The following is a 61,862-nucleotide window of genomic DNA, read 5'->3' as shown; positions in this document are numbered from 1 at the left end:
GAAACAGATAGTCCCTGAAACCGCAGATTTTATTTCTGGCAAACAATGCTCCCCCAGCCAGCGCTTGTGTGCGAGACAAGTAATTGTGCTCCGTTGCTTAAATAAATCATTGATGGGTGAAATTACACATGCTCACTTAAAATGTAATGTGATTAAGAGATTATGGGATCGCAGTTAATATGTTGCCTCACAGCTTCTGGACCCAATTCCTGACACCAGAAATCCATCAGCCACAACTGTCCCTCCTTGCGGGGAGGCAGCTCCTCCTGCCACTGGCAACCATGAGGGCTGGCCGGGAGGGGGGACCGGGGGTCTCCCGCCTCTGATCCCCGCAGGGGGCCGGAGAAGGTGAGAGGGATCTTCAGGTTTGCGTTTAAATGAATAATAACTCCTTGCTGTTGTTGTCTGGGGGGAGGAGGGGGAAGAAAAAAAGTTAAATGGAAAGGCAGGAGACGGGCTGGGGGGAAGCGAGGGGCTGGGGCTGCGCCTGCAAGCTGATTACCTCTCATCTGAAAGCTGCTCCATTTCCTCACGCATCGGGTAAGTCCTTTATCATGAGGTGGCACAAGCCCTGCCGGGGGCTATTGGTCGCCCCGAGGAAGGAGCTGGGATGGCAAGCGGGATCCTATCATCAGGCTGCATAATAACCCCGGGCTCGCCACAGCTGCGCTGTGACCCTTTGTGATGGAGCTGATAGTGCTCCCGTGAAATAATGTCCTCCTTTTGGGTGTGAAATCACCATGTTTATTAATTGAGCTAGACATGAGGGTTACCTTTTTCTTTCCAAGCCATGAAAATTTGTGATTCAGGGCAAATGGTTCCCCCTTCCCCCCCAAGTTGTGTTGCCAAAGGGTTGAGAGAGAAGGACCAGCTGGGGAGAAGAGCTATTTTGGAGGGTCGAGAGGGACCGGGCTCCAAGGCAAGTTCAGAGTAGATTCACGCGCAGCCACCCACACACCTCGCTCGGCTGTAAAAGCAGCCCCCCACTCCGGCCAAGCGCAGTGGTGAAATGCAAAACTCATTCCAAAAGGATGGAGGCCGGGGTGGGGAGGGATGCGCAGAGCGCAGCCTTCCCTGGCCGTCCCGCGTGGGGATGTGCGGTAATCACGGCATGGGGCGCCGTGCATCCCCACGCACGTACTGCAGGAGGTGAGTCGTGCTGAAAGAGTACGGCTTCTCTCTCCACACGCACTTTTCTTTTTTTTTTTTTTCTTTTTTTTTTTTTTTTGGTTTTGTTTGTTTGTTTGTTTGTTTGGGCTTTTTTGGGGGGTTTTGGTTTTTTGGTTTGGGTTAGTTTTTTTTTTAATTTGGTTTTTTTTTTGTTTCGCAATTAGGCTTGTAACGAGCTTATTGCAGTATGTGCTTCTGGGCCAATAATACTTGTATTTAACCTAATTAAAGCCGACCTTTTAAAATATCTGAAATATAAACACGCCTTTTTTTTTTTCTTCACTCCTCTCCTTTCCTACTCTGGTTTAGCAGTTCAGCGTTTGAATCTCTGAGCTGAAACATGCAACCTTTCACCAGAGTACGGAGAAAGAGGGAGGGGGGGGAAGTAGCAAAAACCTGCGGATGAGGCGGAGGGACTGGCTTTGCCCAAGCATCTGCGACAGACTTCAGGTAGGCAGCTACCCCCAACCCTCCCCCGCCTCCTGGGGCCAGATTCTTTTACCCCTCCCCCCTTCCCCGTCCTTCCTCATCCTCCTCCGGTGGGCAAGGGGCGGCAGCCAGGGAGCGAGCCGAGTGCCGCCCAGTAGCCGGGGTGAGCCCCTCTGCCCTGCTGGGGACCGGGACCCACGCGAGGACAGCCAGCTCCCGGGGAGGCGTGTGGAAGAAAGGGACGCGCCTCTCCCTGCGCGCCAGGCAGACACACGACTTCCAACCGAGCGCTGCCCGCCGAGGGGCGGGCGCAGCTGCGTGGGGACGGACACGAGCCTCCCACTGGAAGCAGCGGCACTCCTGCCTGGCGTTCCGCAGCCGAGGTGGGGCTGAGAGGCTGAGGCAAAGCCCCTGAAAGAAGTCGGTAACGAGTGTGTGTGTTAATGCCCTCTACTCCCGTCACACAGGAACTGAACTAGTCTATTTCCCGTGAAAGCCCACCCTCGCAAAATCTCAGCGAGGTTTTTTTTTTTTTGATCAATGGGAAATTTAAACTTTTTTTTCTTTGCAGGGCAAACCCGAATATGCTAATTTTATTATTTTTTTAAACTGTGTAATCAAAATTGTCCTGGGATTAATTTTTTTTCCGCTGAATGACATTATAAAGAATTTCGTTCAAGAAAGGCAGACTAATTGCTGCCAGAAGAGTCTTTTCATAGAAAAGTCTGGTTTTCATAAGGCAGTTTTTGTGGATGTTGTGGTTAAATCCTAACGTAGTGGAAAGAGGTTTGGTTTTTGGGGTTTTGTGTTTTTGTTTGTTTTTTTTTTTTAATAAAGGCGATTTTTCTCAGCGGCAGGAAAGACCCACGCTGTAGTAAAAAACTATTCAGAGATTCGTGGGGCAAACATCGCGAGGAGCAAACGCCGGCACACTTCGATCGGCCGCGTATTTGCGGCGCGGCTCTGCCCCCACGGCAGCTCCCCGGTGCTCTCTCTCCCCGCCCCGGCCCGTGTGTCGCAGCTCCCGCGGCAGCTGCGCCCGGGCTGGGGCTCTGCAGCCTCCCTCTGGGCGGAGGGTGGGGAGGATGGAGGGGTGGCAAGGTGCGAAATGCGGGTATCCTGGCGGTGCTCCGACACCCCGCTCTGCCGGGAAAGCCGCGGACCTCACCTGCGATGAACCCAGCAGAGCTGACGGGGGAGGCAGGACCCCCACCCGGAGACCCTTCGCCTCCCAGCAGCAGCAAGGCGAGCAGGACAGCAGGCAGCCCCCCGCTTTAGGGAGCACAGCGGCCTTCCCGGGAAAAGTGGGCCCGGGGTCGGCGGCGAGGCCAGACCAAGAAGGCGGGGGAGCTGTCCCCCATCAGCCATCCCAGGCACCTGAGCAAAAACAAGTAGAAAGAAAGAGCTAAATAGCCCGTAGAATGTAAAGATCATGCACATTTTTGTCTTTTTTTCCCGTTTTTCTCTTTAATTTTAAATCTCCCCCGGTTAACCACCCTGACTTCCTCTCTTTCCACTCCTTCAGCTCGGGGCTCCTAGGAGGAATTTTTAAGCCCCTTCGCAACATCCAGGACCCCATTGCCTGAAGGCAAAGGGACTCAAAACAAACAAGTAAAAAAAAAAAAGACAGTCTTTCCCTGCCGCGGCGCAGAGCCTGCACCACGCTGCCCCTCCAGGGTCCCGAGCCGGCCGGGGAGGGCAGGAGCGTCCTTGCCCCTCTCCCGGTCCCCAGTCGCTCTGTCCCGCTAGATTAAGGCTGTCTCCACCGAGCGAGAGAGGAAAGTCGGGGCGAGGGCAGATTCCTGCAGAAATCTCCCATTCCCCTGGCTACGGAGAGTCGCGTGAGTTTTCCAGACGCTGATTCCCAGCCCGTGCCCTGTCACTAGCAGCACAACCACCGACAGGTGAGTGTTCCACTCACCTCTTCATAACCCAGTGCCCTCTGACTACCGGAGTTGTCCCGCTTCACTGTGACAGGAAAGAGAGCTCAATCACCCGTTGGTATGGCTCACTTCTATTTTTTTTTTTTTTTTTTTTTTTTTTAATTTCCTCTCAACAACAACAGCATCATACTCAAACACCTTTGCAGACAGAGTGACCTCAGCCCGGTGCTGTTCGGTGGCCCTTTTGTTCCCTGTGGGGGGACCCGGTCTAGCTCGGCTCGGCCCCGCCGGCGCTGCGGAGAGCTCGGTGCTCCCCTCCCTCCTCTCGCCGGAACGGGGACGTGATAAAAGGAGACAGGGCTCTGAAAGGATTTGATTGAAATGGCGTGTGCCAAGCTGATGGGAGCCAGCGAGGGACAAAGCGCCGAGGAGCCATGGACACTCGAGCAATTATTCCTCCACGCTGAAGGTGGATTAGTGCAATGGAAAGAAGCATATGTTCGGCCTGGGGCGACACTCCCCCTGGCTGGGTTTAGAGAATGAGAGCAGAGAAAGAGGCTGAACCTGGAATATCAACTATCCCGGAGACAGGCCACCCCACCCCCTCTTCTCCCAGCCTCTCCAAAAGTCTCGGGATGGAGAGATAAATACACACGCCCATGAAGATAAATAGATAGATAAGAGCACACATACAAACACCCATAAAGACAGATGCACGCACACCTCCTTGTACAGCCACACATGCACACCATTCTGCACACTGGCTCTTCATAGGCAGGGAGGAACAGGCGCCCTAGGTGAAAAACCTCCCTGGGTATGACAATCCGAACAAATAAACAGTCGGCCTCTGAGAGGGTCATAGCAGCAGCCAGTTCTGCTGAAGGCTTCAGTTTCCCCAGTCCTTTTCCAGGAAACTTTCCAAAAGCAGAGGCAGCAAGGGACAGGGTGATCTCCATAACCCCTACCAGGGCCCTGTCCAGGCTCTCCTGGAAACACAAGGCAAAATTCACAATTGTCCCTTTTCCATCTCATTTTCTTTTAAGCTGCACCCACCTTCTGCTTTCTCTCTCCTTCCCTAGCTCCATGCAAAACCCCATCCTCTCCAGCAGGATAGCTGCAAGCTCTCATAAGGGCATGGGTTTGGGAAGAAGCCCCAGCAGCTGGCCCGCTAGCCCCCACCCCAAATACTGGCATGCCAGGAACAGCCTGTACCAAGGCTCTGTGGCAATGGTATACCCATCAGTTGCTGTCCTAGATCATCTACACCCATATACAGGATCCAAAACCCAGTCAGGGATGGCAGGAGCACTTTTTTATCACTATTACAGTGTAGCTCGTTAGGCCTAATGAAGAAAGGAGCACTGAGGCCAGGCACAGACTCTGCTTTCCCTCCAGCACTGCCCCACTAGCCTTCTCCTGCCTGGGCGCATCAGCACATGCTGCACTGTGGGGTGTCTCCCCAGCTTTTGTCCAAGCTGCCCCGCTTGCAGGGCAGAGAGATAACCTCCATCACAGGAGAGGCATGGCCACAGTGTGGACATGCACAGGGAGCAAGGAAAAGTACAAGGAGCAGCATCCAGCAGCAAGGGAGAGGGCAAGAAGGATGAGCTGGAGGGAGGGGAGCCTGCCAGCAAGGTTAAAAGGGAAGGAGGGAGGGAGGGAGGGAGGGAAAAAGAGAGAAGGAAATGGAACAAAGCTCTCCCTTTCTCCTGGGAACTCCAAAAAATGCCCTGCTCTACAACCAGAAACATGTCCCATATATTTCACACCTCTGCCTCTTTATCCTTAGCTTTGGGGATCAGCATGGATCATGCACAGGGAGGAGGGGGCCAGCTCTGTCCAAAGCAGTGCTGAGGCAGGAAGTTTTGTGGGATGAATGAGCAGGTAGGAACATAACCCAAAACATTGTGTAGAAGCAATATACATCCCTCAGCCTGCGAGTGTAACTGCACAGCCCACACTCCCACTAGAAAACAACTCTCTATTCAGAGCCCCTGCATCTGCTTTCAATCAAGTATTACAAAGGGAATTAACTATACCACAGGCAACAACAGCAATGAGGCTTGAGAGCATCTCTGGACAGAAAAGGTCTTCATGTAGACACTGCAGATCTCTTATAGAAACTAGGATGTATGTGTGTGTGCACAATATGCTTGAGGAACAACATAGTGAAATGGCTTGCATTTCACATCCAACAATCCTCCACCTTCCTGTTCAACACAAGATAATTTTTTCCTCACCTAGGCTACGCTTCCTCAGTTTATCCTCCTTACCCTTGTTTGAAGATCATCTGTGCAAATGAGCTCTGTAACTAGGAACAGGACAACAACCACAGAGCTTGGAGCAACCTCAGGGCCCTGGTTTCAAGAGGGAGAGACTCATACCTGCATGGGGAAACCACAGGCTTTGGTTGCCAGCACCGTGCCTTGCAAAATCAGAGCCTGAAAGAAAAGTGCCACAGGGAACCAGCGGGTCCCTCCTACACTACCAGAAAGCTCTCAGTAGTCTTACCCTGATTTCCACACTGCATTCACTCAGTGAAGGTGCTCTAACCTCTCTCCTGGTATGATAAAAATGTTGGGCCTTTGGGCCACCAAAGTTGAACTCAGCATCAGAGGTATGACTACAGTGACTGTAAGAGGGAATAAGAGACCACAGATCTGTCACCTTTGTATCTACAGCACCAGAACGGAGTAGCAGTTCAAGGACAGAAATCTTTACCACCATCATAAACTGTATAACCTATGTTTACCCTGCCTGAAATACCAGCTGTTTCATCCACCCAAGAAAGCCTAGAATCTTCAACTAGATGAAGAAAAACAAGGCTATTTTGCTATTCTGACCATACTGCTCTGCTGGTAACAGGTTCTAACAGACTTTAACTTTTCCTCCCTTTCCAGTTCTTTACTTTAAACTATTTCTTCAGGGGAGTTTGGGGTTACTAAACTAAATACCACAAAGAGAGAGGCTGCAGCCTATGCAGAATAAATGATTTAAGAACTGGGCTTGGCTGATTTATTTTTTCCTCTGTCTTGGAGATAAAAAGAAGGAACACATTTTAGTAATCCCTGCTCATTTTCACGGCCATTCTTTCACCTGTAACTCAAATAATGAAGTCATTTGTTATTTATATTGCATTTTCCCCTCCATTCTAGATTTCTAACGATCTGACCCTTCTTTATGGCCATGACAAAGCCTGAAACCGGTGCGGACTTCCAATAATTGAACGATATAAAGAAAAATCTTTAACTGGAATGAAGCAGATGTTAGCTTTGTGCAGTCCCCTAACTTGATTATTCTTTGGACATGTTAGACAAGCATTAGTGATTGATAATGACGCTAATTAACCCCTTTCCTTTCCAAAACAGTAAACCAATGCCAGCAGGATTCTGCAAACAACATGCACAAAATACAGCGTATATCAGTATCTGTTCAAAGTGGATCAGGGACACAAGTTCATAGTCCAGTGCTTGACAAAAATCTTACCCTGCTGACACCAAGCCAGCTCCAAATCTTCTCTAAGAGTTAACAGCTCCAGGTGCTTGCAGGACAGGGAGCAGAAACAGCCCTTTCACACAGAAGAGGTGCACAGGACAGAATTGGAGGCACCATTTATTTTTTATACTTCCAACCTTTCACATTTGATTATCAAGCCACTTTAAATCACTCTGCCCTCACTAGCTGGGATGGGTTTCATGTTGCTCCCTGTCCAAAGGGTGCTGGTTATTTTAGCTGCACTTTGCAAATGCGAGGGCTGAGGCTCTGGGAATCTGGTCTGGGCTGAGACATGCACGTACTGAGGAGGGAAAGGGAAGTGCACATTCTGGAATTTAAATGGGAGGCAGAAGACAAGTAAACAAACAAGGAGCTGATCTGATTATGCAGTCGAATTTATCATGGACAATAAAGAAATTGCCTTTAAATGTAAGGGTTTGGATAACTGAATACTCCTAGCAAGTGAATAAAATGTATTCAATTAACTAAAAACCTTGTGCACTTCTGAACTGAAGTGGAATCGACTGTAATTGATTTATTTGAAACCAGAGGTTAAGGACTGAATTAGCTAAGTACAACTGGGTATTTCAAGCCACTGACTTCTCAAATGTCAAATCCCTTCTATTTTAAATATTATTTCAGCTGCGGGGCATTGCTGTCCTGATGGCTGTTCCTCCAGTTAAATCTCAAATTATATTAATATTTGATTTTTGGAGGGTGGGGTAAATTATGGTACAAAGAGGAGGGCTGTCCTTGTTCACGGTGAAGAGCACCAGGCTGTATTTTGGTTCACATGTAGGAATTAGCTTAGCATGGCAGCTATGGTCTAACATTTAGCCACCACTCACCCTCATTTCAATTGATCTGGGGGGAAAAAAAAAAACAACATGTTTTTGTTTGGTATATAAAAGCATGACCTAGAATTTCATTGCTGCACCTCAATCACAACGTTAAAAATGCACCCAAAGAATGCTAAAGTAATTAGCACGTTTTGGTAACTGCATATTGGTCACAGCAGACGAGGCTGAACCAAAGCTAGTCTGATTTCCATTATCGCCTGTAAAATCCTTCCTTAGAAATAATAGTAATAAAGAAATCCATGCAAGGTCATTTCATTTCTAATTTTTGGTGGCTTGCTAATGCAGCAGCAGGATGCTTAAAATGTGCTCTCCTAGCATAAAGTAGCTAATTATATCTTTAAAACATTATTTATTATTACCTTATAATGTTCTAGCATAAGACTGCTTTATACATTGCCCAGTATAAAACGATTATATTGGGTACAGGTTTCAAAAAGTAACAAGCATCTGTAAATCCAGATATGAATGAATGGTATTTAATAAGATTGTTTTTGTTTAAAAATGAGTATTTATGTGTTGCTGTAGAAAGAGCAGCAATGTATTGCTGTTTATGAATGCTATTGTGCCTGAGGTTAGGATCCCACACACAATCTGAGATGCAGCCAAGAAAAACAGCCCTGATAGACAATGCTTCACTTCACCTGCTACAATACTGTGCATTTCATTTATGTCAAGAATATGTACAGTTAGGGTTCATTCACCTCATTATTTTGTTACATCTACTTTACGGTTAACCAGTCTCTCTTGGAAATAATAAATAACTGTTTTTAAAACAATTGCAGCTTTGCATTCAAAAGATCCACTTTCAATTTATGAAAAAAAAATATTCACCATTTTTATAAACTAGCTGGCTCTTGAAAATAGAATTTAGACTCCACCAACTCTCTTTCTGCTTGGAAAGATTGATTTTACACTGCCTTCCATAAGTAGATTACCAAAGCAAAATGATACATCTTGGGCTTTATCTAATGCTTTGCTTCACCAGCTCTACCAAACGTCAAAATATATGAGTAAATGTTAATTCTCTGTGCAGCTTTATTGTAAACATCTCCCTCTTAACCTCCTCAATTTCTGCCTGAGCGAAAAGGGGGAAAAAAGGAGAGAGACAAAGTCAGGGAGGAAAGGAAAGAGAAAGAGAGAAAAATCAGTCACCACCACCAAAATACCATCAGCACTTAAAGGAAACCCTCTCTTTAAAATGCCTTTACATTCTAAACTGCATTAAGTCTCCCTTCCTATGATATAACATAATCCAGCCTGATCCTGACTTCACCTACCCTCCGGGCCAAAGAAAATAGATTCAAAATCTGAATTCTCACATGTTTTTACAGCCCGTCTTCAAGATGTACACTCCATTTTTTTAAAGCGAAGTTCCCTATTTCACAACTGGTTTCCACAAGAAGAAACTCAAGATAAAAATTTCAGTCCCTTATAAACTGACACAACCATCTCAAAATGTCAGTCTGTGCATTCCACTAAAACACGAACCATCAATCAGAAATAATCTGTCTCCTGCAAGATTTCACTAAAGTTCACAACCGTGAGATGATTTTGTTGGCATCGACTACGGAGCTTTTCTATTTAGTTGAGGGGGAGGGAGCACCCAGCTCTGATTCATCAGTATATAATTTTTTTATAGCATTAATTTTCAGTATTTGCTCAGTAGTGATTCTTTTTAAAGTGTCCTTCTTGAGATGTGTTTTTTAATCTCTGCTCTCCGTTAGGACAAGTACATGCACAAAATTTTATAGGCTTATAATTCTGTACGCTATATATATACATAAATAAAAACCTAGAGGTCAACATAAATAAAATAAAACTTTATTTTTTAAATAAAATTATGTTTTGGTTAAAGAAAAGATAGTGTGTCATTTTGTTAGTAGTACAGACAATTTTTTATCCAAAAGAATACATTGTGCTTTATTGTGTCATTTGTCTGAATACAGACTCAGTGGAATATCTAAATGATACCCTGCTCTGAACTCCAAGTTGAAAGTAAGTTTTTATTATACTTGAGGGAAACAATGGGTTCAGCTGCTTATTGCAAGGAGCAATTGTCAAGGGAGAGTTAAACTCAATTACTGTAACCATACTGAATAAAAAATACTGCCAAGAACAAAAATACGCCTGGGTAAAGACAGCTACTGAATAAAAAAATCGACATAAAGCGTATCAAATATTTATTTATCTGGGCAACAAAGGACTATGATACATTGATAGGCATGGAAACTACTGCCGGCACAACTCAATACAATACAACTATAACTGCTTCCAATATGGCCAGTGGAAATACAGGATACCAGGTGGTCCCGAATGTTTGAAGTTCTTTGGGAAAAAAAAATAAAAAAAAGAAAAGAAAAAAAGCAGAAAAATAAAAACAAAAGAAAGGGAGAAAGCAAAAAAAAAGAGGGGGAAAAAAAAGGAAAGAAAAGCTAAATCTGTTTTAAAAGAGAATATTAATTTATTGCTCTGTTGGTGCTTTCGGGAGAAGGACAGTGGATAAAAATAACTTCTTTCATTTTCCACAACACATAAGGGTTGTAAAACCACTAATATGTTTAAAAACCTTGCCAGGGTCCAACATCACTTTATTTTATCTTCAATGAGAAACTAAATGTCATACTAATTATATATAAAAATTCATGTTTTTTTATTTGTTCAGCTGCTTCATTGTCGCCTTTAACATGCTACAACAGGGCTAAAAATGATGAATCCCAGAGAAAAAACCCCAAAAAACCTCTGATATCTAAATAAGTACCATGAACCACATGATGAACTAAGAGGGGAAGATTTAAAACCCACTAAACAAGAGGTAAACGAGATCACCAGATAAATAAAAAAAGGCTTAAAACAAACTCACCATATTTACAATTCCCATTAAATTACACATAAATAAATATATACATACATGAACACTGATTCCCTTATATAATAACCGTGAATCGTGTTGCAATAGAAAGTTCAAGTTGGTCGCTTTACCTTGGACAGGAAAAAGTTCTACAACTGAAGATATGACATGGAACCGCTTGTGTTTTGTGTTCAAGTTTATTCACAATACTGATAAAATGTCATCAGTCCTTTTTGCCTTTCGTATGTCTCCTGTTGCTGTTGTACTTTTTCGCCTTTTTTTTTTCTTTTTTAATATGGCTACAATCTTAACTGAAGTTTATGTAAGGGAAGGTGGTGATTCAGTCCGGTGAAGCTCATAGAATTTTTAAGTATTATTTATTTCTTTTTGTTTGTTTTTTTTTTTAATATATTTTTAGAAAAAAAAGTCCTTTTCTTTTTTGTTTTGTTTTTTTTGTTGTTTTTTTTTTCCTCCTTTTGTTTTATTTAAAAAAAAGTTCACAAACTCAAGACAGAACTTTTTTTCTTTGCTGGCTCCGTCCCCCTGTTCTGTTCTCTTAGGCTCCAAACTGGGGTAAATCGATGGTGGCAATGGGGAGTCGGGGGTAGGGGGAGGATTTAAGAGGGAGCAAATGGAAATGCGGATACTGGGAAGGGGTGCAGAGAGAGGGCAGAGCAGTCCTGCGGAGTCAGAGAACAGGACTGGCAGAAGGACGCTCATTCTGTTGCTGTAGCCTGGGGTGCTGGGTGCAGGGGAGAGGGAGGGAGATGAATGGATCAATGGGCTATGAGGGGGAAGGGAGAGGAGTGTGTGTGGGGGGGGATCCTCACTTTCGGTGCTTCTCCTCTTTGTCGCCGCTTTTGGTGCTGTTGTCTGTGTGGCTGTTGGGATTGTTGCTGAGGTACATTTTGTCCATGGCCTTGAGCGCCTCGGTGAGATAGTTCTGCAGGGCGGTGACGGCAGCACACACCGCCGGGCTCCCAAAGCCGTGCGAGATGAGGTTGAAGTGGGTCAGGCAGCTCTGGATGCCCGGCTCCAAAATGGGGTTGGGCCGCGAGTTCCCCAGGGGAGATCGGTCCTGAGCCAGCAGGTCGGTGAACTCTTTACAGATCTGTCTGTAGCATAAATGGAGCAGAGAGACGGAGGGAGGGAGCAAGGGGAAGAGAGAGGGAGGGAAATGAACCATCACTGGTGGCAGCAAAGCCTGTGCATTCTCCCTGCCAGATTACACAAGCCCCTGGATCAAGGGGGCTGCTGCCCCCGAGTGCAAACACACTCTCTCACCTCTCCCTCTCCTCTCTATGCATCCTTCCCCCTAATTCTCACATTTCCCCAGCATGTACAAAGCTCTTCCCTTCACCTTGCATGCACACACAACTGCACACCACATCATGCCCTGGCCCCAGCCAACACACAGGCAAATAACAGGCACATGAGAGACACCCGCCTCTTGCCTATCCCTGCTGATCTCCATATCTCAGCTCCCCAGCACTGTCTCCACAACCACACATTCCTGCTCAGCTAGAGTTTGGAGCACATATGCAGTTTAAAGTTTTCCAGCAGGCTGGAAGGTAATAGATGGGCTGCGCTCTCCAAAGGTAGGTTAAGGGATTTATCCATATCTTGGAAGATCCCTTTCCTTTGGGGTTGAGGGAGAGGAAACTGGAGAGAGGTATAGGCCTCTTTCTTCACAAGGCTAAAAGACACCTGTGTGCCAGGAAGAATGAGTGAGGGCAGAGAGGGGACTTGAGGCTTTAAATTAGGGTATTCTGAAACATTTATATATGCACATCTCTATCTCCAAATCCAAAGGGACCTTTCCACAGAGCGGAAAGCTGACGCTAACCAGGGTCTGGAAATTTCCTTCCAGGGAGGTGGAAAGGGAGGATACGAGGGCACAGTGCAGAAAATAGATTATATCATCCACTCACTGCACAAATGGTTGGGGAAATAACACACCTTATAGCAAGAGAGCTGAGAGGCATGTTGAAATAGTTGGTATTCTAAAACCCATGTTAATGTCTTCCAGCCATAAAGTGTCTCCCATCTTCAACCTGTGCCCTCTGGCACTGTGCCCTTTGGTGACACCTCCATTGGTAATTAAGGGCTACTAAACAACCCTTTTAATTTCCAGCAAACATACCATAACAATCATTTTCTTTTCACGCACCACCTGGAAATCTAGGCAGCCCCACCAGTGATAAACTCCACTAGCATTTTAACTGCATACAGATTGTCATTTAAAATATATGTTTAATATCCCTATATTTGCTAAGTAACAGAGCTGCTTAGGCAGAAAGAACCATTGCGGATTTTAATGAACTGAAATCAGTATAACATGCCAGTTTTATTTTACTCTCAATGGGAAGCCTTCCCTTTCTACCTAAATTGATAAGCTAAGTGAACAGGCCCAGAAAACGTTTTGCTCTGAAGAATTACTCCTTTTTCTGTAACTAAACACCCACCCACAATTTTCACAACTCGCTTTCAATGTAATCTGCACAAAGTGACTTGATGGAAACCAAGCTGGCTTATAGAGTTCTCCTATATCAGGAAGGCAAATACACCCCCTCACAATTTGCGAAATCATCAACCACTGGTTATGTGGCAAACAAATATGCTCACAAATAAAAGCCCCAAACCCGGGTTTGTTCCCCTCCCTCATTTCTGAGCAACATGCCAGAAAGTTAAATGTCTTACTTTGTAGCTAGAAGCATGTTTTTTCTTGTGACTTGCTCGTTTGGATCGGAATGTTGTCGGTTGAGAAATTCAGCTACTGCTTTGGCAGGAAATTCTGTCTCACAAACGTACCCAAAATCTCTAGCTAGATGTACTGCTTCTCCTGAACAGGGAGTCATGGGTGGAATGGAAAGAAACACACAGCTCATCAGTACACATCCTACAGAGGCAAAAATCCATTAGAAAAAAAACCAAAACCCAACTACATTCTACTTGGGCTTTTCCTCTAAAAGGCTTGGACTTTTTCTCTTTGACAAAGGTAGGGCAAGAAATGCTAATTACATCTTATCTTTCAGGAGTTTTCTTTGCTTCATACAAAGGCAATGGAAATGTGTATTTTCATGACAATCATTACAAGTGAAATCTCACATAAGGATTTTTAAAAGTTTACTGTTGACTAACAGATACTTGTAGACAGACAGGCTCCATTCACCTAGACTGTGTGCTTTGATTTACATATCCATACCTATAGAGAGATATTTATGTACTTTTTATTCACAGCTATTTACTCTGAAAATGTGTTTGCCTCAGCCACATCTCTATATTATTTTGCAATGCATCAATGATTAATATTGATCATAATTACTCCTAGAGCTGTTCTAAATAAAATGCATTAAACAGCTAAGTGTTTAAAATTTAACTTGATCGCATATAATTATATGTTCACCCCCAAACGATTAACCATGAGAATTTTAGGGTCATTCCACCGAGTCTGTCTGTTTTGTTGATTTTCAAATCTTTGGTTTTAATTTCCTGAACCAGTTGGTTTTTACTGCAGGGCTTCCTGCCATTAGCTCTAGCTCCGGAAGAACGCATGCGCCAATTAGAGCTTCAAAGCCTCAGTCCAGTGAGCTTGTTTCCATAAAATGGAGCGGATCATAAACAATAACAGTACCTAGAAAGTGCCTCATCGCTACAGGACTCAAAGCCCCAGTAATGTTTATACTATCATCCCCCCAAAATTAGCCACCATAGCTAAGTTATCTGAAGATCGGGCCTCTGGTTTTGTTTTTTTAAAAAATCATTCTTTTAAAGCCCTTGTATGTGAAAGCCAAACAGAACAATAGATTACCATAAAACCTTCTCCATATTCATTAACATCACAAATAGTGTTAAGCATCTACCAAATCTAGACTTTTTACAAGTTTTGCCCTCGCGATGTGTTAATGCAATCGCAAAGCCCTTTCAAAAACATGAAGATGCGGTAATTTTCACGCAATATAAATATAGTTCGTTCACTAATCCTGATGTTTAAAGCCTGGCATCGCAGCGCTTCTTTCCCCGTCCCCTTTGAACATGAAACATTTCTCGTAGACCGTGAAGCAAAAACAAAACAGATTCCCGCCTACACAACCAAACTTAAGCTAAACCTGCGCAGCTCAGGCTGAGTTTAAAAGTGCTTTGCAAAATGAACCAGTCTAAAACGCAGTAGAACCCATAAGTAAGGGGAAAGGAGAAGAACTATTTGCATGCCTTGGGCATACTTTGTGTCAATTAGTGTGCGAGAGCCACTGCTTCAAAACTAAATAACTGTATATGCTTGAGGTTCCCACCTTCCAGTACAGACGGCATAGGACATCCCAAAGCATTAAAAGTAACTTGCACCTTTTCTGGCCAGAGCAAAGTAGAGGAGAACGATACAGCCAAAGGAACATGTGTTCTGAAAATGAAAACCAACAGGGAGTGGGGGCTGGTGGTGGTGCAACTTTGAGGCTTTCAGGACACCATTAATTCATGGCTGAGGTCAAGGATTCCCAAATTAATTCAGGAAGTAATGGTCATGCATTTCTCAAATGCAGATGTCAGAAAAGTTAAATGATTTACTGTTATGTGGCTGCAGGCTGGGAAGGAGAACAAACTTAAAGTAGCTGCAGTTTCTGACATTTAAAATTGCTTGGCTGTCCACCTGTGGCAGAAGGACAGCAGTGAAGTATCAAAGGCTCTGCTGCCTGTAACTTCCAACTCAACACTCGGGGGTCTCTTATGGAGCTAAGCCCGCAGCCCCTCTTCATAGGCATCCTTCCCATGCTGCTCCCAATGAGATCTGCCTACTAGGTGGAAGGATTACTCACTTGAAAGCAAGATGGGGCCCTGAAAACATCTCTCAGAAGCTTAAAAGCAAATAAATGGCAGAACGCATTACTGAGTCTGCAGGACTCACTCAAGCCTGTTTCAGGTTAAAACAAAAAGCAAAGGCACACAATTAATATGTTCTTTTTCTAAGACATAGAAAATAAAGCCCTTCCAAATGCCAGTAAGCAGCACTGACTTTGGGGAAAGAAAAAAAAGCCATGAACAACCAAACATCAAGTTTTCTCCCTTTTGGCAAAAGCAATAGGCACATTTTCCAAACAAGCTCTCCCAGCTCTTTGAGTCACTTACCCTCCACGAGTGATGTGAGCAAGGTAACGTTAGCAGCTTTACGCCTCCCGGCTGGCAGGTTTAGTCCTATTTTGTCCAGTTTCTCCCTCAGAGATCTCCCTCCGTTTTTAGACTTTGCCCTGCTCCACACAAGAAGGCATTGAGAAATGGGGCTTGAGGGGGGCACATGCTCCTGCTTTAGCTCCTGCCCACAGATCCCCCCAACACATCGCCTTCCCTTGGAGGGGGGTAAAGGGTTTGGGTACATGGAATGGGATAAATGGTCGTGGGTGGCTGAAGACCAACTGTTGCTGAAAGCTGAGTCTCAGACACAGGGATGGTTCTTTGGATATTTCCACGTCTAGGGAACAGGGGCCCTCACTAAAGTCTGGATCAGGCCAGGGCTGCTGAGGAGCTCTGAGGTAGCTGCCTCCAAGGTGCCATGGACCGAGGGGCAGCTTTTCCCCAGGTGTTACAGGAAGAGAAGGATTTGTAAGGCTGGCATCGCTGCCCTCACACCAAACCCTATGTGGCCCATCTATGGCTTTTTAGCAGAGCCCTGTACTAAGTGCTAAGTGGGCCTGTGGAGATGCGAGCTGCCTTAATTAATTCTGGATGTTATTCCCTGCCCGGGCGCTGCCTAATCGCCTGGGTGAGGCCACAGGGGTGGGAGCCCACGGCAGGGTGCCGGCCAGCAAACCACTCCTATGGGGCATGGGAGTGTCTGTGTGGGGTGTCCATCGCCGTGGCAGGGGAAGGGACACACAGGGGTCCCCAAAGCGGGGCACTGGGGACGACACAAGGCTGCACGTTGCCATGGCGACAGCGCACGGACCCACCCCCCCCCCCCCTCCCGCGGCCTGGCGGTGCCTCCCCGGCGGCCGCGCGTGCCCCGCCCCCTGGCGGCGGCCGCCGCACTTCCCCCCGCGCCGCCGCCCCGCGTGGGCGCTCGTATCCCTGCCTCCCTCCTTCCCTCCTTCCCTGCCGCCCTCCCTCCCGCACGGCATCCCGCCTCCTCCCGCGTCCCCCCGCCCCTCACCTCCGGAGCACTCCGCCCAGCAGGGAGGCGTTGAGGCACTCGGGCGGCGACAGGCGTCTCTGCACTTCCGCCACCGTGACCTTGTACTTGGAGGTGGAGCTGAGCAGCGAGAGGCGGCCCGGCACCGAGCAGAAGACCTCGTTGGGGTTCACCACCCCGCCGAAGAGCGCGTCCTTGTTGATGGGGATGGAGGAGACGGCGTTGTTGTTAGACTTGGAGAGGGACACGGGGCCTGCAGGGAGGGAGGAGCAGGGAGGTGAGGGTGAGGAGCGGGCGGGAAGCCGGGAAGGGAGGGGGAAGCGCCCGAGCCGCTCGCTGCGGCCGGCCCCGGCCCCGCACCGCCCGCGGGGCAGCGGGGAGGGAGCGGGGGCGCCCCTCCGCTTTCTCGTCGGAGGGCGCAGGGAGAGAGCGGGACAACCCTCGACAGCAGCGGAGAACCCGGCGGCCGGCGCACGCTATCGGTGAAGCCCGTCGGTGCGGGCCGTGTCCGGCGGCCCGGGCCGGGAATCGCGGCTGCCGTGCTCGCCAAGCGCGGGCAGCGCCCGGGCAGCGGCGCAGCTCCCCAGAGGCCCCGCCAGCAGCGCGCAACTTCTGGCCTGGAAAACCCGTAACGCAGCGGGGAGCCTGCACCCCAAAATATAGCCCGGCCCCTGCCCGGCGGCGGCGGGCGGGGAGGTGTCGGGTCGTGCCGCCGCTCGGCTGGCGGTGCCCGCCGGCCTCGCGTCCCGACCGCCTTCCCTTCCTCCTCCTCCTCCTCAATCCGCACCGCTTGGCGGGCGCAGTCCAACCAAGCGGGGGGCTCTCTCCGTTTTGGATAGATCACTTGTGACATTAATAGCTCTGGGAAGGCTAATAGATACAACAGGAGTTAAACGAACTCTTGAGATTACTAATAAAAGAGCCAATTATCATGTCGACTTGGAAAGAGCATCTCTTAAGATTTATCCCTTGCACATCTAATTTGACGTGACAAAGGCTTTACGGGGAGGGGGTGGGGGGGCAAAATGAAACTTCAGGTTCGCTGGCTGTACAGCTATTAGGGTTAGAGAGTGCCTCTACTCAGCATCTCTTCCGGTGGTGGCCAGGGTACCCAAATTCCAGGCGATCGCGCAGCCGTGGCACCCCTCCGAGCAGGCAGGAGCTAGCTATGCCTTCAGCCCTGCCCATTTTACTCCAACAGCAGCTCACTACACAGCATCCAAATGCAAATCCATCGCTTTCCACCGAGAATTGCCTTTGCAAAATGCCCTGTGCCACCTTTACTAATACTTCGGTTGTCCGAAGAAAGATGGGAAATGAAAATCGACTGAAAACATGCAATAAATATTTTGCTCGATTTGGGGACCAGCTTCCAAGCAATTCAATTCGAAGTGAAGCAAGCGCACGAAGCCAACGAAAACCAAAGCACCCTGACCGACAGGCATCAGTTTCAGAAACTGGCCCCTTGTTCTCCACCATTCCACCTCATCACCGTCGTGATTTAAGTAAGAAAACCCGAAGGAGGGGGAACAACAATTTCACTTTCTCAGCCTCGTTTACCAACAACGATTCAAGCCCACTGCTCAGCTAGATGCATGGGTCAAACCATGAAACCCAATTGTTCGCTAATGCACTAAAAGACCGGGTCGGATTTTCTAGATCATCTGCTAACATTTTTCCTCGTTAATGACAACAACAATTAAAATAGCCGGCAAACGTGGCCATTTAAGAGGGCGCATTTCAACCCACATCGCCCATTTTTCTTTCTCTGCTTCCAATATTTTGGCCAACAGTACATGCCAGAGGAAGGAGCCCGGGGCCGGGGGGGCTGGAGGGGAGGGGGGGAGGCCGGGTAAGTCCTCCATTCGAGCAGTCCCCAGCCTGTGACGACATGTTTGGTATGCGCAAGGAAACGGCTTACCTTTCTTAATTACAGTTTGATCTGGGATGTTAAGACCGGGGTCTTCTACGTGCTGCAACAAAAGGAACAGGCAGGGATGTCAATGTACAACCACAACAAAAGGCAGGGAGGGCCGAGGTGGGATGGGGTGCGGGAGAAGTTGTGTGCCCCCCTCCCTCCTTCCCGGGCACGGTGTGGGGAGGGAAACAACAGATCCTGCACGGGGAGAGGGGGAGAAGAGGGGATTTGCGGGGATTTCCTTTATCGGGAGGAATCCTGCATCCCTCCCAGCTCTTTCCCGCGATCCCCAAGAAAAATATAATAAATCACTCACAAACCCCCGGGGCCCAAGTGGCCTCCAGCTTCTGCGGGCTCCCTCATCCCGTCCCTTCCCTCCTCCCCGGGAAGCAGCCCCGGCCCGGCCCGACCCTTCTCCGCCGCTACGCACTCTCCCGCGCCCGCGGGAGGGAAAGCACAAAGGAGTGGGGACCGGTGCGGTGCCGGGGGGGCTCACGCATCCTGCGCGGCCCCGGGCTCCCCCACTATTGTCCCCTCACAGGTTCCGCGGTCGCGCTACAGCTGGGGTTCGCGCGGCGGAGTCACGACGTGATTAGAAAGTCAAATGAAATCATGTTTTCTAATTCCAAAAACTGACAGGCAATATAATGTCTGGCTGTGTTTACAAATTAACACCAGTGCTGCTGAGATAGAAGATTTCGCAATCGTTACAAAACCCAGGCATTACCATTTAAAAAACTATTACTTCCTTCTCTAGTCTTTGTCCAACAATAATACTGATTCTAACATTTTCCATTCTGTCTTGGATTTATGCTCCTGTTAATTGTGCCTGATCTCAATGATTCCGGGTGGATGGTACTAAGTTGCTTTATTACAGGTTTTATTATACTCAATGCTCTCATTTGTAACTTGCCTAAAGTGCTTCTGGATTTAAGTATAATTAAATTGAGAAATGTTCAGAAATGACTACTGCTGCAGTTCTTGTGTTTTAACTATATGGGGAAATATGATCCCTTTATGCATGCACCCTAAACCCATAAAGTAAATGTAGTGTGGCATAATACTTTTATTTGTGTTATTTCTACACATATTCCATACAGGGAGGACTGTTAAGTTTAAAATCCCACAGAGATATTTATGATTAAATAATTTTCACCATCTACTTGACTTTCTTAAACATTTAGCAGTCGTTTTTATTAAAGATTAACTGTTGCAGCAACGGAAATATTAAAAAGACGACCCTCCCAGCCCAGATTTCTGTAGAGGATTATTTAAAAAAAATAGATAAAATACTCTTAAAAGATACATCCTCCTATTTTATACTTTCCCTCATGAAGCCTGCTGATTCAATTTTACAGAGAAAAAAATGGTTTGGCTGGCTCAAGGATTTAAACCAGATGGCATTCGGTTTTCACAAAGTATAGCAATGCTATTAATTCATAGATCTGCAGAGGAGGCTTCCAGAATCAGCCCACTGCCATGGAGCACAACTGAGGAGAGGGAGAATTCAAGAGAACATTTTAGGTCATGTTCTTCCTACAGCAATCAGGGGCTTGCAGTCAACAAATTAGTTTATTCTTACGATTGCCTCCATGTTATTTTATATCAAGTTTAAAGAATTGACCTGCTTTTAACGGATCCAAATTGCTTACTAAATCCTCCACTTTGGGAAATGTATGCGTTTATTGCAAAACTGCTAAACACAACCAGCAATTTTCTGTGGCTAATTTAGCCAGATGAGGGCTGTAATAAATTCACTATTTTCCCCAAGTATAATTTACAAAAGATTTCAAAATGACCCCCAAAAATAGGTAAGTTCATCTGAGCATTATCCTTGCAACATGAAACTGTACTCATTAAACTGTCAGCAAATATATTGTTGTAATATTTGATCCTGTAATTTGGGATGGCATTTCAGCAAAAATCACATCCAGATACCACAGTTCCCTCCTCCTCTTTCCTTCTGCAAGTCGAGCAGCTTCGGTCCCTCAGCACAAGCTCTGTGGGCTTTAATAAATTTATTGCCATGTTCTAATTCCATTTTCAGGGAGAAACCCAGAAAGATGAACTTTGATCATGACCGATCATGTTGCATAAGGCCACTTTCCTAACTGAACAATAGCACTGGCTTGCTTTGTAAGTAGCCTGTGTGCTAATGTCATGCTTAATTAGAAATCATTTTTTAAATCTGTATTTATCGATAACAGAATTAGGTCCCCCAAATAAAGCATCCTCCAATAGGCTCTCAACATTTAATTTAATATAGGGTGTAGCAGGTCTGGCTCAAATTCGATAACCTATAGCTAATGATTTATGAGGTCATCCCTTTGCACCGCTACTAAAAGAAGGTGGCAGCGTTTTAGTATACCTCTTCCCTGATTTGTCAATTAATTCCTTTAGAGAAGAGGGTCTGCCCATACCCTTTATAACTTTGGATGCGGTTATCCTATATGCAAATCCTGTAATCGCGGGATACCGATTTTTCCTTCTCTGGCCACTTTCACCTACTTTTTTTTTCCCGTTATGTTTGCCTGTGAGGACATTTAATGACATCTCGCATTTCAGACTTGTGTTTTTCCCAAGGCAGCAAGAAATCCCCAAATGCACAGCCCTGTGGTGATATTATATATTCTTCCAATCGTAACAGCTTATTGTCATTGAGAAGGAAAGATATTGTTAACGATGACAGTAATTTGATTTATTTATATTTTAGCGGGCGCGTTAGCGGGAGGCATTGCGCAGGGACGAGCTGCGAGAACCTATTGTTCTAGGTGGGGGCTTCACTTTTCCTGGGGGGCGGGGGGGAGTTCTCTTCTTCCCTCCCCGTTTTTTTTTTTTGGGGGGGGGGCGGGGGTCCCCCTCCGTCCCTCCCCTCCCCCGACGCTGGGCTCCCGCGGGGAGGGGGACTGGGAAGGAGGACGGAGAAGAGGGACGAGCGAGCCCCGGGGCGGCCCCTTGGCTTACCGGCACGTCCTCGATGGCGTGGGGGATGGAGTGGAGGGGCAAGTCGGCCAGCCCCGAGCCCAGCCCGTGCGGGGCGTGCAGCAGGTCGTCATGCCGCCGGTAGTCCCTGCGTGGGTCGAGCCCCGAAAGCTGGTGGGGTAAACCCCGGTGCGTGTGGAGCAGCCCCGTTTCCTGGCTCTGCCTCTGTCCCGGCCATCCTGGGTGCTGGGGCTGCGGCTGGGCATGAAGGGGGTTGAGGCTGTACGGGTCGTTCACGTGGGAGTAGGGGTCCTGAGACTGGGGGTAGATGGGCTGGTAAGGGGGGGGAAAGTAGGGCGGCTGGAAGTCGGCGTTGGGGGTGTGGGAGAGCGGCGGGGCGCTGGTGTAGGGAGACTGACCCACGGTCCCCAACTGGGGTAGCCGGGCTGTCCCGTTGCTGGTACTGTCGTGGCGCTCCTGAGGTGGGGAGCGGGAGCGGGGGGGGATGGTGAAGGGGGGTGGGGGGAGGAGGGGAGGAGGGGGAGGGGGAAGGAGGGGGAGAAAAGAAAAACAAAGATAATATCAAACTGATTCTTCTCAAAATCGGCTTGAAAAATTCATCTATTGGGCAAATATGGGCAATTCATCCTCTCCGAGGCGGAGAAAAGCAGATCTGGGGATTTCTCTGCCTCTGATTTCCCTTCACAAATAATTGAGAGGCAGTCTCGCTCTTTAAATAGCAATAATAACGGCAATAATGATAACAGCAATAATAGCAATAATTACAACAAGACTGCTTATAATAATTAATAAAACATTGCGGCGATACAGCATGGATTCCCAACAGATCGTGCCCCGGCATTTCAGGTGCAGGTATTTCCCGCAAATAAAAAGAATAATTCATAAGCGGGCATTATTGAAATAATAATTCTACCACAACCCAAAATCCTCTCTCTGACCCTGAACAGAACCGAGATAAATGTGGCTAAGATTACCAATTACGCGTCCCAAGAAAACCCTGGAAAATCCAAACCCACTGCCATTTTGTTACCAGAAGACACTGAAATATGCTCCAAACAAACCGGTCGTTTCCCCCAAGAGTTTTAGAAATGTTTCGGGGCGAAAGCACTGACATGGTCCCCCACCTGCGGGGAGAGCCGTACCGGTGCCCGGCGGAACTCCCTGCTCGCCAGCGGGCGGTTGCGGAGCAGGGCGGGCGGCGGTGACCCGGCCGCTGGGGAAGCGGAGGAATGCGGCAGGCAGCCGGGGGAAACGCCGCCGCCCCGACGGGCGAGCGGTGCCGAAGTGCGCCCAGGGTTTTCAGTAGGCTCTGCCGGCTTTCGAGGCCGGGCAGATGAGCCCACATGTATGTCCGGTGAAAAAGGAATGGCCTCCGCGGAGGAGGATTCGAGGGAAAGAACCATGATCCCGAAAAATGGAAACGAGAAAGCCGAAGATATTATGTTTGCAGGTGGCAAAGTGAAGGAATCGAAGCGGTAGGGTCCAAGCAAAGCCTTTTGCCGTTCGCTCGAAGCAGACCATAAAAAAAAAAAATAGGAGAGGGGGGAGAGAAGAAAAGAAAAAATAAAGAGAGAAGGGGAAAAATGTAAACCACCGAATTGTAAAAAATGAAGCAAAGAAGAAAGAGCCCTCTTTGCGAAGCTGGGTGCGAAACCCCCACCGCCACCGCCGACAACAATAGCAACACCCAGCGCGCACCGAACCCCCTCCGAGAGAAACGTGAAGCAACTCACCATAGCCGAAAAACTGTGCACTAACATCTGCGAAGAGTCGGGGTTTACAAGTCAAGGTAGAAAAAATAACAAAAAGGCAGAGGAAAGGGACCGGCGGAGCGCGCAGCCCTCGGCGGAGCCCCGCGGGTGCGAGCGCGGCGCGGGCGCGGAGGGAGCGCGGCCAGAGCCCGGCGCTAGGTGCGGGCGGCAGGACCGGGGCGCCGGGGCTGCTCCTGCACCGCGGGCGCGCCACGATAATCCATCAGAACTTGCACCGATCTCTGCTGCCCTTCATCTGGTGTTGCCAAGGCGAGCTCTCTATCCTGGTGCGGTGTGAGTAGTCAAAGTTGGTTGCTTTCTTTTTCCTTTTTTTTTTTTTTTTTTTTTGTTTTGCGCCTTTTTTTTCCTTTTTGTTTTGTTTTTAGCGTGTGTGTGTTTGTTTCTTAATCCTTTTTTTTTCCTCTGTCTCTTTCTTTTTCTCCTTTGACTTAGCTGCTGCTTCACTTGAGCTCCTAATAACAGATCTGCTGCCTTCCTGGAGACTCCTAATAGCAGATATTCATGACTATTAATATTACACGAACACTTAATAAGGGAAGAATGGCTGGAAATCGAGCGTGAAGCGAGAAGGCAACTCAAGGCAGAGCCTGTTCTAAATGACGTCCATTGAATGAAGAATCAGTGTATCTAATCAGAGATGGGGGAGAGGGAGAGGGAGAGAGAGACAAAAAGGGAGAGAGAGGGAGCGGGAGAGAGAGAGGGGGCACATGCTGCTGCGTCTGACGAATCACAGGAAAGGGGCAACATTTTAAAAGGTTGCAGGGCATGCAAAAGTGAAAGAGAAAGAGATCCGGAGAGAGGGAGAGGGTGGGAGCCAGGAGGGGGTGTAGAAGGGGGGGGGAGAGTGGGAGAGACGGGCAGAATGAGAGAGGGGAGGGGGCGCGGGATCCCCCCTTCCTTCCTCACCTTCCCTTCGCTTCGCTTCCCTTCCCCTCCCTTCCCCCCCGGCTGCCGCCTCCCCATGTTCCCAGCCCCGCGGTCCTTCGCGGGCGCACCTCGGGCTGCGCCTGCTGCGCGTAGCCGGCCTCAAAGCCCAGGGAGAAGAGCGGCTGCTGGCTTCCCGCTTGGCTCTTGCCGCCCTCGGCCGCACCGCCGCCGCCTTTGCGCGGGGTGGGCTCCGCGGGACCTCCCGTCGCCGCCGCCCCGTCCATGCCTCGACGGCGCCCCACCAAGGGGCTCCCCTCGCCGCTGCCCCCGCGGCGGCCGCCCCGCGCCGCCGAGCCGGCTCGCCTCCGTGCCCAGCGTCCCGGAAACCGGCTGGGAAAGTTTTTTTGGGTGTCTCCCCCTCTGGGTGTCAGCCCTCCTCCTCCTCTTCCTCCTCCTCCTCCGGTTCGAGCCCAACGCCGAGGCCGGTGGGAGCCCGGGACAGGGGGGCTGGGGAGCCCAAGGAGCATCCGCCGGGCTCCCCGCGGCCCCCCTCTCGGAGGATCCGGGAAAAGACGGGGGAAAAAGGCAGGAGGCGGTGAGGCGGGGAGGGAAGGAGGGCGGGAGGCACGCGGGGGGGAGAGAGCAGGGAAAAGAGGCAAGGCGAGCGCTTCTCGCGGCCCAGACAAGCCGGGGCTCCGGCGCAACCCGTTGGACTGGCTGTGCAACTCCCAAACAACTCCCTTAAACAGGCACCGTTCCGCTCGCCGCCGCTGCCCCGCCGCAGCCGCCGCTCCGCCGGCGCCCGGCCCCACGCTCCGCCCGCCCGCCCCGGCCCCCCGGCGCTCCGGCCGCCCCGGGCGCTAAGCGCGACTGGCTGGGCTTTCATGCCTCTTTTCTGGTTTTATTTGACTTGGTTTTTTTTTTTTTTTTCTTTCTTCTTCTCTCTCTTTTTTTTTTTTTTTTAAATATATTTTAAGGCAGGTCCTACTCCCGGCACGACACAGTCACCCTTTTTCATCCTCTCTAGAAGTCACATCACACCCTCTCCAGAGGAAAACACGGAGTACCAACCCCACACGTACGCACAAAAGCCAGGGGGCTCGGCGGAGCGGCCGCTGCTCCGTGTTTGGCAACACCTTGGTGTGAAGTCCCATTAACGCAAGGCAACAAAAGCCATTTGCGACGAAATCCACACGCTCACACGTGTGCACACTGGAACACCGATCCTGAGGGAAGGGAGGGGGAAGAGACACGCTTTCCATCCGAAATGCAACTGAGGAACATATATGTTTGTTTTCCGGGTTAAAAGAAAAACCCCCAACAAACAAACAAAAAACCACAAACCCCAATACCCCTGACATCTCATTCCTAGAAATCAAGCACCCGCCAGCGAGTGGATCTAAAAGCTCAGCTCCCGCATCGGGAGACAGCTTCATCCCAAAGTCCTCGATCCGAGACTTGATCACCAAAACACTTAGTCGGCGCTGAGCCTGGCGAATCCTCAGTTTCTTTCCCAAGCTACAGCATCGCCCAAAACAGCAGCAGGGTCGGACGGGAGAGTGCCCCCTTCGACCCAGAGGTGCGTGTCGGCACGGCTCCGCCGAGGCTTGGGGGATCTTCCCGCGTGGGTCACGACCAAATAACAGCGTTCTTTTGCAAAGTAGGGTCCTTTATTGCGCGGTTTGAACACACAGCACAGTCAACTTTTTCGAAAAGGGTGACAATAGTATTCGTTGGTTTAAGACTAGGCATGGGTCCTGGGCATCGTTCTTCTTTTTCCTCTTCTTCTCCTTTATGTCAGATTAAAAGACATTCTCCTCTTTCTAAAAATATGGATGCACACATAGACACATAGAGAGATGTGCACACACAGACACATAGAGAGATGTGCGCATACAGTCTGTGCTGAAAGGCTCCAAAAACAAATGATGTGAATTATTTTTTTTTCCCAAGCGGTTAAAATATTATTTCTCAAGCCCCCGGGAATGTGCCCCTGAAAATTAGGAGATTGGGGGAACACCGCTCCCAAACCCATGATTTCAGTTCGGCATCTGACCCGTGCAAATTTGTGCAGCTCGGTATAATCAACCAGCAGCTACATCGAAAAGGCTGAATTTAAGCTTCGGTCCTGAGCCAATTTACTGGGATGCCTCGGGTACCTAGAGTGTAAGAATAATTCTCTTCCCTTTGTCTCTTTGCCCTTTCATTCATTCATCCATCCGTTCATTCAGCCAGCCACCTATCCATCCATCTATCCATCCATCCATATGGATGAGTGTAGCATCCTACAAGAGCCTTATCTACCTATAGACCAGGCTGCTGCTTGGATCCTGTTTGCCCTTCCTCATACACTTCCGACAAAGCCGGGTTTCCACAAGCCCCGAAGTTCCTGGGGAAGGACCCCAGCCCCTCTCCGGCAGCAGGACCGCAAGGAAGCCTGACGACGGAGCAGAAGTTTTCCTAAACGAAATTGAGAGACGGAGGGATGCTGAAGGCTCCCGCTCGCAGCTGCGGGGCCTGGGCTCTGCCCGGGCCCGAGGGAAGAGCTTACCTCGCATTCCTCATACTTGATATTATCCGTCAGTTTCCAAAGCATTTTCATGGATTGGCGTGAGAAAGAGGATTTGGTTCTCCCTGCCTTGCCTCTCCCTACGGTGGCGGTGCCGGGCGGCGTGGGGAGCGCGGCTGGCGGAGGCTGGCTCCCGTCCGCGCTCGGAGATCTCCCTCTAATGGTGGAAAGTTTTTCCTTTTCCAGCTCTTTACCCACAGTCTAATCGCCTCATTAGCATATCAACAACAGCCCAATTGCTCGCCAGCACAACAACCTGCAGCGATGGACACAGGTAGAAAGGACCCACGAGCAAGAAAAAAAAATAATAAATTAACAGTGAAAAAAAAAAGCTTTCTCCGACCTGCCGAGCCCTGGTGCGGGGACCAGAGGGCCCTGCCTGCCTGCCTGCGGGCCGCCGCTCCCCTCGTGCCTCTACCTGCCAGCAGGGAAGTGGCCAGCGAAATCAAAGAGGCGACCGTCCCTTCATCTGCAGAGTTTGGAACTAGCCATGAAGCCACCCCATGGGATTTACCTCTCCTTCCTCCCCCCCTTTTTTTTTTTTTTTTTCATGGAGGTTAAAGAAACCAAAGCAAGCAGAAACGAGACTCGAGTCTTGCTCGAACGAAGTTATTGTCTGCGGAGGCTTTTGTTGCCCTCTGGATTTGATTTGATCTTTTTTGGTGGACATTTGAAAAGCTTCTTTCCTTCGCAAACCATTTTTTTTTTCTTCTCGGCTCTGTTGTCTATATGTCTTCAAAAAAACACCACCCCGAACAAATCCAGCATAACCTCCCAAATAAAAGTGGGCGAGCGGTAAAGTGAATGAAGCAGGAGCAAAACAATCTTTTGCAAGCACTTGAGTAAAGGGATGAAACAATGACCACAATAAAACTTTGGCACTTTCTTAGGTGGAGCTCTTCTTTTGCCTAACACTGTGCCGCTAAGCGAGCGCTCAGTCCACCCTCCTGGGGGGCTGCTTCTCCACCCCTCTCCTCTTTTATTTCTCCGGGTGCCCAACCTTGATCCATCCACAGAAAGGCTTCGTTTTCCTTTTTTTTTTTTCTTTTTCCCCTCTGGGTGATTCCGCGCTGCTCCGAAGGGCGAGGCATTCCCCTCTCCGTGGGGCTGGCGTGTCAGGCCTGGCGCAGCTCCCCGCGCTAGCCGTGCCCCCAGGCGTCCCCAGGAGCGGGGCATTCCCATGGCTGCCCGTGCACCTGGTTGCCCTGCTGCTCCCCGAAACTTCTTTTGCCAATGGCAAAACCTGCCCTGTCGACTTGGAAGACCCTCCCAGGGCCACCCCCCGACGTCGGAGGAAAATGTACTGCCTCCAGGAGCAAATGGCCCCTGCACTCCGCGGGGTAGCCGCAGTGGGCCCTCGGGGGTCCCTGCACACGCCTCCCCACATCGGGAAGGGTGGCAAAGCCCCAGGGCTTCCGGGACTGCTTCTTCACGCACACACATATCTGTGTCCCCAAAACGGATTTTTTTTTCTTCCCCTTCCCTCCTCCTCCACCATACCCCCACCCCCGATGCTCTTTTCCAGCAGCGCTTTTGTCTGACACTGGCAGGAGAGTAAATTGTTGGTTTTACTCCCATTGAGGTTCAAATAGAGCTGGCAGATTAAGCCTAGTTAATGCCCGGGGGGGAGTGTGTGTGGGGGGAAGAGATGAGAAAAAGAGGAGGAGAGGGGTATGACGAAGGGGCCCATCGCCCCTTAGCGCCGGCCTGTTGGAACCAGGCCCGTCGGGAAAGCTTCCCACCCGGAACAAATTCCCACCCGCGGCCGCCCGAGACTCCCGTGGGCCAAAGGCCTGACCCTTGTGCTTCCTCTCCCTAGGCCCAGGCCGGTAGGGTGCAGGCTTACGAGGGGAGGGGGCGGCTTTCCCCGAGAGACGCACACAGGACAGCTGGAGGCGAGTCCGCGCGGCCCGGCCCCTCCGGCCAGGCACGGCGAAGAGGGCCCCGCAGCGCCGGGGAGAGGGAGCAAGGAGGGCCGGGGTGTAAGGAAAAGTCGGGAACAGATATCAAGGCAGATAACCCGTAAATACGATTGCACAAGAGTTGACTTCAGTGAAAGAAAGGAAATCCTCTTTTGATCGCTTTTTCGCACCGGTTTGATAAGAAAATGTCATCTCTAACTGTAAAAATAATTTAAATAGTTTTAAATATATTTTTCTTTACTGCATTTTGTCGTGTCGTCTCCCACATCTTTTTTTTATTTTTTAGACGACTTGCTGCTACCCTGAAGAAAAAAAAATTAAATAAGGCAGTCTGGAGAAAGACAGTCGAGCGATTTGAAAAGCTGAGGGCAGAAAAAGAAACTAGGCTCCCATTTGGAAGTGGACTAGACTGTGCCGAGGAATAAATAAAAAAGAAAAAAAGAAAAAATCCTTTCCGCTAAGAAAATCCCGAGTGCTTGAACAGAATGATTCGTCTTCCCTTTTATTCGCTGGCGAACCGCTGCCATCTGGACGGGCATTAGGGTGCTCCAGGGTTTTTCAAGTTTCTCCCGGTTTGAGAACCTCTGTAACTTCACACGTGCCGTCTCGCCCGTGGTGCGGGTGGGTCCCCTCGGGACCGTGGGGCCGGGCGAGGCCCCGGCGGGCCGCGTGTTCCCCATCCGACCTCTTTCGCTGGTGGGTTCTGCTTTTCCCTTCAGCTTATCCGAGCGGGAGTGCTTTCCACGGGCGCTCCCGGCATGCCTACCGCCTGGTGGGATCCGGCAGCGTTATTTTACCACGGGACGGGCTCGAGTGGGACCTCTCAGCGACGTTGCAGCCCCCTCGACACGTCCCCGATGCGCGGCGGGCCCGCACCGCGCGGCCCCGGGTCACGGCGGCGGACGCGGGCCCTGCCTCTCGTGGGGACCCGCCACGCTCCGTGGCCCCAGGGCTCCGCGGCCGCCGCCAGCCCCGGACACAGGGACGGCGGGCGGGCACACGCCACCCTTGGCCGGCCCACGCTGCCGGGCAGCTCACGCTGGGGTTGTGACACCCACGACGGCGGCGGAGCAGCCCTCGCCCCTCTCGACCCTGGTCCACCTCTCTCTACCTGTTGCAGTGGGGCCTCACCAGTGGCCGCGGGCAGCCCCAAGCACCGGGAGCCGCAAAATGCCCAACCCCGGCGTCAGGCTTGCCCCACTCCCTCCGGGCCAGTCACCTTTCTCGCTCCAGCCTTGCTTCCCAAAATAATAATAAACGCCCCCGGGGCAGGGGGTCGCCTTACCTGCCAGTCCCCCATTTTGGCAAGGATAGACATCCTGACTGCGGGCTCCGAGTCCCCAGGTCCCTGCTGGTCATGGACTGCGAAGGCAAGCCACTCGCCCGGGGCGCCTGTGGGTAAATCCTCCCCTTACCTGCGCCGGGACTCTCTTACCTGGCCATAAAGAGCTGGGTGCTCCCTGCCCGCGCCTGCGCGCTGCCTCCGCGCTGTCTGCGCGCTGCCCCCCGACACCGCGCTCCCACGGCTCCCGTCCGGACCCGCCGCTCCCGGGGGGCACCGCCGCCGGACCCCCGGGGGGCTCCCGGCCATGCCCCGGGCGTCCTGCAGCCGCTGGACCCGTGCCCGCTTCGCTACCGTCTTACTCCCTCAACCCCGTGCAGGGAGACCGGGTGCCCGGCCGCGGCCGGGGTGGGGGCGGGTGAGCCCCCCATCTTCACCTTTCCCCGGGTAGGTTACCTCGGGGGCAAGATGCCAGGGAGTGCGTGCACGTAGTAGTAGTAGTAATAATAATTATAATTATAATTATAATAACAATAACAGTAGCCCAAAAAGAGAAAGCACCGCAGGGGGGCTGAACTAGCCCAGCTCGGTGATGGAGGCACTGCAAATAGCCGGAGGAGTCCAGGGAGAAACAAAGACACGCTCCGGTGCAGGTGGTCTTCTCAGACCCCTGTACGCTGGCCGAGAGAGGGCGGGTGGCAGCGACCGGGGTGCTGCAGTACCCGGCTGGTCGGGCTCTGGGCTGCGCGGGAACGGTGCGGTATGAGGGATGCTGCGTTCCCCCGGGGGAAGCTGGCCTGCGATAGCCTGTGGCCCTTGGACCTCTCCGTGTCCGCACCCCTTGTCCTCGCCCATGTTTTGGTTTGTTTTTTTTTTTTTTTTCCCCTCGGGGATTCAAGTGCCGAAGTGCCCTGGAAAGTCGCCAGGGTGTAACGCTGATTTCACACTCCGAAAAAGACAGGAAACCCTTGCCTCATCTCCAGGGGGCTGGGCACTGGGGGCTTGGGGGAAAGCAGTACTCCAACTACAGGATTTTGGGGAACGATGCAAACAATTTCCACTTCACAGTTGCACAGCAAGCCCTTTGCATTTCAGACACAGGCGAACGGGGCATCATGTCCCAGGAATGGGACAGTTTGAGGCTTCCTGAATGTCGAGGCGCAGTGTTGGGTTAGGTCCTGGACTAGTCCCAGTCTCCAGTAGAAGGAAGGGGAACGCACCCCCTTGCCCCTAAGAGCCTGGGAACAAGGACCTTACAGAAGGAAGTTCCAACCCTGTCTCCAGGCAGGTGGGAAGAGGAAAGCGAGAGCCTGCACGCTCAACCATTCGGCACCGGGGGAGTGCCGGGGCCGCGGGCAGTTGAATTGTCGGCTCCTGGGGGGGCTCCGCTTCTGATGCACCGCCCCAGCGATACGGGGTTGGCGGGGACCGGGCCCCCTCGGCGGGGATCGGCGGCTTCTGCGCGGCGGCGGGGCGGGGCGCGGTCAATGGGCCGTGCGGGTCGCGCTTCGCACCGCCGCTCCCAGCGCCGGCCCGCGGTGTACAGTTAGTGTCAAATTACAGCAATTAACCGGGCACCGGCATTTAATTACCCAGCCCTGCCCCTTCCCCACCTCTATCGATCCTGGGGAGGCTCCTGTTCGGAGACGACGCGGAGCAAAGACAGTCCCGTGCAAAACGGGAGAGGGATGAGGACGATGTGCGGAGATTTCGCAGCTCTGAAACCCTGCTGCCTCTCCTTTCTCCTCTTGCCAGTCGACCTGTCCCTTCAAGTCCTCTCCAGGAGGCGGCAATTTTGGCCCAGTAACGATTATTTAAAATATTGCCTTTATTACTATTTTGTGGACAAGGGTGGGGAATTAATCCGATTACAAACTGGCCTTCAGCGAAACGTCCCCAGTAAACTTGGGGGCCACGTTTCTCCCGGTAGGATCTTTCCCTTCTCCCTGGCTCCAGCGCTCCCCACACAGGGTTAAATCTCCTGGGTCAGGACTCAGCTTTCGCAGTCCGGCTCTGCCCCGCGGTACTTGGCAGAGAGGCGTCCCCAACACGGGACGTCGAGCTTTCGGGGCTATGGGCAGCCCTGGCACGCATCAAGCTGATCCGTGATCTTTTTTTAGCCTAGGGAAAGAGGGCATGGGCTGGACGCGCTGCAGGGTTGTGGGGCGCTCCTTTCCTCTGCCTTGGGCATTGGTGACTGCACTTCAGGAGTGAATTCGACTTCCCTTACCCGGGCGTTTAGAGAACACCTTTCCCTCGCAGCCTTGAGGGCAAACCTGGCCCGTGTAGGGGACTGAAATCGCCGCACCCTGGGCTACAGTCATCCCTAAAGCGCCAGCTCTGCCTCGTCCTGCCTGTCCTGCCGCCTGCCTCCTCCCTGTGCAAAAGGAAGCTGAAGCTGAGTCAACTTCTCTCCCCAGTCTTTTAGCACAAAGACAGATGCAGCTTTTCTATTTTTTTCTTTTCCTCTCCCCTCTATGTCACACCGTCTGGTTCAGAGCTTGGCAGTGATTTTGGCAAGTGAACCAGAGAGAGTCACTGCGGAGCGCTATGCCTCTGAGTTATTTTCGATGGACGCGCCGTGTGTCATAGTCCGGGCAGCAGACGGGGCAAAGCCCTGCCCGCTCCCCTTTCCCTCCACCGGCAGCATCCTTATGGCCAAATCCCGCCACACCTCTCTTCCCAGCAAGAAAGTAGAGAAGATATGCTCTTGGGGGGCATTCCCTTCCCGGCGTCGAGGTTCCCCAGCCGGTCTGAGTTACCGACAGGTCCTCTCCCCCCTGATTATCCCCACCAGACGAGCTCTCAGCTGCCGGACAGATCTTCCCTGCTCTCTCCTCTTGTTCTGCCTCGCCCCACCCCGGGCGAGCCGCAAGAACAGTGGGATAAACGCGGCTCCCGATTTACTCTGCGGGGAACTTAGAGTTGGTTATTCTTCTCACTGTTACTTTTCCCTTCTCCCTGCCCCAGTACCGCCCAGCTGGGGAGAAGCTCAGCGCGGCTGATTTCCGCCGGCTCACTGCCACATAAATAGATTTATTTTTTTTTTCCTAGACTAATTTTTGGCAGTGGCCAGTCGGCGCCCGTGGAGCCACTTGCAGCCCAGCCCGCCCCAGGGCCGGCAGAGGCGCCGCTCGGCTCCGTCCGGAACAGATGCTCCAGAGTAGACGCGCGTCTTCGGCGGGCAGCGGGGTGGGCTTGCTCTCCAGCGGGGTCGGGATGAAGAGCCCCCCGCCCCATCATCTGCCCAGGCTGAACTCCCGGCGTCGGTATTTTTGGAGGGAGAAAGGAGAGGTTCAGGTTGGTGTGGATCTACCTCGGCTCTACGGGGTTGGGGGAAAGCGGGACGACGCAGCCCCTGGGATGAGGGTTGTCTCCACTCTGAACACGAGGAGTCTTCTCGGCCTCACCTTAGAGCACAGAGGGGAGTAGAAGGCAAGAGGCAAACCCAGACAGGACATAAAAACAACTCCAACACTCCAAACCCTATGAAACAAAAACAAAAAGGAAAAAAAAAAAACCAACAGACATTCCCCGCCTTTCCTCGCTCGCACTTTGCGGTCCAACATGATTCAATTAGTCCTGGAAGGCCGGTGCCGGAGAAGGGGAGGTGCTCCGTCTTGGATGTTAGCGGAGAGGCTTTTCCGCGGTGGATTTGGGGGTTTGTGCCTTTGTTTTTATGCCCTGCTGCGGGGAACAGGGCTCCCCGAATGGGGTCTCAACCTCGTGGCCAGTGGATCCGGGAAGCCCATTCCATGAGCGACTTGGGATGTTGAGAAGGAAAGAAAAGAAAGGATAAGAGAAGAAATCCGTACGTGTCCGTCTGTGACCGCCTTGTTCACTGTGCTGTCTCCTGGCTATTCATTTTAGTAGAGTTTGGTTTTTTTCAAGCCCGTTTCCAACGGGAGAGAGAAGCTCACCGAGTGCAACAGGTCGATTCAGTCACTCCCGGGACCTCACGAAACTAAATGCCCCTTCTCTGCCCTTCCCACTCAGGCTACCCCCGGTCGCGACTTTGCTCGACGACACACTTTGGAGGGGCACGCGGGACGTCCCGCGTGGAGAAGACTCGGAGCCGGCGCCCCTGCGCAGCCTCCGCGGAGGAGCGGGAGGAGGAGAATGAGGACGCTGTGCCCCTGAGTTACGACACTGGGTACCTCTCCGCGCGTCCTCTGCCACCCCCCTCACACCCCATACCCTCTCCCGAGATCTCCTTGACCCCCGGCCCCGCTTTTGAATCCTCAGTGTTGTCAGGTCTCCGATCAGATTGGAAATCAGCATATAAATAGCTATAAATGCATACAAATAGCTATTTTTTTCAATGTCAAATGACGGGGCGGGAGAGGTGTACGAGTGCAATTTTTTTGGAGCGAGATAAAAAACTCTTTTTGGGGGGAGGGGGGAAGAAAAAACAAAGTGGTTCCAAGAGGCAGGTGGCTCTCACCTGCTCCTTTAATATTTATTTGCTAAACTAACTACACCAAAGTAACTAAACAAGCAAAACCGGCAAGTAATCAAGAGTTAAAACTGAGCACACGCTGTGGTGCCAGTACAATCCAGTTACGGAGGTCTCGCCAGTGTCTGCATGAGCAACCCTATGGTACAAATTCCAATGTTGTAGACCTCGTAAAGGTAACAGGTACATTCTGCTTCACCGGATACCTCTTTCTCAACCTAGGCCCTTTAGTGCTGTGTACTGTCATTGTCATCTCCAGAAAACGAGCTTCTAAAAAGATCATTCCTATGAATAAAGCATTGGTGGGGTAAAACTCTGTGCTTCATCTTTTTTTGATTACTCAGGGAGTAGTTGCATGGTCTCAAATACTAATGTTTGTGAGGAATTTTTTTTTTTTTTTTTTTTTTTTTTTTTTTTTTTTTTGCAAAGCAGAATAAATTCAGGCTAAAGCCACCAAGTACTTTTGTCTTTAGAAAAATAAATCTATCCACTGTAAGCATGTCAAGATCTATTTATTTGGTCACTCCATCCTGGTTGCTTTTTTCTCTTATACATTTCATTTTCTAAACAGACAAAACCCTCCCAGTTTTAAGAAAATAGTTGCATTTGCAGCTCGGACATAAAATTGGAGTATTTTCTGGGCAATTCGGACTGCTCATGTGTCCTCCAAAAAACTTTTGCATTTGAAACACAGGCAACTATTTTGCCAGCAATCTCATAGCTGTAGTACATTGCGGTTTTACTTATCATGCCACCCCAAAATAATTACAAATATGTTTTATTTTACATTTCTTTTCAGTTTTCATCAATAATATTGTCACATGAAATTCAGAAAACACTATGCTGCCTAAGGTCCTTCAATGTGTCCTGCTTGATCAAAGCCTTATTGCTAATTATAAGTGTTCTAGGAAGGGCTGCTTTTCTCTAGGCAAAGCTTCACTGCCTTCACTACCCCCCTGCCCTAAAATCCACTGATGCAACTGCACACATCCACCCAACTGCAGATATCCTGAGTGCGAAACACAAGTTACACTCCAGCGTTAAGTCTCTACATCGGGAGTTTTGCTTGGATTAAGATTTCGAAACTGAGCCCATAATAAGATATGCCATAAAACCTCAAACAACCCTCCTCCCCCAGGGATATTTATCTTACACATTTAATTGCCCAGTAAAATAAATTCTGTATGTATACACTTATATGGGAAAGATTTTGATCTGGTAATTTCAGTGTATCTTCTGATCTGTAGCAGCTTGGAATGACATCCTTAAAAAGTGTGGAGAAGCAGAAACTGTGCCCTGCTAAATAATGCCTATTCAGCTGCTAAATATTTACACATAGGCAGGAATGAGCTTTCCCTGTAATGCTATCTCTTAACTCTATATTAGCATTCAAGAAGAAAAACAATTGCAAGTCATTTAAGCATAGGCCAAATCCCTGCTTCTGCTAAAGCAAATAAGAGCTCCGCTGACTTGCACGAAGCAGAATGGTGCTCCTTCATATTACCTGCATGTCATATTACACTGTCGTTTTTATAATGATTTCCCTCTCAAAGCACTTGCTACTGCATAATAAACTTCAACAAACCCTCAAGAAGTGCAGTGTTATTAGTTTATCTGCTTTACTGATAAGTAAACTGATGCAAGGGGAAGATAAGGAATTTCCCCAAGGTCTTGCAGCTGGTTTGCTGAAGCTCAAGGAAAGGAAAGGAGACTAAGAATTGGGACTGAACTAACTACCAGAATAGTACCCACTTCTCCTACTGCTGATGGTAACATTGTTCCATAGTCAGAGAAGAGATATTAAGAGGAGGAGCAGGCAGTCGGGATCTCCATTAAACAGGTAATTTCCAACCAGATACCTAACTGTGCTCTTTGAGAGCTAAACTTGAGCACTTTCATTTGAAACTCTCAGCTTCTCCAATGATACTTTGGTGTTGTGTCCATCCTGGTATAATACAACATAATGGAAGCGGAATTTCATTCTTTAGTGCATTGAATAAAACACCCTAATAAGTCATACTTTAAAAACAAAGCCTGGCATTACCCACAGCAGAGTTTAAATAAAATCTACTTCAATATTTCTATGCTAACATTGGAACTGCTGTCTGCGAGGCATATATTTTGAAGTGTCAAACAATTACAAAAAGACATATTATTGGAAAATGGCTGTTGGAGGCTCTGACGTCCAAACCAAAATTAATCTGCACCAAAAAAATCTTTTAAGTAATTTTTTTTGAACAAGAAACTTCCAAAGCTGTACTCTTTAATCTAGCCCAGTTTGTATGCAGCTGCAATACATTTAGCCTTTAACATTAGCTCTAGCCATTGTCCTAGAACATGTCTACACCCCACAACACTTTATGGTATTAAAAGCAATGCTATACGGCTGGAGCAACTTGTCACTAAGATATATATCACTCAGTGGAGAGCAAAACAAAACAGTGAACAACATGGCTTTTTTTTTTTTTTTCTTTTCCCATGGCAGCTTATATTAAGGGTTTAGTTCACTTGGCTCAGTTGTATTTATGTAGTATTTTATACCAAAATGTCCTGCCTGCCTCCTGCTTGACAACTGTGGAGTAAAACCTCTGGAGGTGAGTTAAAGAGCAGGCTGTGCACTGGATAATCTGGTATTATCGTTCCATAGAGCCAGCGAAGGAATACCAGCCCGCTATAAGTATAATCTAATCACAGTCAAGAGCCGATGTAATCGCCCTTGCACCCAGCCTCCTCCCTGTGTCAAAAGGAAACGAGGGTGCGGTTGGAGGTTATGGCTGTTGTGCACCTACATTACAGCTGTCCTGGGGATCTTCATCTTGGTGTCCATTCCAGCAGCTGCTGACATAACCATGCCAGATCCAGCTCACAAGGACAAACTGATGAGACAGAGGTTCAGACCATCATCTTTACTCCCAGGAATGCAAACAGTTTAATAGCTTGGACACAGGAAAAACAAACTTTTTATTTTCCAAAGGGTGGTATTACCAGACTGATATAATGGCACTCTTCCAAAGGCATCTGGGAAATTTCTCCAGAACAAGTTTGAGGCCATGCTTGCAAGTGCCGTGCAAGGACAAAGCCATGCACCAGCCCCCCACAGGAATCAGACCCCCACACCCGGGCACACCTCATCTCTCTTTAGGACTCCCCTTATGAGAGGCACAGAGTTATTAGCAGCCAGCAGCCACCCAGCCTGTTTACACCAGGCAAGCTTAAGCGATTGTGAAGCCCCAGTGCGTTTGCAAATTAAATCAGTCTTGAGCTGATGAGCTACTCCCTTAAAGCTGCCCGCTCCGAAGCGGGAGCGAAGCCCTCCAACTGCACTGGCTGAGAAGCGATGTAGAAAAAAGGCTTAAGCTTCTTTTTCTAAGACTTTGGCGCCCCTGTGTGTCTCCTTTTTGGGAAATTCAGTTGAAGAACAACCCCAGGCTTTTCTCCCTCTTACCTAGCACCAGAAACACCGCACTCAAAAGTGGGAGAGCTCTGTGAGGACAGCCTGGACAATGTTACCCAGCAACTTGACCCTAATTTGAGCTCTGCCATTTCAACTCCTTACCTCGTCTACTTTAGATGCTGGAATTACCTCCTTTGGCTACTTTATCCAAAATGACTAATGTCTTTAAAGCGCCACTTCCTGGAGTCATGACATTTATCATCAGCTTTTTACATACCTGTACCTCCCAGTATGCATGAAGTCCAGACAGGAAAGAGCCTTAAAGACAACAAGTTTTAAAAAAAATCAAATCATTTGAAGTATCTTGGGCTCTCAAATGTCAGACTTACAAATTGGACAGGCAATACGTGGGAAATACATGTCTATATCTCTACACCAGGGTTGCAATACAAACAATTTTTCTTCAAAGGTGAAGGCAGAAACTGAGGAAATTTGGCACAAAAATTTAGCAAAATCCCAAGAGGAACTGTAAATATTTTTCTGTGAGGTAGTTGACATTATTTATCTTATAACTGGAACACAGATAAATTAAGTAAATTGCCTCAAGGTACAGCGATGTGGCAAGACAGCTGGACACAGAGGAAGGAAACCCAGTCAGCCCAAGTTCTGGCAAGATTTACTCTGTTGGAGGTCCTGGTATAAATGGTCTCTGCAGAAATGAATTTCCTAAACCTCTGGCCCTTTCCTGTCTTCCAGCTGTCGGTCCTTATTTAAAAACATGCAAGAGATGTGCATGTCTGAGGGGTGCGGTGTTTATTTGGGGCAATTTAGAAAACACACACACACTCTGCAAAGTGTCACTGGAAAAATATGGCATGCAAACACAGACAGGCTATCACTTGCCCCAGAGTCAGCATCACCTGCTTTACACTCAACCTCACTAACCTGGAACAGGCCCTCCTCTCCTGACACCCTTACCTGCCTTTAGACAGATGGCCCCAGCTGTAGGCATGTAGGCTTGCCCTGCCTATATTTATGGGTGGGTGGTTACCCTGCCTTTGTTTCCCACCTGGAGTGATTATTACTCCTTTCTCCATCTCTTCCATGATAGTCTTCCTTGTCAGAGGTAAATCTGGCCCCTAAGGCAACAGCTCACCACACTAGGGAAAGCTATCCCAAAAGACATCTCCTCTCTGCTTCCCCCTCATTTATTTTTCTGTTTCCACTCTTCCCATCCTCTCACACAGTATCAAGTTGCCCCAGCAAAGCTTTTGGTAAGGCACACTGCTGAACTCAAGTAGCCAGCTTAAAAATAACCCGGAAGAAAAAAATAAGGAGTTACCTAAATCAGGAGACTTGTCCTGTGAAAGGACCTAGGACCTCCACCTTGTTGCCTGCTTCCCTGCTGGATATTGGCATGTGGTAAACCCTGTCTGGTCTTGCACTTCAAACCCCTGTGGGTTGCATTTCAAAACCTGAGAACAAGCTGCTTGCTACTGAATCTACGTTTAGACTCATTAAGGAACCTAAGCTTTGTTAACAGTCTAATGCTTATGCGGAATCTTCCCAAGGGAAAAGCCTTTCTCCACGTTTCTGGTAATCCTGCTCTTGGCAGCACAACAGGTGGGATGATGGTCTTTGTCTCAATGGGGTGATGCTCCTTTCCTTACCTCAATTTTCTGCTCTTCTCTCACAGAGGAAAAGTGGTACTGCTTCATTTTGGAAGAGCAGCATTGGTTGCAAAAGCTAGTGGGTGAGTGTGGGGTTGAACTCAATCCTGGGATTGTATGAAATTGATTTCCAGTACAGGAAAAGGGTTTCTGTGTTTTTCTCCTACAACAGGGCCCATTAACTAAGTAGGGGATATATCCCACTTGTGAGGGAGCACAGCACAAATAATGCTCCTAAGGGCTATAAGCCCCAAGTGCCTATGCTAATGGGTCATGTGTTGGCTTGACCAGGTTTACAGGCTGTTGATTGCACATAAGAATTTAGAGCATGAACAAAAAATTGTCCCATAAATAGACTGTCTGCATTTTAAACTAAATTAGCCCCACAGTGAATAGCCTTCTCTACTGAATTACAGCATGACTGAGCCTGCGTTGGGGATTGAAAGGGATTCATGTGGCTGGTTAAGAGCAACATTATTAAGATTATTATTGGGGGCTGGATCAGTCCCAATAGGAATGCAATTATTCAGGACCTTTGAGCTACAATTATATGTGACAGAAGAAACCTAAGTAGCTGATGGCAGAGGGTATTTGGCCTTTATGGCCACGTAACTCGCATACAAGCAGATAGGGCTTAGGGCTCTGACAGACAGGTTATGGTGAAGCTTGTTGTACTGGTTGAAGATGTTTCCATCTCCAGCCACTCACTCCAATAAAAGAGCTGGCAGTAGGGAATTGGTTCCTGAGCCTCAGTTGCTCTGGGTAGAAGCTCAGCACCTCAGGCTGTGGTTTCACACCACAGAGAGTTCAATGACAATAGCAGCCTTAAGGGATTCACACCCTCTTCCTCAGCCTCCTGTCAACTTTTTGCAGACCTTCTGGACTGATTCAGTTTGTTGCAGTGAAAAAAAAAAAGGAAAAGAAATAAAAAGAGGGGAGGATTACCGTCCCCTACAAATTTGAGCAGATCGGTGCCTGAAACTGCTTATAGCCTGGCCAAAGCTCTCCAGCCAGCTGAAGGCATAGGATAGGAACAGCCACCAATTTGAAAAACAGGATCTTACCTTAAACTGCTGCCGCGGGTGTTTTTTCCTGCCTCCCTTTCATTCCTGTGCCTGTAAAGTGGCTTGGCCGCTCGAGCCTGCTTGCAGCCTCTTGGACGATGGGAGCACTTACCCTTGCAGGCACTCTCTTCTGAGTGGACTGTGCCCTGCAAGCGAGGAGACAGAAAGCATGTATGATATTGGAGTGGAAGCAGCGTGGAAAAGAGTGTTTGGAACAGCATGAAATTTTGCTTATGTTTTCACCTCCAAGTTCATCCCAGCCCGTTTACACGCGGCAGAAAACACTACCTCTTTGTAATGGATGACTACCTACAATTTATTGGAACAGGGCTGTTGCTAAACACACGGAGTAGCGATGTATTAACACATTGTAAAAGGCTGTTTGATCACCATGGGATTCCAGATGAGCTAACAACAGAAAATAAGCCGTGATTCACAAATGACTCATTTCAGCATTTCTCTTTGATGCAGCAGTTCAAGCAAGCCCTGTCTATGCACATTCAAATGAGTTCACTGAATAGTCATTGAGCTCAGCCGTGCCGTGCTTACAAAGTCATTTTTTACAAAGTGTAAGTACAGTTTTTAAGTACAAAAATTGGGCAATTTCTAGCAAGCCGAGCCAATGCGTGACTCCTAGTCATTCCTGCCGACAACTCCTTCCGACGCTTAAAACCTCGACACCACATATTACTTTCCCATTATTCGAGTCCCTCAGATGCGGGGGTCCTGATAAATCACACCCCGTGAGTCGGACATCTCCTTTCAGGTTGAAAATTACAGCAAAGGGTGCGATGTCTCAGTGAGACGCGTTTCCCACGGGCTCGCCACGGCAGTCCTGCCTTGCCTTGTCCGTACCCTGCCCGTCTGCCGGCGCTGCCATCCGTCCTCTTCCTCCTCCTCTTCCCTCTCTCCGCTACCGGCCGCGAAACTTTAGCCAGCATTGCCATCCAGTGGCACAGGGGACAAATGACAGCGGAGGTTTGCGGATAGGAGGGGAGACCTTCTTTAGTTCAGCCGCTCTACCCGGCGGTGATATGGCTTTACACGTTGGCCCAAACTTGGGCAGCAACCTGATGGCTGGATGTAGTACATCACTGATTGACGGCTTGGAACATCGCTGTTTAGTACCAGCTTGCTGTTAACTGGGACGTTGCAGAAAAGGCATTGAACATTTAACATAAGCAGAGAATGGCATACTAACTGAAAGGTACCTGTCCCATTTCAGAGAGTGCCTGCCAGTGGATCCTGCTTATATTTGAAGTTTTGTGTTGTGTTTTTGTTTGTTTGGTTTTGTTTGAGTTTTGTTTGGTTTTTTTTGGTTTTTTGTTTATTTTTTTCCCCAGTGTAATTTCTCAGTGTTTTAATAGTCCCATGGAAGCAGTCAGGTCCCAGAAGAAACTGAGAACACGCAGAAGCTTCAGCTAGCTCCCCATCTGGCTGTGTAGTTTTCCACATTGGTGTGGAAACAGCAATGGCAGGACTGGCTGAAGGAAAAGAGTAAGAATCCACCTTTCAAGAGAAAGGTAAGGCAGGAGGGCATTGACAGACATGGTGTGCTTTTAGACTCAATGAAATAGGATGTAAAACACCACAAATTTCATGCTGTACACACAGCAGCATCACTAGAGCTTACTCCCTAAGCAGGCTGGATATTAAATTGATCAAACTGGTAATGAAAGTGGGAATTGTTCCATCTCAACTGACACAAGGCAGGTGACCTTATTAAAAAATATGCCAGTGTATTTAATGGGGTAGGGCAGTTTCTTGGGGAATTAATGATTAATGTGGCTATAACTCTGGAGATCCCACAGCTAATGCCCCTGGAAAAAGTCTTACTTCCACTATGAGATGGCCCTGCTGAAATTTTTAGAATGGTACTGTATGAATACAAGCACATAAATTCACCATTATTTTATGACAGAGAAGCCAAGTTACTCAAGAACTGCTGCATTTATTAGAAGACATGGTGGCCTCATGCTGGACATAGCAAGTTGGCTATGTAAGAAACCTCAGAGCCTGCTGAGGGATGCAGTGTACCTCTCTGTGGTGTGTTGAGGCTAACCACCAAGAGCGACTCAGATTCCCACATTGTTGAGTTACCACCGAAACAACAGAAGCCACTGCCAAGATACCTGACTTCATGTAATGTCCTGAGCAAGTCCTGACTTGGAGAAACTTTGGCATCTACTGATAACCAACAGCCTGGAGCAGGGCAGTGTTTGCAGCTGTCCTGAGTTATGCGTGTGTATGTGAAAAGGACCTGAGAGTGAGAAAAGCAATTGTCTATGCACCCCTGAGAGGGAGCAGGGACTCATAACATCCCTGACTGGTATGCATCCTCAGCATGTGCTGAGGCCTTTGGAAGAGCAAGGGAGGTGGGCAAGAAAATGCAGTGCTTTTCCTGGCACCCTTCCAGCCTCCAACCCTTTGCAGATCAGGATCTTGTGAGATGGACATAATTGTTGTGTATCCAAAAATGGTCCTCTGTCATGAACTTGCCCAGTCACTTGAACAGAGCTCACATAGAGATTCAATAAGCAGGGGCCTAGGGATAAAGGTACCATTTTCCTTCTAATGGCTGTAGGTACAGGAAAAAAGAAGCCCTTGTGTACATTCTTTGCAAATGAAAAGTACTAACAAAAACTAACCTGAATATAGGCTTGGGTTTAGGCCAAGAAGCCTTATCAGTGTGAGCAACAGCCAAGAAGCTGTAAGTATTTCTCAAATTGAGAAATTGTACTAAACTGGAAGAAAAGAAACAAACACTTGCAGAATTTTGAGACTGCAGAGTAGAATTGCAGTTCAAATCAGGATCCAGGAATGCTTCAAAAGGAAGGTTCCAGAAAGCACTGTGAAATAACCCATCACAGGACAGAAAACATGCCAGAGCACCAGCTGCCAGGTATATATGGTAACGGGGGACTCCAGTAAGAAAACCTTGGCCTGGAAGAAGCTGTTTAGCAGGTAGGGACCAGATAAGACAAGGTTGTCTGTAGGAGCTGAGAAATATGATGTTGTACAAGGCAGGAGATTTCCGGTAGTTTTCTAGCCTCTTTATGACTTTCCAGTGACCCAGTATGGGGAAACCAGATTGTCCCAGCTTCAGTAATGCCATCAGGGTCTGTCTTCTAACCCATGGGGACTGGTGATTGCAGCCACTCCCCTTCCCGTTAGAGAGCCATAAAAAGTTTTTGTGCAAGCAGTAGAACAAGAGACCAAAACATAAGCGTGAGCCTCCACCCAAAGCAAAAGCAAATAGGAAGGTGCTTGGCAATTTGAAATGCTCAGAAAATGCAATTTGAAAAGCCTCAGTTTGAGGCTTTCTCAAGAAGTAAACCATCACAGATTTATAATTTATTAAATGATTTTTCATTATGCTTAGGATGAATCACAAAAGTATCATACAAATGCTTTTCCTTCTTGAGTGGTCCAGGACTACCCCAAGGTTAACCAAACTGCGATGTTAATGGTAATTAGCAGAGATTATGAGCATATTTCTAAATGACGACAAAGTCCTCTTGTTACAGTTGCTGAGTTGTAACAGGATCCTCAGCCCAGCTACAGCCAAGTTGTGGTACTGTAAAATAGACCATCATAGGAAAAGGAGCTGGAAAAGACCTAGAAAATTAGCAGGTTTGAACCAGTATGACTTGCAAAATTGCTGAAAAAGCTATGCCTAACCTGCTCCCAAAAACCATCGGCAGGAAAATTCCAGCCTCTCCAGACAATCTAATCCACATTTAACTGTTTATCACTACAAAGCTTCCCTAGTGTCTGATCTTTACCTCTCCTGATGCTATCTAAGATGATTAGTTCTTGTCTTATGCACAGAGAGCAGGGAGAATCAGCTACTCCCTTCCTATTTGCACCATAATTTGCTTCTGTTTTACCTTTTTTACATATTTGAAGACTTTCTGCCTTTTTTTTTAATGCTATAATAAACATAAATAAAAATGCTATATATATTTCTGCCATCCCTGACAGTAGATAGTTCCTAGATCCCTATGGGCTCTCTGCTCATTTTGTAGCTTGAAACAAGTTATATTGTCAGAATAAAGAACATGATAATGCTACATGTTTAGTGTAGGCATTAGAAATAATAACAGTGATCCACATACCTGCACTCTCTGGCATAGCCAGTCACCTGTATCAGCAGGCAGGGCTGTGGTCAGACTTGCTTGGCAGAGCAGGTCACTCCCAATCTGAAAATCCAGTTGCTTTACTCCTCTAGCTGCTAACACACCTGCAGCTGGGAGCAGACCCTTGGCCATGCAGAGACCAGGCTGCAGGGACACTGCCCTGACCTGGCACCACCCTGAGGGTCTGACATCAGCTGCTCCACTTTGCCCACTGAAGGGAACACCTTGGGTTCATGTTCACAAAGTCAGCAAGAGCCCAAATGTTTGCAAAATCCAGTGTGGGCTACCTTTGGACACTTCCCCAGGGCAAATAGTAGTGGCACATGTAAATTTGTACTTTACTGTACACTAATCTGCAATAAGAAAACAGATCTCTCACCGTGTGTCAACTACACCAGTGTCAGCTATAAAATCTAGTCATATTTAACAGAAGAAAGCCAGCTTCACCACCACAGCCTGCCTGTCCTCTATTAGGACGTGTTTAATTATGTCTTGCTTTCTCTGCGCAGGAGGATAAATGAGCAGGGAAGAGAATGCCGTGCTGTTGCTCCTGAGCAGCTGATGAGGAATAGTTTGCACAGAGGTGAGTACATGTGCCTGTTGGTAATTAATTGGAGAAGGGAGCAGTAGAGTGCTCTGCTTTGGTCCAGTAGCAAGTCTGACTTGCAAAATGCTCTCTGCTAAGAGACTAGGCAGTTTACCTATTCCCAAAACCTTTGTGTCTAAAAGTCTGCTGCAAATGCAGACAAGTAGTGAAGTTCCTGCAGCGTAAGAGACTCTGTGTCTGGAGCTTGAGAGCACAGCAAGACAAAGGTGGATGAGATGGTGCATTGTCTGGCCCCTGCTGTTTGTGCAGACAGATGTGCTCACTGACTGTGTACAATTAGATTACTCGATGGTTTTACTGGACCATGTGAGCTGAGGTAGCATTTGCCTTGATGTGTCATTTCATCTCTCCTCCCATTTGCTGCCAGTGCTGCTGCGTTGTGACTGTCCGGTGTCAGTGCATCTGCCTAGGAACTCCTGTTTCAGGTAGGTTTGAATTTTCTTCTCTTTGAATAGTCAGATTATGGCTGGCTGGGAAGTGCAGGAAAGGCAGGGACTGCTTTGAACAGGAAAAAAGGGAGGGCAGAGGAGAGATAGAATAAATTCTGACTGCTTTTGCACTCAGAGTCTGATTTCGCTTCCCCTGTGGGAATACAGTGCATACTGTACCTTCCAGCTCCAGTGGGGCATGTGAGTAAGGCACATGTTAGAGAAGAGTGGTGTTGGGTAGGGTTGCTCCAAGGAGAGAGTTTTAGGGAGACCCTGCACATTGTATGACATCCCAAACCAGCACAAGACCAAAGAAGTTTCATCTTGGTGTGAGAAGGTGTGTGGGCGGAGGAGATCCTTTACTTGGGCACAAAACAGTGCCTACCTGTACCTCCTAACCAGAAAAACCACACTGAGGCAAAATTGTTTGCTCACAACAGGTTCACTGTGATTTTAACAATGGTGCCAATTCAAATTCAGAGCTTTGCATGAGAGAGTCATGAAACGAAATGTCATGATATAGATGTTATTGTTCTAACAAGAGGATAGAAAATACCAAGAGACTTCAAATAGACCTGAAATGCATAACATTCATCACTGCTGACTGAGGCCAAAGAGGAACTCAAAACCAATGTGCAAAGCCCGTGCATCTTGCCTTTTAATTAGCTAACAAATAAGCTGAAACCAATTACCTGTATTTATTAAGGCCAGGAACAGTTTACTGAGTATTGACTCTATCCTGAAGATAATATCCTCATTGTCTGGAAAGGTCTGTTCCCATTCATCCACAGGGAGGACATTTCAATCCCCAATCCTACTGGGGAGTGTGTTTTCACTATAGGCGTCACACCAAAAACTCCTGTGATGCTAAAACGAAAATTACTACAATGTATGTCCAGGGAACAATAGAAAGGAGCAGCACTGCGAATCTGTCAGCAGCAGTTTTAGTTCTGCCAGCACAGATCCCTTTTACACAGCATATTTCTTAAATTGCCTGGTAAATTCAATCTTATCTTGTTGTCCAGTAACTCTGTTTTTGCACCCAGAATATGCAGAGGTTCAATACAATCTACAACAGGAGAATCCAGGGGCATCATGAGGTCTCCTTACTGGTTGCTGGTGCCTTAATATAGTTCAGATGTACATTTAGATTTGGCTGCTCCTTGAATCTGAACTTAGGATGAGTCTATAAAATCAATAACGCACTAATACCTGAGAAAGACTTTTTCCAATAAGGTGGCTCATGTGACTTATTTATTTGTTTGACTGATTTTGGTTTGTTTGTTGGGTTTTTTGGTTGTTCGGGTTTTTTTTTTTTGAGGGGGGTGGGTAGGTGGCTTTTTTAAAGTTTATTTTGTTTAGTTGGGTTTTTTTGTGATTTTTGCTTATAATTCAAGGCATGGATCTTATTTCACACAGAGCAGCACAAGGTAGAACTAGTGCTAAAATAACAAAATCAAAAAACCCCCCCCAAAACCCCAAAGCTTGATTTTCCACAGCAATCACTTACATCAAGTTTCTAAACTTTTCAGGTTTCTAAACACTAACTGTACCAGAGAATTGAGGCACCAGAATTAAGAAGTAGCACCAAGCATGCAGCCTTCTTATCCCCAAGGCTATTAGTACCAAAGGATCATGGTTAATCTGGGTTTCTGCAAAGGTGTTGCAGCAATGTCTGTGCAAGGAAAAAAACCCTATCAACAAAAGAGATCAAGGAAAGGTTAAATCTTGCATTGGACTCCTATGAAGACCAGACTCATTTTGTTTTCTGTGTGTAGCTTCACTTTTTTGCCGTGGCCCAGGCTAGTGATGCAGTCTTCAATACCTAAGAGAGAACAGTCTCCTTACGTACATACATATATGTATATATATATGTATATATAATGTATATATTTTAAGATCTTGAAGGTTTTCCTAGCTGTGTAGCAGGTTACAGAGTGCCTAAAGTAGTTTTAAAAACATCTGAGTAGACAGTTTCAAAGGCATTTAAATGCTTTAAAACATCTCAGCCATTGGTACTTCGGAAAAGCAACCTGTGCTCTCTGCTCCCAGCTGAGACTTCCCCAATGAAACCCTGACGCCTGCAGGAATGTTGGCATCTGCCCCCTGTTATTCTCTTTCTACATCTTCCTAACTCCAGCTGAATGGAGGTCTCATCTTAAGACTATGGTAGAGGGGGAGAAATGGTCTTGCAGACAGCTGACCCAGTAGGAAGGTGGGAAGACAATGAATTCCCTGGTCTATGGACTGCACAGAGGACAGCAAGAGGCTGCTGGTCTTATAGTCACCAGCTGTCATGACAATTTGCTTTTCTGAGGTATCAGGCAGGAGAGTGGTGTTTACACCTGGATATAATTCACTGTAACAATCAGATTAGGAAGATGGTGTTTGCTGTGCATTTCTATTCTAGACTTGAATAGTGGTCTCAGCTTAGCAGCAGTGTTCTCCAGATGACTTCTCAGCAGCATCAGGTGAGCCTCTGTTACTCCCTGGGACTTTGCATAGGTCTGCTCCAGCTCCTCAGCTCCATCGGAGCCATTCTCCTTCTGAAGGCACTGGTATCTGTGAAGGAGGTTGCACTGGATCTCCAGCAGGACTGCACCTATCCCTACCTGTTCCTTCTGACTGCCCAGTGAGGAGTGGCTCACTCAGGACATTTACTGACTGGCATAATCTCAGATCAACTGATTTTGCCTCAGCATTGCTTCACTTTGGAGCAAAGGGACATGATGTTGCAAAAAGTTTACATGCCCCAAATATGCTGTCTCACAGCAGGAGATTCACATGAACAGACTCACAGTTGAAAGAAAGAGACCAAGGATTTCACTTTAGTCAGAGTCACGCCACAAGCTGTCATTGCATAAGCATATTATACCAGATGCATGCATAGTTCTTAGAAATAAGAATGTCTCATCAGAAAGCCTATGGTTAACTTCAGTGGTTTAAATAACACATTTTGCTAACCCAGTTCCTTGTGATGGATGTAAGTCTGGAGCTCATCACAACACATTCATGACTCTAAGCAGAATCTGTTTGTCAAATTTCAAATTTACAAATTAAGAAAATATTGCTGAAAAAAATGTAATGGCTGCAATATGACTCTACGCAGAGGCAAAAAGGATTTTCCTACTTCTTATATGTGAACGTTGGTGGCTTTACATTAGAAATGAAGAATAGTGAAGACAAGAATGTAGAGGTTGTTGTGGTTGTTCTCCATCTTGTATTCTTTGGCTGGAAAATGGTATGTATGGAACTTGTTTTCTGATAATTACCTTCTAGAAATTATATTCATCCAGGATATAAAACAGCAGAAAGGCCACAATAGCTAATATATACTTGATCTAGTAAGTAGTGTAGTTGTCACTGAGACATATTGAAGTAGTATTTATTTCATGTCAGAAGCCTTCCACAATTCGGAAGTGGTGACAACTGATACACTTGGATGGTTTAAAAAAAAGACCTATAAGTAAAAAAATAGAATTATACAAGAGGTAAATATGAGGTTTTCCTGTCACCAGGTGCATGCACAGACATTTTAAGAGCTATATGATACATGCAGGGAGACTGGGAGGAAGCAGTTAAGAACACACCCATAAATTGAATTTGGGGACACCGTGAGATATGTGCCAGCTGTTCATTGCCAAGCCAGTAATTATGCAACACGTCTGTTTAATCTTCAGGGTGCTGTGGAGCAGCTTCCATCTGCAAGTCATTCGCTACTTATGCTGCTTCCACATCAGTGATGCCTATGCAACTATTAGTATTGAAAGTAAGGGCAGCAGCTGCATAATGGGCATCAGATGGATGCATACATTCTCCAGCAGGAAGCAAACACGGACAGCAAAACAAGCTGTTGGTGGTGTCTGATCAGACCTCTCTGCAATATTTCAAGAGAGACTCTTTTTCTGGACGGTAGTGAATACACTCAGATACTGCTTCTTTGCCATTCCGACTCTCAGTCTTTCACTTCCATTTGTTTTCTACACCGTTAATGCGCATGCACAAAAATATCTTATGAGGCCGAACTTCTCAGTGAGTTCAATTTTAATAGAAGCCTGTAAAGCACTTTATGAAGACAAGGTGTCCTTTCTGAAGGAAAATGCTTTAAAAAATCAGAGAATCTAATTGCACAGAGTACATAACACAGAACCACTACATCACCTGTGCCCTCTCAGCTGAGGAGGCTGTGTTCCTTGTTGCCTACATCATGACACTGCACAAAGAGTTCAAGACCTTCAAGCAGCTCTTCAGGGAGCTGCACATGCCCCAAAATGTCTGCTGTGTCCACATGGATGCCAAGTCACCATTTCTCTTCTGGTGGGTGCTGCAGCACCTGATGGGCTGCTTCGCCAATACCTTTCTCGCCTTCCAGGCAGAAAGGAAGGTCTGTGTCAGCATCTCCCAGCTGCAGGCTGACCTTCACCGCACGAGAGACCTTCTGGCCTTGTCTGTGCCCTGCGGTGGTAGGACAGGGGGGAATGGCTTTAAATTTAAAAAGGGTAGGTTTAGATTAGATATAAGGAAGAAATTCTTTACTGTGGTGGTGGTGTGACAAAGGAACAGGCTGCCCAGAGAAGTGGTGAATGGCCCATCCCTGAAAGTGTTCCAGGCCAGGTGGGATGGGACTTTGAACAACCTCGTCTAGTGGGAGGTGTCCCTGTGCATAGCAGAGGGGGTGGAACTAGATGATCTTTAACGTCCTTTCCAACCCAAACTGTTCTATGATTCTCTGCACATGCATGTACACACATAGAAGCACGTAACTGAGGCTGATTTGGCAAAGCCTAGATGAAAAATTTAATCAGATCATAACTGATATAAAAGGTTGATCTAACAAATAAGCTTGCTGGCCCTTTTTGAACATGGAGGAAAAGGTGACTGTGCTGTGCAGAATGTGAATTACCATTCCACATCTGAGCAGGAAAATGCCTGGGGATCTAAGTTCAAACAGAAATCCTCAGACATTTAAGCTGATTTAAGCCTTTTACCTATAAAATCTGAGATGATGAAAAGAGAGGTAATAAAGATTAAAATATGTAATCTATATAAACATCATAGAGAAGTTTTTTACCAGATGTTCATTTTTCTGGGAGAAATTTTATTTTTAACAAATTGAAATCAATTCCTCAGTCCTTATTATTCCAGCGCAAGAAAATCTGAGTTCAGACTAGAGTCGACTTCTAGTCTTCACATGCTTTTCTATGGGACCAGAAACATGCACACACACATACCAGCTCTCCTGTAGCAACTGCAAAAAACTCACATTCTCATAACTACTGCCTAAACTCCATTGTACAAGGTTAAGGATTTGTGCAGAGAAACAGAATCAGATCCAGTATTTTCATCTTTACTGTATGTATATACATTTACTTTTACCTTGTTCACACGACTGAGAAAGGGTTGGATGATGCACAGGATTTCACCCCCATGCACGTTACTTTTAGAAGCACCTGATAAGACTCTACTGCTTCTGACTCCCTAGAGCTTCACAGCAGCCTAAAGTGGGGATAAAAGGAATGGAAGCACAGACAAATTTCTTCTGTCTTTTTCTTTCTTTCCACCCTCTTCCTACTGTAATTTATCACATAACTCTATGAGAATAGTGCTTGCTCTTCTGATAACCATATTTTACAACTAGCATGCACAACAAACACAAATAATTACTGATCAAGATATTCATAGGATAATCATCAGCATATATTATTTGTAGCTAGCTGACTTTTCCTAGAAGCTGGTTGCTGTGATCTTACTACAATTCATTGCCTCAGAAGCAATAAACCTGGGACCAGATATGTTCTCCACAGACAGAAAGCTTCAGGTGGTTGCCATTTGTTGTACTGCACTGTGTAGTTTACATAGGCTGCATATTTCATTGTTGTTTCCACAATAATCACCATATGTTTTCCAGTGTTGCACACTGGCAAAACAATTTTTTGAGGTTGTTCTCTTTGCATCAGAAAGATGCAGCATTTCCACAGCATGTATGTTTTTTTCCTCTTCCTTGTTTTCCTTGCCATCACATTAGATTGCCTGGACAAAACTAGCCATTTTGCTCTGACAGATGTGCTCAAGGACTGTGGTTGCCCAGGATTTCGAATCCAAACTTATAAGCCTAACACTCTGTCAGACACTCACTAGAACATATCCAAGTCAGATCCAGATCACTGAGTGACTCTCGGGTGAGAAATCATCCCTCTCAGTGCATGGGGTGTTAGACTGGGACTCAGTTCCAGGCTCTAACAAAAAAACTCCTATCCAAGTTTGACCAAGACCCTTTAACTTTTCAGGCCTATCAAAGGGAGGTAATGGTGTCGGACAGTGGTCCAGCTATTAGAACAAAAAGTTGGAAGCCACCAGGCAAGCAGAGAAGTCATTTAAGGATCAGTTTGGGTGGATAAGTGTATCATGAAAGAACTAAATCAGAGATATTTGTAGTTTCAGATAGATATGATAATCTCAGTTCAGATAAAAGATAAAAAAAACTGGTCCTGAAATCTTAAAACAGCATACTTACTACCCAAAGTCATGCAATTAAGACCAAGACTTTTTCTTACCCCCTTAAAGGCTAAAGACTTTCAATTTCTATAAGTCTTAACTTCTCCTTGGTACTTGCCTCAGGCCACTTATCTCCCACGTCATTCCTGCATGACAGAAAGTTCTTGAAAGTCACTTTTCAGATAAGAAATAGAATCATGGGGAAATTAAGAGAAAGTATTTTCAAGGTATGTAGGTCTGAAGTGTCTGGCCCTAAATCATTTTTCCCAAGTCTCACAAGAAGCATGTACCACCACAATGCAGGGTAGCAGCCACATCCCAGGCTAGCAGTATTACCACTGAGCTGCCTTTCCCCTCTCTGCTCATATAAAGCAGAAAGTAGGTTCTGATGCCGCTGGGAGAGGTATGAATCTGCAGACCCTGGTATTGAGTACCTCAGGGTAACTTTACTGAATTCTCTTCCAAGCTAAAGTCCTGTCCTCACTTCCACACAATAGTGCCACAGCATAGGCATGAGCTGGGATACAGGCAGTCATAGGTGATAATAATCCCCCAGGATATGCACCAATGTGTACATTGACATACACCTATGCTAGTCACTAGCAACTTAAACATTGTTCAAGTGGGAAAATTAAGGTCACAAGAAGTAAGAGAACCACTTCTCATTCAGAAATGCCAACACAGTTTTACAAGGAAGATCAGTGCTATTATTCTCCATTCACAAAAGCAGGCAGAAAAGAGTGAAATGATATTCCCAGTGTCTTAAAGCAGACCATGGGAAAAGCCACTACCGAAATGCTGACACCTGACTTCCAGTCTAATGCACTGGATTAAACTGGTTTTTCAGAACAGGCTCACCTGTGGAATAACAGTGTGTGATTGCACTGTTGCTTCTGCTCTCTTTACTAAGAGTGAGAGTACACAAAATGGCTGAGCACTAGAAGCTCTTTGTTGCCAAAATAGACCCGTTTTGGAGTCCCCCTTGACAGCTTCTTGGCAAGTTGGCCTCTGTCCTCTCTGCCCTGTTACAAAGAGACCAGAACTGTTACTGCAGCCTGGGACACAAGGGATTGTCTCTTACCTGCTTTAATAGGGTATGTGCAACAGCTATGGTGGGGACAACTTAATCTGTTTTCCAGCGTTCCCCTTTCCTATTGCTTTCATTCCCTGATGATAAACGTACAAGATAGCAGGTTCTGGCATGCATCCAGGATCCTTGTTCCTGGATACCACAAAAAAAACCCTGCTTGAGAACACTCACACCCGGACATACTGATTTTTCCATCTCACCTGAAGCCCAGCATCGATAACTTCATTCCACTATTCATATCTCTGACTCAGATACACATATGGCAGGGAAGTATGGGAACACACTAGGCTACTGGGGGATCACTTTTCCGAGCCATCTGTCTCAGTTTTGCAGCAATGCAATGAGTATTACCAATCCAAATATAGGAGTCGTTGAGCACTTAGCAATCCCCTCAGGCTATGAGCTGCAAGAGAAAGTTTGCATGTAGCAACTGGCTGCCACAGAAATCACCCACTCACTCCCTGCCCTGTATGAGTGCCCAGGTATGTTCTGGCTACTGAACAAGGCTGCAGACGCATCCTGCCATGCTTCTGAGCTTCCACGGAAAGGCAGTAATTGCTCCCACAAGGAGAGCACGGTGGTTAGCAGCCGTGCCAGCCATTAGCCACAGAAATGCACCTGTCTTCCCTGCTCTTGTTCTGGCTGTCACAAAATTCACCTAGACACCTGTGGACAGTATGGTTCCGCCTCTGAGATGTGCCTTGGTCATTAACACCTCTCCATAGAGATCATGAGTGACACTTGGCAGTCATTTGGTGTAAGGGAAGATGGGAATGCACAGGGAAAGTGCCAGAGCAGAACTGCTTTTATTCCTGGTTTCTGCAAGAAGCCTACAGAATGAGGACCAGCTATGGGCCATCTGCCCTGGAGGGAAAGAGAGTGGAAAAGGAGCACTGTGGCACTGTTGCTCTTGTGCCAGACCAAATGTGACATTGGGTACATGGCATGCCATCACTGCCTGATTTAAAACTAGATGAACTTTTGCATCAGAGTGAATAGGAGGTAATTGATTATTGGAGCGAGTAGCCCACAGAGTCCTGTGCAAGCCCACAAATCCAGACTGCTCTCTGATCTGAATGGGTGGGCACAGAACCACAGGGCAGCAGCTTTCTGTCAAACACAGGCAACTGGGGACATAAGTAGCCTCAACATGGAATCTTTCAGTGAGGGTTTTTTTCTCTTACTGCTAATCTGACACAGAGGCTGGGAATCCATGGCAGTTGCTTATTGTGTCTGTTTAAATGCAAAGAATCAGACACCTCAGCTCTCTCCAAGCAGGATAAAGCTTGCTAATGTATTCATTACTTTTCTCAGTTATCACAAAGGAACGAAAAAGATGGATAGTTTTGTTTGTAAGTAAGTGGAATGTTAAACCGCTCCTAGACTTTGAAAGTATGTCTGCATCGTCCTGACGGCAGTTCCTCAGTTAGGAGCTGAATAGTAGATAGAAAAATAGGAAGAGTGGCCTACAGTACGTCTTGGGTAATGGTAGGCGTGTGGCAGGTGATTCTGAGAGTCAAACCAGTATGATCTCAAGAGAGATGGGAGTTGTCCTTCACTGCAGTTTGTCTGATGCAGTAGCTTTACTTCCAAACTAGAGCTGTTAGCTCTCAAGGCACAACTTGTTCACATGCCTTGTATGTGGGTGTGAGATAAAAGAGAAATACCAGAAAATTCTGAGTAGCACTGCTAGCATATTAATCAATTACATTAGCCATTTCCTTATTTTTAAATTTTTACATGGCTATTTACTTGTACAGACAGAGCTGTGGGTTTTTTTCAGACACTTTAGCTTGCACCGAGCTTCTCACCACAACAACTTAATGATTTAAAACCATTTTGATACCTCTTCATCCCACTGTTGTTTGCAGACATGGGCTCTTGGAACAACCTTCTCCACAATACATACATCATACACTAATGTGGTTCTGTTCCACCTGGTATAATTGTTAATTTTCCTTAGCTTAGTCCCCACCCTTCAAAAGTCAGACAGAGAGAGACACAGAAGTTTTTTAATATGATTCCAGACAGTGATGCTAGTTGAATAAGCCACGCTCTAGAAAAAAAAGTATTTTGTACCTATGTCTGCATCATTACTCATATAACTAATCCTCATTCTTTTGTTCATATTCTCCATTATTTTAATGAAACTTCCTGATTGAGCAAGAAGTTCTCATAGGAATAAAGCACTAAAAAAGCAGGGATTTTCCTGTGACTATTATTGAGTCTCATGCCCACAAAGCTGTTGCAATCTCATCATCAAAACCTTCCTCTTTTGAAAAACCTGCTCAAGGGAGGGTTTTGCAACACCATCTCAGCAATCACAAAAACACCTTCTTCATGAATTATCTGAAAAATTACTCTTGTCCTTTACCTATCATTCAGATATTATAGTTTATCTGAGAAGATATAACTTAAAATAGGGCTTAGTCTCTATGCAAGCCACAGTCATCAAAATTTAAATGCTGAAAAGGAGCAATACTTTTCTTCACAATCAATTTTTTGCTTCTCACTAAAACAGCACTTAGTGATGATGGGATAAGGAAGGGTATGTCATCAAGAAGTCTTTTTGGAAAGCCATAGTTACTAAATGAACTTGGGCTCCCTCACTTGATTTTCCTTTATCTTTTCAACTATCAGACACTGCTTTAAGAGGCTTCAAAGAGCACAACTCCTTGGAGAACAGAATTTGATGAGACTCATTTAAGGAAAATTTTTTTCTTTCTAAATACTGACATCAGGTAGTGTCTGTGATAACTCATGCATGTAACCAACCAAACATCAGTCCAGATACAGTAATAGAGACTTTTCTTGATATTCCCAGATGCTGAATTGCCAACAGCCCTCATATTTTTTAGGGGGGAACTCCATTTCGGCCACCTGAAACTGTCTCCTGCTTTCATCTACGAGTAAATTCATCTGACCACACCTAAAGCTCTGTTACACATGCTGAGAGACAAACCTTGCTGCCAGCACACTGGGCAGCCAGGGTGGAAATTGGCAGAACCATGCCTGACCAGGTGCTGGGGTGGGCACTGGCAGTTCCTGAAGAGCAGCTCTCCTGTTGGCTGTCCTCAGCACCCAGTGTGTCCCCACAGGTCCGGTTCACTCCCACTGGGGGAAGCAGGTGTTTCCCGAACCTCTCTCTAGAATTCAGCTCCTCTGATACAGGACTGCAACTCTCCCAAAGCACTAGAGTCAGTTTGTTGGTCAATATCAGCTCAGAAAGACTACCTCCAAAACACAGTAAATGCAGTTCCTAGAACTGAGACCATATCTTTATTATCCGTCAGATGAGTCAACACACAAGGTGAAGTTTACCTCTCTTATGACTGTCAACAGCCTAACAGCACAAGCAGGTGACATGCATTGCCTTAATTCAGAGCACTGTGTTTTAAATAAACTTCTTTCTTTTTCCTGAGTTTTAGTTCCTTCTCTTCAGGTTCTGAGGTCTGCTTTTAAGCTTGACAATCTTAAGCTTATCCTAGTTAAACCTTCACCCCTCCACACACATTTTTGCATTTGCATACCCACTGAAATGAAAATTTATGATGGCAAAATACAAACTTGAGCCTTTATACATTTTTAAGGAGGGGTGTTGGGTTTTGTTTTCTCCATTGTTGCAATTCACCTTGAAAGAAAATCTTTTCTTCTGAGGAGTCCCCCCTACCTTTACCAGCCACTTCCCTTCCAAGGACAGATGAGACAACTTGTCTTACTGGACAAACAAGAAAACAGACAAACCAGAATTTCAGAGCAAAATGTTCTTGCATGCTGTCTATGAGCTCAGTCAGACAAATTCTTGTTGCTGTACAGGGTCAAGAGGTGACAATTTCCATCCTACTCACAATTGCTCATCGACTTCTCTCCATCTTCTTAAACACTGATGGCTGAACCAGCTTTGGGCAGTGGGGAGACTGCACAGGGATGGGGCCAGGCACAACACCTCGGAGCTGGTCACCCTCCAGATGTGTGCAAGCTACCCCTGCCATACAACCTGACCATCTACCTTGGATCTGTGTGCATGGCTGTCACCTGACCTTTTGGGGAATTTGTGCTCTAGGACCAGCACACCCTTGATCTGCTGCTGCTCTCCAGAGACAGCTACAGCCCTGACAAGCACTCTGGGTGATGCTCAACAGGATCCCAGATAGGAAATCAAGTCCGGGTTGAGCAGAGATATCTCCCCCCCTCACCTACTGCCCCAGCACCTGCCACCACTTGGACCTTATGTGGTGGCCACCACGGCTCACCATGGAGGTGTTTCCAGTTGTGGTTTTTGGCAGTGCCCACCAGCACGTTGTTGTCACTCCTGTTGTTTCACACGGAGAAACACTCAGGCTGGTGACAGCCCATTTTGGAAGCACTAGTGGCAAGCAAGGAAGGCATGCTGAGCCTGCTTGATTTTTATGTCTGGGACTTTTATCCACTTGTCTGAGCTGTCTTCTCGGGGAAACAGCACCCATGACCGGGCAGGGAGGTCCAAGGGGTGGTGGGTTTTGCAGTGTGATGGGTTCAGGGACATTGCATGCCTTCCTGCTTAGCAGCAGCTACCCTACTCCATGAAGACCCAGGGATGCAGCTTGGCATCCACTTGGCTTCCACTCTCTTTGGCCATACTGTCTCACTAGTACCACGTGTACTTCCTTGTACCATCTTGCTTCTCCAAAACCACTAAAGGGGTTTGGGAATTTCCAGTCCCTCACACGCTGGTGGGCTGGATATCTTCACTCAGAGTAAGGACATGCACTTGCCCACCTCAAGCCCTGTATGTTTCCCAAACATGAACACATGGCCCCAAAGCCCAGCAAAAGTTACTTGCAGATTAATATTCCCAAGGATGGGAATGTTTCAGGAAGGAAGATTTCTAAAGAACAGAATCCTGTGCACCAGCTTGTAAAGTGCAGGAAAAAAGGTTGGAGCAGTTAGTGGCATAGAAGGGTAAAGAAGTTGTCCCTTTGCCTAGACAGAAATGCCAAAGTGGAAGCACAGGCTGCTTCAGGGGGCTGGTGGAGATTAGCCCACTGGCAGCTAGGTTTTAACTGATTCATTGATTTGACTCTGGAATCACAGTTACGGGACTTGGAAGGTCAAGGCAAATCAGGTAGCCTTTTATGCTGCAAGATTTCCAGCCTAATGTCGGCTTATATGGGTGTGTAAGAGAAATGTGGATGCAGGGGGTCATTTTGTATAAACTGTCTACATACACCATCTATGGTATTGATGTGTGGAGGAAAGGTAGTGGGCTGCCAATGCTTGCAGATCAGCTTGCACTGGAATTGCAATGGCAAAAAAACAGGAAGGGTTTAGAGGAGAAGCAGGTTGTGTTGCCTTAATCCTGTGAATGAGGTCCAGGCTCTGAAACACTGTTTTTCCTACTTCCAAACCTCCATCATTAAGGAAAGACATGAAATTAAAGGCATCTGAGGGGCTGACCTGTCTTCCTTGTTGCTGTCTTCACACCCGAGCAGTGCAGTGATGATGGTGGCTGTTCTTAAGACCCAAAGGCAGCAAACTTGTTTCCAGGGCAGTGCTCAGTATTGTTGCTCATGAGGCAGCTCTCCCTGCTCCTGGTTTTCAGGGATAAAACTCTGCTGAACTCGATGGAATGAGAGATGAGAGATGGACAAAAGTAGAGTGAGCAACATATGCCAAAATTTATTTTAACTTTGATCATCAGCGCCACTTCTCAGACAAGCTGTATTTATAAGAAGAGGACCCAGAAAAGCTTCTGAACCTGAATTCAGTCATTCAAGCAAATATTTGAAGGAAAATGTTGTAAAATCATTTTTTAACCTGTATTGAGCTACACTTCCCCCCACTTTTTAATTAACATACAAAAATGCCTAGTTTGCTCAATTTGGGAGATGTTGAATAGTGTGAAGTAAGTAGTTTTGTATTCCTGGAAGGCAGTGCCTTCCAGTATTTTTGTGAATGTCCTGGGGTAGTTCCTGTTTTGTCAGATATCCTTCTGCTTTGCCATTGTGTCAGCACTTTCCAAGACTTTCCACACACCACATTTAGTGCCATCTGTTATGAACAGGTTTTTAGTTTGGGATGGTAATGCATGTCCCAGGTCATTTAAAGCATTTATCTCCTGTTATCACTGCTGGGTTTTGTCTTTTATAAAGAGCTATCTTTAGCTTAATGCTTTCTGTGAAAAAGTAATATTTTCTGTATTTTCCCCAGGACAACCCCCCACTTTTTGGCTTGTTATTTTATTTGATAAACCCAACATAGAGAGGGGGTGAAATAAAGCAACAAAATTCTGGTTATAGCTGCAGCATACCTCTGTTTATGGCAACAGCCATATTATTTTTTGCTGTGCCAGAAACATAAACTCATGAGAGAGGGTTTTTTTTGATGTTCTGTAGATGCAGCTTGGGTTGGTTTGTCTCACACTCTCTGTAAATTTCACCTTCCACTTAACACTTGGAGGCCAAAATATGAGAGATCCAAAAGGAGACACAAGGGCAAAGCTGCTCTTGCAGCTTTGCATTTTTGTAATTTTTAACGGGCTGTTTTCCACCCACAACTTTTGTCTTGCTACACTGTCATTGCTATCTTTTTCTATAAAGATACTAACACAGCCATGCATCCTTGGAACTTTTTGTGTCTGAAAGACAAATGTGCAGATAAGGTGCTGAATAACAGTCAACGAGATCTTAAACACAGGAATACAATTGCTAGGTATACATACAGATACTGTTTTGTCAAAGATACTGATGTTTACTGCAGAGAACTAAAGGAAAATTACTAGAAATGGAATAAAGGTGTTGCATTTCCCAGATCTTACCTGTTCTTTAAATGTCTGTTGGGACAAGGTTTGCAAGAGAAAACAGCATCTTTTAAGAGATTAATGTGTGTGGTTAGTAAAATCAGATAGGATTTCAGGCACAGCAGCTTTTCTCCACATCTCACTCAGACAACTAACAGAACTGGAAAAAAAAAATTAATTACATGCAGATTTCTGCCCACCAGTGTCCTTAGGTTGTGTAGTGGGTTGACCCTGGCTGGATGTCAGGTACACACTAAATCCAGTGTCCCACTCCCTTCTGCAACTGGACAGAGGAGAGAAAATATAACAAAGAGTTCATAAGTTGAGGTAAGGACAGGAAGAGATCCCTTACCGATTACCGTCACTGGCAAGACAGACTCAAAGTGGGGATATTAATTAAATTTATTGCTACCAGAATCAGAGCAGGAGAATGAGAAGTAAAATAAATCTTAAAAACATACTCCCTCACCCCTCCTTCCTTCCCAAGTTCTACCTCCTCCTAGGTAATGGGGGTTACAGTCAGTTGTTTTCTGCTTCTGCTCAGAGAGAGGAGTCCTTCCCCCGGCAGTCCTTCCCATGCGGTTCCTCCCACAGGATACAGTCCTTCATGAACTTCTCCAGTGGGCAACAGTTCTTCACAAACTGCTGCAACATGGGTCACTCTTCCATGGGGTGCAGTCCTTCAGGCACAGGCTGCTCTGGCATGGCCACAAGTCCTACCAGGAAAACCAACTCCAGCATGGGCTCCTATCTCCATGGGTCAGCAGGTCCCTGACAGACCCCTGCTCCAGCATGGGCCTCCCATGAGGTCACAGCCTCCTTTGGGCATCTACCTGCTCCTGTATGGGTCTCCTCCACAGGTTGCAGGTGGATCTCTGCACCTCTGTGGTCCTCCACGGACTGCACCGGGACTGCTGCTCCACCGTGGTCTTCACCACAGACTGCAGGGGAGCCTCAGCTCTGACACCTGGAGCACCTCCTCCCCCTCTTCCTCCACTGACCTTGGTGTCTGCAGAGTTGTTCACATGTTCTCACTCCTCTCTTCTCTGGTTGCAATTTTCATCTGCCCAATAACTTTTTTTTATTTCTTAAGTATGTTATCACGAATATGTTACTATCATTCTTGATTGGCTTGGCCTTGGCCAGAGGCAGGTCCATCCTGGAGCTGGCTGGCATTGGCTCTGCTGGACATGGGGGAAGTTTCTGGCAGTTTCTCACCCCTTTAGCCCCCCCCACTACCAAAACCTGGCCAGGCAAACCCAATACAATTGTCATGTGTAAGGATACAGAGGGAGAAGATGGAAAGTGGGGAAGATAGGTATTTTCAGGGCTGAAAGAGCAGTAACTAAGCTTTGGCAACAACACAGCAATTCTGTGGCATATTTTGATGTGGCATAAGTCTTCTTTCCATGTTTACTTCCTTTCATTTCATACCGTGGTTAATACAAACACTTAACCTTGGGGTTTGCTTCATCACAGCCCTACTTTTATTTCGCAGCCACAGCCACTAGAGGGAGGTCACACAATGTCTGAGCAGATTTTCCCCTCCAAGTTTACATGAAATACACAAAATTTCAACAGACTAAACAAGTTGCAGAGAAAAAAAGAAAAACAACAAATTAGTGCTTGAGAATATTTTAGGATGGCCAACAGAAGGCAGCAGTC

The 61,862-nt window shown here is 47.4% G+C and overlaps 2 protein-coding genes across 8 annotated transcripts; one reads left to right on the top strand and one right to left on the bottom strand.

The window, feature by feature from the left end:
• Positions 1 to 10,164: 10,164 nt before the first annotated feature.
• On the bottom strand, positions 10,165 to 30,195 carry TFAP2A (transcription factor AP-2 alpha). Of its 7 annotated transcripts, XM_051799204.1 has the most exons (8): positions 24,432 to 24,490; positions 23,398 to 23,921; positions 21,686 to 22,120; positions 18,725 to 18,776; positions 16,825 to 17,056; positions 15,807 to 15,925; positions 13,386 to 13,527; positions 10,165 to 11,800 (listed from the first exon to the last, which is right to left on the bottom strand). In XM_051799204.1, exons 2-8 carry the CDS (start codon positions 23,422 to 23,424, stop codon positions 11,512 to 11,514), a joined length of 1,296 nt encoding a protein of 431 aa, XP_051655164.1. In that variant the 5' UTR covers positions 23,425 to 23,921; positions 24,432 to 24,490; the 3' UTR covers positions 10,165 to 11,511. The 7 variants fall into 7 exon arrangements, with proteins under 7 accessions (XP_051655164.1, XP_051655162.1, XP_051655165.1 ...); XM_051799202.1 differs by lacking the exons at positions 23,398 to 23,921; positions 24,432 to 24,490 and adding an exon at positions 30,080 to 30,195; XM_051799205.1 differs by lacking the exons at positions 23,398 to 23,921; positions 24,432 to 24,490 and adding an exon at positions 30,080 to 30,154 and having other exon boundaries at positions 21,686 to 21,961.
• Positions 30,196 to 33,786: 3,591 nt separating this feature from the next.
• GCNT2 (glucosaminyl (N-acetyl) transferase 2 (I blood group)) lies at positions 33,787 to 57,592 on the top strand. Its single transcript, XM_051799522.1, is given in 8 exon segments — positions 33,787 to 33,847; positions 34,073 to 34,229; positions 49,515 to 49,603; positions 49,727 to 49,949; positions 49,951 to 50,297; positions 57,329 to 57,381; positions 57,384 to 57,540; positions 57,543 to 57,592. Coding segments are annotated over 8 exon segments (1,137 nt in total).
• Positions 57,593 to 61,862: the final 4,270 nt, after the last annotated feature.

The sequence above is a fragment of the Manacus candei genome, unplaced genomic scaffold (genome assembly GCF_025592945.1).
Source record: "Manacus candei isolate 608988 ecotype Guabito, Panama unplaced genomic scaffold, ASM2559294v1 h1tg000049l, whole genome shotgun sequence".
In the NCBI taxonomy this organism is placed as follows: domain Eukaryota; kingdom Metazoa; phylum Chordata; class Aves; order Passeriformes; family Pipridae; genus Manacus; species Manacus candei.
Note: the sequence above shows the minus strand (reverse complement) of the source record. Positions and strands in the feature narration are given on the sequence as shown.

What these genes read in the sequence shown, in the direction of transcription:
- TFAP2A (XM_051799200.1), bottom strand. Translation starts at nt 24,830, where the DNA reads ATGCTCCTTGGGCTCCCCAGCCCCCCTGTCCCGGGCTCCCACCGGCCT. An exon ending in CGCAGCAGGCGCAGCCCGAG is followed by an intron (nt 22,121 to 24,431) that starts GTGCGCCCGCGA and finishes TCCCCACCTCAG; the next exon opens with GAGCGCCACGACAGTACCAG. An exon ending in TCAAACTGTAATTAAGAAAG is followed by an intron (nt 17,057 to 18,724) that starts GTAAGCCGTTTC and finishes CCCTCCCTGCAG; the next exon opens with GCCCCGTGTCCCTCTCCAAG.